Below are 60,948 nucleotides of genomic sequence, written 5' to 3'. Positions count from 1 at the left end.
AAAGTGGCTAGGAAATCCTTATAGGCATACAGTATTAAAATGCAGTATGAAATTGTATTTAAAAGTGATAGGTTGTTCATGTTATACTTGCCTTCCTCATACTGCTCCTGCTGCTGCTCAAAATGCTCGGAAGACGGCTGCTCCGGGTACTGGTACTGGGGCTCCTCAGATGGATCAACGTCTACTCACGAACACATGGCCAAAACAAGGCGCAATAATAAGCATACAAGCAAACACTAATAAAAACTAAGAAACAGTACATCAATACATAAAAACAGCAAGAAAAACTAAGCCTAAACTGTTCTACGCGTTACAACGATCGCGTGGACATAAAGAACGCCTAAAACGGAGCTAAAACGCATAATCTACGCTAAAAACAAGGTCTAGGGGCTTATTTGTAATAAAAACAGGGTTCCAGGGACTTTTCTGCTAAAACTAAGGGCCTAAACGTAAATAACAGAAAGATCCGAGGTCTAACACGCAAAAACGTCAAGGAAAGGACGGCGGGTTTAATTTTAAAAAACTCCAGGGGCTAAAACGCTAAAAACAGGACCTCTGCGTAAATATTTTTGAATAAGATCGGACTGCGGGTTGATTTCGATAGAGATGGGGGTCTCTTTAGAAAAAGATCCAAGCCGAACCGTTATCTTTGGATCTCGGCCGTAGGTTTAGGATCCGGCGGCTCAGATCTAAAGGATCCTAGATCTAATCTAGACCGTCGGTCCTAGATCTAGTGGCTGAGGTGCTTTGCGGGCGGCGGCGGCGGCGGAACACCGCCGGCGTGTGGTTCCGCGGCGGCGGGCTCGCCGGAGACGCCCAAACCAGCGCTCCGGGGGTCAATCCGACCCGGGCTTGGGTCGGGGAGCATGCCCGCGGAACGTGTAGTCCACCTGGGCACTTAGGTAGGCACGGGGAAGGTCTGAGCGGTGAGAGAGATGGCGGCGGCGGCTCTGCGCGGTAGCGCTCGCCGACGGATGTGTTCCCGCTACTGGAGTGCACTACGGGGCACGAGATAAGGTGCAAAAGCATCTGGGAGGCGGGCCAAACCTTACCAAGCGCACGGGGGGGGGGGGGGGTCGGAGTCGCAACGGAGTGACGTCGGCGGCGAGGTTGTGCGGAGGCGCAGGGCGGAGCTCCGCGGTCCGGGGTGCGGGATGCTTCTCCGAGCCTCGGATCCTCTCCAATCGGTGCGCCGGGGTGCTGTGAAGGTGGAACAGGGTCAGGAGGGGATCGGGGGTTGCCGGCGGCGATGATTTTATGGCGGGGGAGCTTCTCACCGGTGACGTGGGTTCGGCGGAGATCCGGCGCTGCAGGGGCCTAGGCCGAGGAAGGAGAGCTCGGGGAGTCTCCTGGGACTCGGGGCGGAGCTTGTGCACGGCTCCGGTGGGGCTTGGGCGCTGCGGAGCGTCGTGCCCGCGGCGGCGCAGAGCTCTGCTCTGCTCGGCGGGGCTGCGCGGCGTGGCGGCTAGGGATTGGGGCGGCGGTATGGCGAGGGTAGGGTTGCAGGGGGGCCGTGGGGGCCAATTAAAGGGGCCGGGCGGGGATTGCGGCGGGGCGCAGCGGGATAAGGATCCCGGCGACCTCGCCGGTGATCTCGGGCGGCCGCTGCGGAGCCGGGAAGGGAGGGGAGAGGAGGGCGCTGACGCCCGGGCCCGGCGTGGCAGAGAGAGGCTGTGGGCGCTGGCAGGTGGGGAAGGGCGACGCGGCCTGGGCGCTGGTCGCCGGGTCGTGCGGGGCGAGCGCGTGGGCCGTGCGCGGGGAGCGAAGGGGGGAGAACTGGGCTGAGCGGTAGCGGGCCGAGCTAAGCGGGATGGGCCGGTTTGCTGGGGAGGGAAAAGGGCCGGTGGGAGCGGGAGAGCGGGCTGGGCTGGCGCCGGGACTTGGGATGAGGTGGAGAGCTAGCTGGGCCGGGGTGGGCCGGCCGGATTGGGTTGGGTTGTTTTGGGTTTTTCTTTCTATTTCTCAAATTTCTATTTCTAAACCAAACTAAACACAAATGAATTCAAATTTGAATTTGAATTCACACAAGCACTCAACAAATAAAACAATGCTCCAGCATGATGCAACAACAAAAATTAAACCTATGATAAATTTTAATTACTTATAGAACAAAAATTTAGATTAAATGCAAGTCTAACACAATAAACCTTAGAAATTTAAATAAAGCCAATTAAATTTATTAAAAAATGCTGAAATTTAAATTAGGGTGTTACACGGATGGACTTCGCGGATGGACTTCTTACTCTGCGTGGTTAATCTCCATTACCCTATCATTGTCCGGGTCATAACTCGGCTGGCCAGAATGATTGACGGGTTATTAACAGTTCGCCACGGCACTGAGAAAAACTCGTCACCGTCACTCAACTCAACCAACCTACCCTAGCTAAGCTCATCTTCCCCCGCAAGGTCGCCGTCGCTTAATTTAAGCTCACGGCATCGGGGTTATCTTAATTAACGTGCGAGGCGCACGTCATCTCCGCAAGTTGCCCGCGCTAAAATATTGCGCCTTATCCGGTTTTGCCGTGGGGAACAACGCTGCGTTGTCCTATAGCACAGTATGAAATGATTCTAAATTCATCCGAAGAGTACGTTTTGTTTTGCATGAAAACAAAACTCTACTTGCTTCTTCCTGAATCCTGATGGCAACAAGCTGCTAAACGCACACATCAGAGTAGAGAGGAGCAGCGTTGTCCTATAGCACAGTATGAAATGATACTAAATTCTTCCGAAGAGAGTACGTTTAGTTTTGCATGAAAACAAAACTCTACCATCAGAGTAGAGAGGAGCAGCGTTCTTGACCCTTACCCATCCGCTAAATTACTACTCTGAGTATACGCTACTCTGTTATCTCCATGAGTATGCAAGCCTTAGATTCTTAAGGGATAAGTCTATTTTACAACCTCGAACTAGTTCAGAAGTCCGTTTTTCAACCTCCTACTACGAAACCGGGTAACCTAGGCCCTCGAACTGTCAAAACCGTCCGAATCACCCCCTCGAGCACTGTAGCAAGCTGTTTTGAAGGTGGTTTTGCACACGTGGCACGCGGGGCCCACAAGTCAGTCCACGTCAGCACCTCCCTCATTTCTTCCCTCTCAATGACAAGTGGGTCCCACTGCCACCTCCTCCTCCCTCCCTTCCTCAGCCATGGAGGCGTAGGCCGAGCTCACCCCGCCGCCCCACCCGGCCACCTCGCCCCGGCACCTCGCGCCCCAGCGGCGCGGGCCCGTCGCCTTCTCTCCCTCTCCACCAGCGGCGGCACCCGCGCGCGCCGCCTCCGCCTCCTCCGCGGCCTCCTCCCTCGTCTCCCTCACGCCTGCTCCTTCCGTCGCACTGCCGCCCGCTCCCTCCGCTCGCACGGCCACCCGCTCCCTCCGCCGCCGCCCGCTCCATCGCACCGCTGCGCCGCCACCCGCTCGCACCGCCGCCCGCTACCTCCGCCGCCGCCCGCTCCCTCCGCCACCGCCACTGCCCGCTCCCTCCGCCGCGCCTCCCGCGCGTTGCGCCGCCACGCGGAAGGAGCCACCTCCCGCCGCCGCCGCCGCCGCCCGCTCCTTCGGCGGCGTAATCGCGCCCGTGGTCCGCGTCCTCGACGCGGGCGCTGGGAGCGCGGCGGCCAAGGAGCGGGCGGCGCGGGTGCTCTGCAAGCTGGGTTCCTCGACTGTGCCCTCTCCCTCCCGCCCGTGGCCTCCTCCCTCGTCTCCCTCACGCCCGCTCCTTCCGTCGCACTGCCGCCCGCTCCCTCAGCTCGCACAGCCACCCGCTCCCTCCGCCGCCGCCCGCTCCATCGCACCGCTGCGTCGCCCCCCGCTCGCACCGCCGCCCGGTACCTCCGCCGCCGCCCGCTCCCTCCGCCACCGCCACTGCCCGCTCCCTCCGCCGCGCCTCCCGCGCGTTGCGCTGCCACGCGGAAGGAGCCACCTCCCGCCGCCGCCGCCGCCCGCTCCTTCGGCGGCGTAATCGCGCCCATGGTCCGCGTCCTCGACGCGGGTGCTGGGACCGCGGCGGCCAAGGAGCGGGCGGCGCGGGTGCTCTGCAAGCTGGGTTCCTCGACTGCGCCCTCTCCCTCCCGCCCGCGGTGGCGGTGGGAGCGAGCGGCAGCGGTGGCGGAGGAGGGAGCGGGCGGCGGCGGAGGGAGCGGGCGGCGGAGGGAGCGGGTGGCGGTGCGAGCGGGCGGAGGGGCAGGCAGAAAGGAGGAGGGAGTGGGTCCCACCTGGCAGTGTGGAACGGTGTGATGACGTGTACTGCCATGTGGCCCCATGATGCCACGTCACAAAACAGCCCTAGGAAACCGCTTGCTACAGTACTTAGGGTTGTATTTCGGACGGTTTTGATAGTTCGAGGACCTTGGTTACCCGGTTTCATAGTTCGGGGTTCAATTTCGGACGACCCGACGAGTTCAAGGTCTAAAAATAGACTTTTCCCTATTCTTAAATGCAAAGGATCTCTCGCTATATTCTTTAAACATGTTACGAGGTTTTTTGTTGACCCACTAAATTCTTAAAATTGTAAATCCGAGTGTCTGAGTTTGTCAAATGTGCGACTCTACTTTGGTCAAAGGATCTCTTGCTGTCTCAATTTCTCCAATTTAAGCATAAAATGATCTATTTTTTCGTTATTCTTAAAGGGAACATATCTGGTGGAAACCGTAATTTCGTGAAATTCCGTACAAACCACGACAAGAAAGTCATCTAAATTCACCAAAAAATCGTAAATATAGATGATATGATGATACACAACTTTGTAAAATATCTTGTCCAAACTCGACTTCAAGCTAGAAAGTTGTCCAGATGATTTGTTATTTTTATATCTCACAAACGAAGTCGAGTTTGGACAAGATATTTTACAAGATTGTGTATCATCATATCATCTACATGTGTGATTTTTTTGTGAATTTAGATGACCTTTTTACCATGATTTGTACGAGTTTTCACGAAGGTTTTGGTTTCCACCCTATGTTCCCATTCTTAAAATGTGATATTCTACTTCTTATATCTACATCAATGATATTCCTAAATATTGGTCTACGAACTAACAGACATTCGGTCTAGATTCTATTCTCCAATGGAATTATTAGTCAATAAAATGAGCATGGAGGCCGGCTGATCCAGCCATTCCGTAATAGCTACTAGTCCTGCGTCCAGTGGGCAACGGAGGCCAAATTGCCCTCGGAGCAACCCTATCGCCGCCGGCGATGGATGCCAAATTACCCTTGGATTACACCTCTAATTTAGAAGGCTCCACCCCAAACAGCTAGTGTCCCCTCGGAGAGGCCATCTCAGTTTCCAAAGACAGGCCTCGGAGTCCCAATTAACCAGTCGTCGGGGGGCGCAGCAGCAGCTTCTGTTTGGAAGGACGCGTCGTGCGGCGACAGAATTAACAGGTAATCAAACGGTCGCCGCGGCCGGTACGGAGGAGCGAGGACGACGAAGCCGCAGTACGGACAGGCAGCAACCACCGTCAGGTGATCCGGCCGACTGGCTACCCTGCGAGGCTGCGAGCGCTCCTGCGGCGCCACCATATCACGCGCTACCCTGCGAGGCTGCGAGGATCGAGCGAGCGAGCGAGACGAGGAAGAAAAGGCACCCAGCAGCAACAGAATCAATGTGTGGTGTAATTTGATCCGGCAGGGCCCGCCCGGTTATTCAAACGGCATTTATGGGCTCGGCTCCCTGCCCCTGCGTGAAGCAGCGAAGCCCGTCCCGTCCATTCACGCCCGATCGGTGCATGGTCAAGTACGTACTTCCATTTCAGGACCCAGCGCAACCATGAGCAGAGGAGCCGTACAGTGCCTCGATGAGATCGAGCACCACCAGGAGAGGGGGGGCGGCGATCGAGTGAGAACTCGGCCCAGCACGATGGCATGAACACGAGCAGCTCGAGATTACCAGCAATTTGCGTGTAATTAGCCGAACTTGAAGTCTTAAATGCATTTTAATCAGGTGGGCACTGGGCAGGCCGCAGAGGAGGAGAGCTCCGTCCTTCTTTCCCGTGATGCGTAGAGTATCCTGGGTGGGACGTCGCTGCCGCTCTTTCCGTGCCCGGCTCTCTTTTCAGGCGCGGGCGCCAAAGAATGGACGGGGCGCATGATTACCCCGACGCCATGCGGTCGCGCCATCTGTGGCCCGCGCTGCGGCCGCAGGCCCTAGGGGTTTCGTGGTTGGACGCCTGCACCACGGTACACAAATCGCACGGCCGAGTATTTCCGCTTCCCCTTTGTTTGACACAAACAACGTTCTATCCCAAATTTGCGCAGTTCCTAGTGTGAGTATAGTACGAGACAGCGTTGACGGGAGGAGTGGGCGAAACGTCACGCGGCTTCAAACGCAAAGTCTTCGTTCTGCTGGTTACTGTCATGCGAGCTAGTCAAACTATTGGTGTAAATGGTATTGTTGCAGGTTAGTAGAAAGCATGAAAACTACTCTACATCCAGAATACCCCAACACTTATGTATGATTGGGGGAGATGGTAAAGTCGAATGAAAGTGGATGTTTAGCAAGAAAATGTATACACGAAAATATTAACAGGAAATCATATACTTGACAATCATTTTTTCATTAGGATAGTTTTACACATAACTTATCACTTATTAAGCAGTCCAAGGGTTTGTGATCCGAGGGAGGAGATGGTCAAGTCAAAGAAAATCATATCATTATGCGTAACAATAAATGTATCATTTAATACTTTTTAATAATAAATACTTTATTCATTATTTTCTTCTCTTCTTAGGCAATGCCCATAATAGCTTCTACACGCAACTAGGGATGCAAGGTACGGAGTAGATAATTTTTTGGGTCATTGGGTTGACCCAAAAAATTGATAAAATGAACTAGAATGACATTATGCGTAGCAGGAGAACTGAAATGACATGTCATCATAATTAATTAGCTGATAAAAAACAACACGGGTATCCACGTGCATCCTTACATGCAACCGGAACAGAGAGAGCTAGGCGTCGAGAGCTCGCGATGCAAGAGGGGCACCATCTAAATGCAGTTGATGGTGGATATATTGATTACAAAAATTTTAGGCGTACAAAGTCTAATACTACACGTATACCTACTTGTTCTTCGCTGTTGTAGTGGCTACTCAACGAATGCCAAAATATTTAAACAATTTTTATATGTTCCTTTAAGTTTCATACTCCTCGATATCAACAACGAGAGGCAATTTCATATGTGTTTGTGAGCGTACGGCTTATATAGTGTGTTAAAAAATCTAAAAGAGTTATTATAAGTGCTGTTGGATTTAGAACACATAAGTTAACTATATATTCACAAGATTCCTTAAGGTATTGAAAAAAAATAAATTCTCCAATTTAACCACGTAAATTGAGTCCATTCTAATAACAAATATGCTATTATAGAATGAGTGACAAAAGGTTTTCTATTTCTTATACTGCAAGAACACATTTTGTAAAATTTTCTACAAAATTCTTATCTTCCAGCCAATGCTGCATCGTCCAAATCATGGCTGCTGAAATGTCACCCAGGCCCAGGAAATTTCAGGATCCCTGAATGAGTGCTATTATATCGGACATCTGGTGATTGAAGAATTCGTGGAAAGTAGGGGGAAACACTGAAGCAGCTTGCACACAAAAGCCTCTATAAGATAATAGTAATAGGTATTCCGTTGGCCCCACAATTTAAATAATAACCCTATCCAGAAAATAAAAGCTAGAACGGGCCGAGCCGGTAGTCGGTACACTACCGAGTCCACTCCACTGTCCGCTCCTGCTGCCGTTCCCCACGTCCGCGCACCATCCACCATTCTCGCTATTCCAAATACCAATTCTACCCCTGCAATCCTCAAAACAAGGAATGGAAACCACCACCCATCTGCGGAGTGATCCCGTCATTTCGGATTCCCCTGCACGAACGGCAAACGCCGTGATCCCACCGTGCGGGGCGCGTGCCGGCGTCCCTGCAACCCTGGTCGCAACCGGCTCTGCCACGTACCACTGCGAGCTCGGGCCCACCGCACGGCGACGTCACAGTGGGGCCCTTCTGAGCCCTCACCTCCATTAAAATCACCCAGGGTCCTCTCGTTTGAACCCTCCCCTCTCGCTCGGTGGTTTCCCCCCTAGCGTTGCGTATAAACTGTGAAAAAGGAGAGGGGAAGGGGAAAAAAGGGAGTGCGCTCCGCCGCTGTTCGCCGGAAATGGCCGTCGCCCCCGGCGAACCGCCGGTGAACGGGCAGTAGTACGCTAAGGTTGGGGCGGTGGTTGTTTTAGGCCGGTGGCGTGTTGGTGCGGGCGGTTCCGGGTTGGTTGCTTGGGCGAGATGTGGTTGTAGTGGCTGCGCTTCATGCGATCGATGCCGTTCCAGCTGAAGAACGGTCACCACCACCACGGTGCCGTCATGGAAGGGAAGCCGCCGCCGCCGCCGCCGCAGCCTGCAACGCCGAGGGTGTCGATGTTCCGGAGGCTGCTCGTGAAGGTGTCAGCCTCGGAGAAGTTTGTCGCCGATGGCAAGGAGAGGGACAAGGACGAGAAGCCGCAGCCGCCCCCCGCCGGCGAGGGCGACGCCGCGGGGTCCGTCGGGCTGGACCGCATGGTGCTCAGCTTCATGGAGGACGCCGCGACAGTCGAGCGGCCGCCGCGGGGGCGCTGCAACTGCTTCAACGGCAGCAACCACGAGGAGAGCGATGACGAGGAGTTCGACTTCCTCCCCTCCGAGCACGCCTCCGCGCCGGTCGCCGCCGGTGCAGGCGACACCTTGGAGGCTCTCAAGGTGCGAAATTTCTAGCATGGCGAAGGCGAACCCCCTCGAATTAGGGGGAAAAGCTGCAACTTCCCCTCTTCCAAACCCACATGGACCGAAATGATGAGGGGGGCTTTGTCTTCTTTGCACGCGATTCTTGGCAGGGCCTGGTGCAGAGCGCGAGCGTTGCGGAACGGAATCTTCTCGCAGACGCGTCTAGGATCGCGGACAAGTGCGGCAAGAGCGGCAAGGGCAAGGCGGAGTACCGCCGCGCGGTGGCCGACGGCCTCAGGGCCCTCGGCTACGACGCCGCCGTGTGCAAGTCGCGGTGGGAGAAGACCCCCTCCTACCCCGCAGGTATTTGCCGCCGTCCGGTTGTGTAGAGTGATCCCTTGAATAGGAGGTTGCCGTCCAGCCGGTGCTGACAGCGGCGGCGGAATCTATCTGCGCAGGGGACCACGAGTACATCGACGCCATGGTGGGGAAGGAGGAGGTGAGGCTGATAGTCGAGGTGGACTTCCGGTCGCAGTTCGAGCTGGCGCGGTCGACCAAGGCGTACCGTGCGGCGCTCCAGGCGCTGCCGCCGCTGTTCGTGGGGACCCTGGACCGGCTCGGCCAGATTGTGGCCGTCGTGGCAGAGTCGGCGCGGCAGAGCCTCAAGAAGAAGGGGCTACACTTCCCCCCGTGGCGCAAGCCGGAGTACATGCGCGCCAAGTGGCTCTCCCCGCACGTCCGCTGCGGCGGCGACAAGGCCGTCGTTCCGGGGCCGGCTGCGGCCGCAGCGACGCCGGTCCAAGCGGCGAGCTTTTCCGGCGAGTTCGAGCTGGTGTTCGACAGGAAGCCAAATAACGTCGCCGCCGCCGGCGAGAAGATAACGGTGGTCGTGTCGCCGTGGCGCCCAACGGAGGAGGCGAGCAAGAAGCAGCAGCTGCCCAAGGCGAAGGTCGTCACAGGGCTCGCCGCCGTCCTCTGAGCGTGGCGTGGTGAACAGAGAATAACTAGTACCGCTAGCTAGCTTGGTAGCCGCTCAACTACTACTACTCCGCTCCCCCCTCCCAATTTTTTTCATCCTCTTTTTCGTTTCTTTTTCGCCGCGCCTGTCGATCTATTTGGGGATCTAGTTTTTGGTGTTTTCCGGGGTTTTTTTTTCGGAAAAGAGAAAAAACACTTGCGTTCTATTTTGCGCTCGTCTTTACTAGAATCTTCCCTCTTTATTTTTCTTTTTCTTTTTTCTTTTTTGACCCTTGTAATTTTTGGTCTTGGCATCTTGAGGGGGGCTTGTGATCCCTCCCGAGTCCTGCCTAGTAGTATGTAGCAGTAGTAGTTTCAGTTGCAAGGAAAGTGGTCAAGGTCAGATGAGGTTGCTTGCTTGTGGCATGCCTCATGATCACCAGCTTGCCTACTTGTAGGAGCAATCACGCCTCTCCTATTATTAGCACTCCTTGTTATTGGTACGGAAGAGATGAACCATGAGTACCTCTTGTTACTGCCATGGAAGAGAATCAGATATGCACAATGAGTGTATTGCCGCTTTGCCAGTTTGTTGTCAATTCCCTGAATGTTTGTTCGTTCAGTTCTTTGGATCTCATTTACCAGCAGCAGCACATCCCGACGAACAGATGAATGTTGCCAGATTCTGATGAATAGATTTTGTGCAAAAAAAGATTCTGATGAATAGATAGATGGATACGATCCTGAGTTCTTGATCGTCTACCTGATCAGTGATCAAGCAAAGAAGCAAGGTAGAAGATGCTCCGCCGTCTCGTCCCCTTGCGCGAGAACAGAGGAAAATAATGAGCTTAAAATAATAGAACAGCACTCGATCGGCGGCATCGCCTGGCGGATCTCAATCCCGCCTGGCAGGCTGGCACGGTGTGACTCCGCTCGTGCAGTCTCGGGAAGCGTGCCGCTGCCGGCCCACCCCACACTCTGCTGCATCGGTGCCAGCACTGAACTGCGAGTGCCCTGCGCCCCTGCCCATGGGAACGCCGTGACTGCTGCTGATCGCGCACTCCATCGCCTTTATTAATTTGTTGACTTCTTCCACATCACCTCTTCCACCGCTGTAAAAAAAATCGTACTATTTTATTAAAAATAGTATTAGTCTGGTACTACATCTGTTCCAAAATATAATCATTTGTTGACTTCTGCTGATCATGTTTGACCATTCGTCTTATTCAAAAAATTGAGAAAAAATAAAAATAATTGAGATATACTTCAAATATATATGATTCTTTTGTTTTAAAATTCTGGATGTATAGGGGTCGTTAAACCCACTTGGGCCTCGTTTAGTTACGTCCATAAAGTTTTTGAAATAGAATCTTTACAAGTATCAACACATAGACTAATCATAAAATTAATTACAGAATTCGTCTGTAAACTACGAGACGAATCTAATAAACCTAATTAATTCATCATTAGAGTATGTGCAATGTAGCAATTACTGTAGTAATTTAGTGTCTAATCATAGCCTAATTAGGCTCATTAGATTCGTCTCTCAATTTACAAGCAAAATATACAATTCATTTTTTATTTCGCCTAGATTTAATACTTAATGCATGTAAGATTCTTTTTCGATGTGATAGATTTGGAATTTTCAATTTTGCAACTAAACTGGGGCTTGCTGGAGCTCCCTAGTACGGCCGTTGAAACACGAGGAGAAAGAACAATACTTTTTCCCCCTAGCCAGCGGTTTGATGAAACGAAAGCAAGAAGAAGAAAAAAAGGCTCGAGTTTGGCCGTTGCCACCACCACAAGCAGCTCGCGTCCAGGATCCTCGTGACACGCACCCACTGTTCCGGGGCGGTTAAAGCAAAAGGCCCGCTCGGTACGGTGAAACCGAAGCCGTGGACCCGTTCATGCCATGTGTGCGGCCTTGGGCACGGGCCATGCTAGTCCGCGCGCGCGCCGCAGGAGGCTTCCTGGCGCGCGATCTCCGACAGCAGCGATCTTTTCTTTTTTGGAAAGTTTTTTTTTCTGCATTTTTCTATTTTTGGAAATTTATAATTTGTAAATATAAATTTTTAGTATAATTTTTGCGCGCCTTCAGTGGAGAATAATCATCATAACTTTTTATGATATACATAACTTTTACGTATAATTTTTTTCTAGCAACTTAAGGAATAATTTTTTAGTACAACTTGTACTTAACTTTTAGCATAACTTGTAGAATGTTATCTTTATCAGGGAGACTTCTCGTACAAATTCTTTTACACAAGTTCATCATACAACTTTTTACGCATGAAATTCATCATACAACTTTTGAGTACAAATAGTCAACAATTTTTATAAAAAAAAAAGTTGTCAAGAGAACTTCAACACATAATAGAACATAAAAAAAAGAACAACTGAAAAGAAAAAATTCTCATCATAACTTTTTATGGTGTACATAACTTTTATATACAACTCTTTCGTAATAACTTGAAATACAATTTTTAGCACAACTTTCATGATACATATATAACTTAATGTATACTTTTATAAATATAACTTACAGAGGACAACATTTTAGCATAAATTGTATAAAGATGTTATCTGGAAGATTTCTCGTATAACTTTTTACGCTCAAATTTATCATACAATTTCGGAACACAAGTCTCGGTATAATCTTTTAGTATGATTTTCATGCAAAAGTTGTCAATGGAATGTGAAGGAAAAAATAGAAATGAAAAAAGAAAATAAATACCTGTGTCGCTCCCTCCCACCGAGTCTAAAGAGGAGGACAAAGATAAATGGTGAAGAGAAAAAAAAGAGATAATGTACCTTGCTTGATCACGTGGACTCATGAAAGGAAAGAAATTAAAGTCACGAAATGCTATACACGCAACAGACGGCGAGTCACGCAGGGCCGCGGTCGGAAAATCGAGCGCGAGGACGCTCCCTGGCGCTCGCGTGCTGGATTGGAATCGCGCTTGGGCACGGGTAGGAATGAAAACGGACGGAAATAGGCAGAAAACCTCATTTTTACTTCTGTTTCTATATTTTTTGGCGGAAACGGAATCGGATTCGGAAAATACGGGTCCGAAAACGGGATCGAATTACGCGGAATTACGGAAACGAACCAATACGGATGTTGAGACGGAAAGAATAACGCGATCAAATATTCTCGAGTATACATTAATAAAGTCACAAAATAATATACACGTACGAAGTTATTAGTCCAATATTCACTAGTATGCCATGTGTTAACATGCATACTTAGTAATTGGTATGTTTTTAAATATATCAATTTTTAGACATATCTTATGTAGATTAAAAATGGAATGAAAACGGAATAAATATGGGTCAATTTCATGTAAAAACGGAATTTCTCGGAAACGGATGGAGAAATTTCATTTCTACTTCCGTAAATACAAAAACGGGATCCCACAAATATGAAAACGAATGGACAAAAATAGAAAACGAAACGAGTCGAAACGGGAATATTTCCGTCCGTTTTTAACCCTAGCCACAGGGCGACGGCGAGCCGCGTCGTGCTCCGGCATCATCCCAAATCCCACGACCCCGCGCGCCATCTCGGAGGAAAGCCAACGTGATCTCACGCCTTTTTTCTCCCCCCTCCGTCTGCGAGCCCGAACCCGATCTCCCTGCCTGGCTCGTCTCGCGTGATCGCGTCACGGCAGGCGGGGGAGCTGAGGCGAGCAGCCTAGGGAAGCGGCAGGACGTGACGTGCCCTCGGCGGCGGCGGCGGCGGCCGGAGACGGAGAGCGGGTGGGAGCGCGGCGGGGTGGCGCCGCGGCGTCTGACCACCTGGCGGGCGGCGGCTGCGTGCCGCCGATTGGAGGTTGCTGCGCCGGACGCCTGGCGCCTGGCGGTCGGTCACCGCGATCTGATAAAAAAAACGCCTTGGCCTTCGCCCGGTAACTTCGACGGTTTATCGTCTCGCCGTTCGCGGACGGAAAGGGTAACCGTCGACCCACACGGCGCGGCAGGGTAACGTACAATTCCCTCTGCGACGGGACGGGGTCCCCCGTTAACCGTTGGACGGGGTCCACCTGTCTGTAACCGTGCCGATATATTTCGTACTCCTACGCCCTGGGTCGTGGGCCCCCCTGCGAAGGGCCCGTGATCCGGGCCCACGGCCGCGGTACTGCGGTAGATAGATACTCACCCTGGCAGTGGGCAGTGGCAGCGGGTGTGTGTGGTGGTGCGGATCGGGAGCGTGACAAGGGCAGGAGGATTGCTGGCTGCAGGTTAAACAGATGCCACTGCAAGCCACGAACAGTTTGCACGTCTTGCTTTCAGGAAAGCTACGCGCCACCGGCTGCAGCTACTGCGCCTCCTCCTCCTCGTTGCAGGCTTGCAGCTGGTACTGATAAATCTTCTCTCTCTCTCTGAATCATTGCCCTCTCTTCAGTCTTCACACACAGTGTGAGACTGGGAGAACCGGAGAAGGGTAGAGTGCGACAGGGTCAGCAGCGGAACCCATACCAAACTTCAGAGGCAAGGAACAGGATGAAAGAGGAGGCAGGAAAAAGAGGGAGGAGAAATCCACCACCACAATGCGTGAAAAGGAGAGGAGAACGACCTGCCGGGCGCAAGGCCAGGTCCCGGAAAAAGGAAAGGTTCCCCGGTAAAAAAGAGAAAAATGAAGAGAAAATAAAAGGGGTTAGGTCTTTCCCATCATCTCTCATGAGACTTGAGAGGGAGGGAAGAAATTGCCTGATAGGGGAGGGCAAAACTACTTGCTTCTTTCCTTGCCAAAAAGAGCTGAAATGCTTGCGCCATGTGAGTGACCGAGCTTTACTTGGGATGCTTGTGCGATGAACAAGGTGTAGATTGCCCAAAGCTGCAGTATGTTCGGTTTCTTTTAACGGTCCGTTTGTGTTTATAAACTCGGGTTATGATCCGTGTTTAACCAGACATTGTTGATCATTTGTAATTGTACTGTAGACAATTGATAATATGATTTTCAACCAATATTAAAATTGTTCTGCAAACTTTCCTGATATTTATTTTGAACAGAGACAGTTATGCCTTGAAAGAGAGGTGCAATAGTCAGAATTATATCTACACATGGTTGCCTTATTGTATTTCCCCCTTCGTAGCCAATAAGGTGCAATGGTTGTCCATTCAGAGGTTTAGCTGTCTGATCAGCTTTTTTAGAACTGAAACGGTAACGCACATGCCAACAGTGCAGGATCAATCACCACTTCTATTTCCTACAGTATTAACACCAAGCTAGGTACTTTGAAAGAGAAGGTCAGAGAAGATCAGAAAATAGCGAACAAAAATCACCTCCATACTTTTTTCATGAAGCCGACTCATTATAATTTGCCCCCCTTTTCACTACAGCTGTGATTGACAAGCAAGGAGGCGAAAAATATCCATATAGAACTATCAGCTCACAACGAGTTTGCATCGGCATATTTTGTGGACTTGACCTGATTATTATCTCTAATTTTCTCCACACGTAAAGACTTGGAACGTCAAGTCCAGAATAAAAGATATATAAAGGAGAAAATGACTTGGGCTAAGAAAAGAAAAAAAACTCGAGCAAAAGCAACAGGACCAGGGCATTGCCTCATCTTTCTCTCCTCCAGCCTTCACGGGGGAAGTTTGAGCTTGCGAGACGAGAACATAAAGGAAAAGAAGGCATGGTGATGAAAACTTTTTGGAGAAACGGAATCGAACGGGGAAAAGAACCCAAGCACGCGAGTGAAGAAAAAAAAAGCTAGGAAATGCCAACCAAGAAAATAAAAATCCAAAGGCATGCATTTGCACGCTTTCCTTTTCACAAGAGGCACCCGCTTTGATTTCTTCTTCCCCCCGCCCCACGCGCCTGTTTCGGGAGAAAAGAAAACAGTGCCACCCGAGCTAAATCAATTGGGAAAAATGGGACAAATAAAGGATGCAAAGCTCTTGCTCTAAGAATTTCTGGCGCTAGCAGCCAAAAGAACTATTGGAGAGGATATTTGGTTAAGTGATTTTGTCATTACTTTGAGCTACACGAGCGTGTGGTAATGCTATTCTACACCTTAATTAGGCGTAGAATATTATTCAACACCATCTTATATTACTTGTAAAAATAGTAGTTAAAATATTAAACTAAATTTACCAAATTACTAAACAATGATCAGTAATAGCCCGCCGATTATCAAACTACTGGAAAATTGTTAACTGAGCTACGGAACTATATATGCTCAAATCACTTTATTTTATTGTAGAAAAATACAAAAGTACAAATGCTACGTCGATCTCGAAGCTAGAGCTTGTGCCCGCATCTAGCCCTCTTGCTCCAAGCCCCCGGCTCCGGCGCATAGCATCTGGGAGTTGCTGTCACCTTCGTCGTGTGTTGTGTTGGCCTCGTCGCAATAATCATTCTTTCGCTGTGCTGTGTTGGTGGCTAGTGCTGGAGTGGTATGAGAAAAAAATACTATTGACTGGCTGGTGGCTAATGCTGGAGCGATGTGAGAGAAAAATACTGTTGACTGACTGGAGGAGCCAAACAGCCAACAGAGTGAATACGGGGAGGGGGGAGAGGAGCATCCCGGCCCGACGCGTACATGGTTGGATGCTAGGATATCTGGCCGTGCCGTGGGGCCTCTCCTCTGCGCCTCTCGAGTCGTTCTCGGCTGAAAGCACGGTTTGGCGCGGCACTCGGACGACGACGGGAGGGAGCTGTCACGTAAAATTAAAAAGAAGGGAGAACGAAATGTGTCGTGCTCGTATGTACCGGTACACGGTAGCGGGGTGTGTGGGGGCCCATTTTCGCTACCGTTTTGCGCGGCGTAACCTTGTGAGCATGTGACGGATCGTCCTGTGCGTCCAGGTCTTGTTTTGTTTGCTTTGAAATGGCTCCGCTCGATGCTGCTGCTTCGAAGCTCACGAGGACGCCATTTGTATCTGGGCCACAATGAGTCTGGTGGAGGTGGACTGGGCCTCCACAGAAACAGGCTTGAAGGTGGGTGGTCCGCGGCCTAGTCGCTGCTGCTGCTGCTTCCTAGGATTCCTCGTGGCAGCGGCGGAACCAACGGGCATGTTGCCCCCACTGCCACTGGCCCTGCAAACATCATGATCAGTATTGGTTCGATGACGCAATCAGCAACCTCTCGGATAGTTCAATTCTGACTGGCAGATCGAGGGGACCGCATGGAGAGATGGGTCCATCCCATCCATGGTCAAGCAGGGGGCGAGAGGGGGGCGTGCCGTATCCCTATGCCTTGCTGTTGGCCTTTCTTCAGAAATATGAGGTGCTACACACAAGTTGTCTATCAACACACTAGCAATGTACCATCCACGGTACAGGAATACGAGAGACGAGAGCAGAATGCTGATGCGCCCGTGACGCCGATACCCTAGTTTTCCTCTTTCCACGGTATGAAACCCTAACGAAGAACGACAGATGTTCTTCACTGAATTCGCAATTTTAAATCACCAGAAAAGAAATCATACGATGCGTTCAGAGTAACAACTGATATATTTTGCCGGATGCTGAATGGCATGGCAACAGAAAAACAGTACTTCTGTGGTTTCGCAGTGATGAACAAGAGCAGCAGATAGACCGGAACCAACACAACCTCTTTCTGCATGCCAAAACAAGATAGCAGCTACTCACATGGCAAAGGAAGCAGTACTAGTAGTCCCTTGTCCCCAAAATAATACAACTCTCACTGTTTGATGAGTCAAATAATTTTATATTTGATCAAATCTATACAAAAATTTACTAACATTTATATATCCAGATAGATTTAGTATGAAATAAATTACTTGATTAATCTAATGATATTTATTTTATAACATAAATATTAATACTATTATGTATAAGTTTGGTCAAATTTAAAGTGATTTGATTTCACAAAAAGTGAGTTATATTTATGAGAGAATTATTTTCTTGGCCCTAAAAAGAGTTGTGCTTACGTTTTTGGCCCTTTTTCTTTTGAATTTGGCTATTTAGCCCAAAAAACGAATTTCGTTTAGTTTCTTGGCCCTTCCGTAACTTACATTTAGATTTACAGTCTAACTATATTCAAACGCATCCGTTTAGGTTTTTATCCAAGATAATGATAACATAAAGAAACTTTTCATGAATTTTTGGTATTTTTCCCACTTGTAAAATAATTTCTAGGCATTTATAAATCTATTTTCAGTTTTAAATCACAGAAAATCGCAGGAACATGATAAAATAGTGAAAAATTCACTGGAGTCATATCTAACAGCCCGTTCGGTTGGCTGGCTCCAGCCAGCGCTGGCTGGAGCTTGAGCGTCTGGCAGGTGGGACCGTGGGAGGTCCGTTAGCTGCGCTGGCGACCAGCCCAGCCTCCAGCCCAGCCGGAACCGTCCATCCGAACAGGGTGAGCATGTTGGATCCAACAAAAATCACTAAGATACCATTTGAGCTACTAAAAAGTAGATATTTCTATGAAACTTATTTTGGGGCCAAATAGCTAAGTTGAAGAGAAAAAGGGCCAAGAAACTAATCACAACTTTTTTTAGGGCCAAGGAAATAATTCTCTCTATATTTATTGGAAATGGAGGGAGTAGTAAGATTGGCAGAAGCTTGCACGATTAACTTGTACGAGTGAAAAGCAGCAACGAAGTAGTTGGATTTTGGAGCAGCTTCCGACAACCGTTGCGTCCCTCAAATTGGAGTAGCGAACGAGGAAGAATTGGCCCGGCTCGAGTGCACGTGTTGGCGGGCCGAGCTTGACTTTACGGCAAGATCCGGTCGCGACGCGTCGTGTAGGAGAGCAGGCTACGGCCCACACATGAAACGGGCCACCAGAGCCTCTCGGATCCTGTTCTCTCTATGTCTCTCTCCCCTGACGCGTCAAATCTCCCGCATTTCCCACTCTTTTTTACCTCTACTAGTGCACCCACACGTAGGTGTTTAAAGAACAATTATATTTAAAATATTACATATTTAAAAAATAATTATATTTAAAAATATTATTATGCATTAGCTATTATATTATAGAGTATAAAATAAAAATTAGTAATAACAATACACAGTAATAATAAACTGAGGCACAAATATTATTTTAGAATAATGAAACTTAATCACAATATATATAATCTTATTCATACTCAAAAAATTCAAACAAAAATATATATAAGAAATAAACCATATATGCTGTAATATATATATATTCTTATATATATCTTATTGACATATATATATATATAAGAATATATATATATGCCAATAAATGATTAAAAAATAAACCATATATATTGTAATGCAAAAAATGATGCTTCAAGAAATGTGCAAATTTTTTATTGGCTGGAACACTGGCTATAATACCAGAATAATTGATAGTCCTAGTTGATTGTTTGTTGGCATTTCTTCTTAGCCTTCTGATCATCTGTCATATTAAGGTACCTTTTGTTCCACGTTTCTCTGTCTTTCGCCCTCCGCTGCTCGACTAGAGACAATTTCGGAAGAACTATCACATGGTTCAAAAAATATAAGAACGTTAGTGAATTGATAATATGCATATGATCCAGCTATAATACGAATAATTAACAATATCATATGCTCTGTATAGAGTGCTCGCACGTTCCATTGGAATTGTTTGGAAAGTATCATTGAAATGCAACCATGAATCATCAATCATCTGTAGTTCTCTTGTTTAACTCAGAAGTTAGATGCTCAACAACACCATTGGACGTATTTGTTTCATTAATCAGATGGGCAACACCTACCATAAGGTAAATGCATTTGAGTTAGTAGACTCACACAGATGGGTATATTTTTTTTTTAAATATACCTGTTGTGGTTCTCCCGTCTAACTCAGAATTCGGTTGCTCAACAACACCATTGGACTTCATATGGTCAATACATTTGAGTTAGCAGACTCACATACTGATGTGTCGGGTTTATACCGAGATTCTGTGTATCATTTTGAGTAGTTTTTGTTTTGGTCTTTTTCCGATGATAACTTTCTCGCCTCTTAGCATTCAACTCGGTTTTTTTTATCAGCTTGCATGCTTGCATATTTCTCCCTAGCCTTTTGCCGCTTAACTTTTCTTTGCTCGATGCAATCAACTGGAATTCCAAATGTTATGGTTTATGAATTATGTGCAAAATAAAATGAAACAGTTATAACAAGATCATACAAACATACTATTTTGCACAGGTTGGTTATCATGTTGATCATGTGAATGTCGCTTACGACGATTCAAGGTATTTGTGATATCACCAAATGGTAGACGACCATCCATTTGCTTCAACCCATCAAAATATATCACAACAAAAAATAAATAACGAGTCATCATGTGCTGGTTAATCAAACGATGAATCACCTAATCACCTCTGTAAGCAAACATGCAGGAGGGGGAGACGTTCAGAGAACAATTATGAATCAAACCTCGAACCTCTATGCTCCCTTCTCGGCGAACAGGGCTGTCGGATGGAGATGACCAGAGCCGCATATGGCGCCAATCAGTGGAGTCTCACACCTCAATGGCACCCTTCTTGACGGACAGGGGCACTGGTGGCGACGATCAACCAAATGTGAAGGAGGGCGCCGATGCCTGCAGCTGAATCTGAACCCCACGCGCCAAACAGGCGGGCAGTCAGGAACGTGGCAGAGCGCGGCAACGTGGAGAGGATGGAGCACTCCGAGCAGGCGAGGCCACATCTGCAACGAAGCAGTTGAACGATCAGTCGTGCAATCAAGAATACGGCAGCGTGCAACAACGTGGGGCAAAGGGAGAGCACCGAGGAGGCAAGGCCGCGGCCGGCCGGGCAGGTAGCACGCAGTGACGTGCGACAAGAGCGGCGGAGGAACGGGAGGGCATCTAGCGCGTGGTGCTGTGCGATGAAAGTGGTGGCCAGAACGAGATGAACGAGACAACCAGCAGAGGAACGTGACCATGATCAATTCAGTGATCCTCTTTTTTTTTACTACCAAAAAATCAACAATCCTCTATTTACTTAAAAAAAAGCATCCCAAAAATCAATGATCTCTCTTTTTTACTTCCAAAAAATCAGCGATCCTCTCTCTTTTTACTTAGAAAAACGGCATCCTCCAAAAATCAGCGATCCTCTATCTTTTTATTTCCAAAAATACAACATCCCCTTTTTTTTACTTCTAAAAAAACAGCATCCCCTAAAATTATCGTCTCTCTTTTTACTTGCAAAAAAAACAGCATCCTCTTTATTTTTACTTTCAAAAAACCAATGGTATGTACGATAATCAGCGATCCTCTCTCTTTTACTTTCAAAAAAACAGCATCCTCCAAAATCAGCGATCTTCTCTCTTTTTACTTTCAAAAAATAGCATCTTCTCTCTTTTTATTTCTAAAAAAACAACAGTGGGTATGGTAAAACTTTTGGTGAAAAAAAACAAGACTTTTGGGTGGAAATATTTTCTATCTATTAAAAAATAGGACTCCGTCCCCTTTCGTCAAACTTTTGGCATGGCAAGTGGGACTTCCGTGAAGGGTACAGTGAATCTAACTTTGATGAGAAAAGATTTCAAATGTTTCAATTTTTTTATAGTATAGATAGACAAATACAAATTCGGCTCATCTGTAATTGTACCGAACGTGTTTCACGATTTCGAAATGGAATAAAGCCCCGTTGGCCGGTAGTTTTTTTTAATGAACTTGGCCCGTAGTTGAGCATCAGACGACGGCGCGGGCGACCAACGCACGAAGCAGTAGCGCACCAGATCTTCTGTTCCTACGAGTCGACCAGTCAGTCACCGCCATGTGGGCCCGCTAACGTGCCCGTTCCTCATCCTCAGGGAGCTCGCTGTCGCTGTTCGCCGTCTGCCCGTCTCGGCGTCTCCCCCCGCCAAGTCGTGGCTCGCACCACGACACAAGGCCCCAGCACCCATGGGCCCCAGCTTTTGCGCACCAAACCCACAGCCCAGTCCCACTGCCATGCGGGCCCGGTAAAATTTAATCGACGCGATTAACCACATTAATCGACGTCATAAATTGCTAAACAATTGCCCGCTTAAATACGGAAGCGGAGCCCTCGCCGCTCGCATCACACCCCCTCCTCCGTCTTCCCGTTCCCCGAAAAGTTTCCTCTCCCCCTTCCAAGTTCCGACCTCGTCGTCCCGGCTCCAGTTCTTCCCATTCATTCCCTCGCGCCGAAGCAACAACGAATCCGCGCGCACGCCAAAACCCTAGCCCCAGATCCCGCGCTCGCCCGCCTCCTCCTCCTCCTCTTACCCTTGCTGGATCCTGCTTGTCGCCGCCCGGCGCCCAGGCGACGGCGCCCGCGCTGGCCATTGCCGCTCGCCGCATTGCGGAGCTCACGGTGTCGCCTTCGCTCGCGGGGCGGAGATCTGGGTCGAGGAGGAGGTGATTGGCCGCGGGGCACAGGGGCAGGGGATGGGGCGGGGGCGGCGGGCCCCGGGGATCCGCGCGCTGGCGCTGGTGCTGCTCGCGGTTGCGGCAGCCGCGGGAGTCGCCGCGGGGGATCCCGATCCCGACGAGCTCGAGCGCGCGTAAGTATTCTCGGTTCTGATTCCGCGTGTCTGCTCTGTCGGTGCTGCCGCCGTTCCCGGTTGCTTGCGCTGGGATTTCGCATTGGATTGCGCGAAGTGTCGCGTTGCGTCTGTGGGCGAGCATTGCTCGTGCGTTGACTGGTGGAAGCATGTGCCGTCCGGGCCGTGCATGCCACGCGATGGTGAGGTGTTGTAGCGTAGGGAACGGGAGCGCTCTGCTCGCCATACATCGCATGCAATTTGGGACATTTCTGGTTAACGTTTTCACCTCCCAAACTGAATCCCGCCGTCTTGTATGTTGTGCCATGAATTTCTCATGTCGACTTGACGGGAGTTAATAGAAGAACAGGTTTGGTGAGATGTCGAGGAATAATACGTGGTTGGTAGTTCATGCCTTGTAAATGGAGCAGGCCAAGAGGAATGGTGTTTTTTTTTTGCCATTTTGTTACCGAAATTTATTCTTATGGGTGCAATTGATTCAGTTTGCAAGGATGTCGAAATTTGGACTACTTTGACTGGACAATGACACAGTGGATGTGGTACCCTTGTTTTGGAAATGTCTCTGTTTGGATATTTTTTGCGTGCTCTTACATAAGCTTGTAATTTGAATAACTTCAAACATTGCTAGGTGCCCAACCTTTCAATTTATCAAGCTTCAAGTATATGCTTGTTTTGTAGCTTTTTAGTTGAAGTTGCTGAGCGAATCGTTTCCTACTTTTACATTCGCAAACTTTACGTAGAATTTGTCTGAGCCTATGGATCGTACTGAACAACAAAAGATGGTTAATGTTTTGGCTTTCTTTCGAGATTTCTAAATGTTAATAGCTCAGTACCTTTCTCTATTGAGTGGATATGGGCACTAAACATATAAGACCTCACTGCAAAGTTTTGTATGTGGTTTTGAGTCATTGAGTCAGAGGCCACTTGCTTCTGCACTCTTTTGGTTATGGAACCTTGCTGCTGACCCCCCACCTCTCAGCTGTGTGTTACTATTAACTATTCTCTTCTACTTTTGATTGGAAATATGTAACATTAACTTACATTATTCATGCTTTTCAAGGAAGTATTTAATGGAGTAGATCATTAAGTCAGCCTACTATCAACTATTGACTGTGTGTAATTACAGGTTTCCAATAGTGGAGCCAGACCATGGACACACTAAACTTCGTCTCTCAGAACAAGGTCTAGATGCAATTCGCAGGATTGAAAATCCTATTGCCATTGTTGGTGTAAGTTTGAATAAGTTGTAAACTGTTTGTCATTTTACGTTATCGAATAAGACCAATGACAATCTTAATGATTGCGTATTGCAATGTTGACACCTAAATGATCAATGCTTGTGAACCCAGGTCATTGGTCCCTACCGATCTGGAAAATCTTTTCTCCTCAACCAGCTTCTCTCCTTATCATGTGATAAAGGTAGTTAGACACTGCTTATGGTATTATAAACATGGATTCACTGAAATACATACTAGGACTATTTGAGGATGTGACAAACTTAATTATGCAGGTTTTGGAGTTGGTCATATGCGTGATACTAAAACTAAAGGTGATGTAATTACCAATTTCTCTAGACTTGTGCCTTGTTGCTATCTTGTCTATTTTCTTATGGAAAAGATTATGAAGCAATCATTGCATGTTTTCCTATTGTTGCAGGTATTTGGATTTGGGGTACTCCTGTTGAGATGGATGTTGATGGTTCCAAAGTTTCTGTCCTTTATCTAGACACAGAAGGATTTGAAAGTGTTGGGAAATCAAATGTATATGATGACAGGTGTGTGCCTAGAAATGACCTCTTTCTGCTTTTCTTTTCCTAGGACGGAGAATTCACCATTGTAGCCTTTTTCCCCAATTGTAGGATATTTGCTTTGGCAACTGTCTTAAGTTCGGTGCTTATCTACAATCTTCCTGAGACGGTGCAGTTTCTCTCACTCTGCTAGTGTGTGTTTTTGTGTGTGTTTGTTCGTTGGTTTTTAATTTTATTGTGATGGGATTGCAGGTGCGTGAAGCTGATATATCTAGGCTTTCATTTGCTGTTGAAATTGCTGAAGAATTCTATGGAAGGTTTGCCATCTCTCTTTTGCGGCTTGTATTTTCTTTTCAATCTTCAAGACTTCAACACTAACGTTTCTCCTCTTTTTTTCTTCTCTTTTCTCCCCGTGCCTTATGGTGTTTTGCAGAGTGAAGGTAATGCTCCATTTTCATGAATATGAGCCTGCAAAACAGGAATACAGACAGCTTTTTTATGGAATGTGTTTATTGTTTCCTCAGGGACAAGATGTGGCTTTTGAGCCTGCAAAGCTTCTCTGGCTTATCCAGAGAGATTTCCTCCGTAAGTTTCTTGTAAAATGGTTCTCTATTAAGATGATTTGCGAACAGTTTCAATTTGTTTGGGAGTGCAAAAGCTTGACCTTTAAACCAGAATCTTTGATTGAATTGTGGAAATTGTTCTGCAATCTGCTGCATGTAATCAATCACATACGAGCAGCTTGCAACCACTTCTGTTTGGGTCTCAGTTTGTGTTATAATAGTCATTGTGCTGCAGAAAGTAAGAGAAATGGTACCATGAATTACTTGTGATACCTGGAATTATCTCTACTTCAGTTTTTGTGTGATCACATGTCGCAAACATGTTTTTATTCTGCACCATAATTGTGCTGTTTTATGAACTGGTAAAAACTCAATTTGTAAGTTAAATGGACTTAACTCCTAAAAGTGCTTATTTGCCCTAGCTATCCATTGGAAAAAAAAATTGCGTGAATGTGCAATTTCATATGCTTTATTTTATTTGCAACTGTGCTAGTGTATCCATATTTTGATTTACTATCAGCATTTCAACAGCTTGTAGGATAATGTTGCGTTAATTTTGGTCATATAGTCTCAGTGTCGGAGCCAGGACCTATGCTGGGGGTGATGAAGCATCAGTCCAAATTAACTGACTCACTTAACTCCACCTAATACATAGGTTGAAGAAAGTAAAATTTAAGCTAATTTCTACAGGTCAGTTGCATGCCTGGCTATTCCTAACTGGTCTAGCACCAGGTTGAAGACTTTCCTGTATATGCCCCTGTATAGTCTGATGTGATTTTTAAGACATTTGTTGTTCAACCTCTCCACAATGGTGGCTTGCTAAAGGAATGGGCTTTTCAGCCTATAGCGACGGCTGTGACACCTTGTTGATATATTTCTTACTGTTCTATGATTCCTACTATGTAAGAGGAGCTTAAACTTTTGTAGATTAAATATATTATAACACAATATTTTGCTCTCTAAATAATTAGTTTGTCATTCGTTAGAGTAGTGCCCTAATCTTTTCATATGTGTCTCGTATTCTGCCAACCACTCTTTTATTATTAGTAAACCATATTTACTTGTGCAAAATATGTGAATTTTCTCTAATGGTGGATTCTTTGACATTTTCGACAGAAGGAAAATCTGTACAGCAAATGGTTAATGAAGCCCTCCAACGGGTGCCTAATGATAATGGTTAGTTCCTGCAGTCATATTGGCTGGTTTTATTTTAGTGATATTAAAGCATCTAACGATCTCTCGTGTCTAGTTGAATTGATGTGTTTTTTTGTGTGTATATTTATGCAGGGGACAAATATATCGATGAGGTATAGTTTGTTCATGAAATCTATGCTTCTGTTCTATGATTCCCATAACTATTTAGATCCAAACTCTGCTACAATATTTGCTTTCTATGTGCTTTTAGGTCAATCAAATCAGAGATTCTTTGGCAGTTATGGGTGACAACAGCACCGCTTTTAGCTTGCCTCAGGTGCATTTCTTATGATTTCCTAAAATTATTTAAATTAAATTGTCGACTGCTCTGCAATAGAACTTTAGTGTGTTTAACGTTGGTACCATTTTCTTTTCTATGGTGCCGATAAATGTTGATGCTTTTGGTTTGTACTGTGCATGCCGATAAATCATATGGATATTGATTTTATTTATACAGCCTCATCTGCAAAGAACAAAATTATGTGACATGGAGGACAAAGAGCTTGAACCGTTATATGTGAAACGTCGGGAACAATTAAAGCAGCTGGTTGCATCCATCATAAAACCAAAAATTGTGCAGGGGAAAACTCTGAACGGAAAGGACTTTGTGTCTTTCCTGCAGCAGGTAAAATACTTTCGGATATAGTAATTGCTGACATGTATTTGATCCATTTGAACTTTTGGTAACTTTTCCTCTCGTGTTTCAGATTCTTGAGGCTTTGAATAAAGGTGAAATTCCATCAACAGGATCCCTTGTTGAAATTTTTAATAAAGCCATTCTTGAGCGCTGTCTGAAGGTGTATAGGGACAAAATGGATGGCTTAGGCCTACCGGTACCTGTAGAAAAACTGCAGCAAGTTCATGAGATGGCAAATGAAGAAGCCAGAATTATCTTTGATAAGCAGCACTTTGGTAAACATCATGCGGCTCAGTCGGTCCTCAAGCTTGAAGATGAGATTAAAAAGGTTCGTTAATACTCTACAATATTTTGGATATGTTCTAGGTTGTGTTTCACATTGAGAAAGGAATTCCACCTTGAAATGTTTTTTATTGCATGACAATAGAGTAATAGTTGAATGATGCATTCTTGTTTCTATTTGTTCTTCTTGGCCTTGTAAAGAAATTATAATTCAACTAGTATAGTTTGAAAGTTCTTTTATAACTTGCTATGACTAAGGTTTTCTTTTCCTATTTCCTTGTTGGCACCTCTCATTCTTTCCATGGGAGATTAGGGAACACCGCTGAAACTTTCTGTGGCATCTCTTTATGCCTTGAATTAACTTCCACCTTCTATCACTTTTAGAAGATAATATGTTTTACATACTTACAGGTATGTACTTTGTAGGTGTACAGAAACTTCCTTCTAGCTAATGAGTATCAATCATCAAAGCTTTGTGAAGCTCGCTTTTCTGAGTGTGAAGATAAGATGGATCACCTTCAAGTATTGAAACTTCCTTCAATGGCAAAATTCAATGCAGGCTTTACTCATTGCAACCAAAGTTTTGTAAGGGAATGCGTTGGACCTGCAAAAGAAAGCTATGAGCGTAGAATGTCAAAGGTTTGCCTCCTAATTTTGAATATAGTTTGCATGTTAGTCATCAAGGAGGAAGTGTGAAATCATGACTTTTGAGTGTTGTAAGTTGTAAAATTAGCCATATGTTTTGTGTGCATATATTTACAGCCTAGCTTTCCAAGACAAACTAGACCTTTTTCTACTACTAATTTTTATTTTTTTAGTGTTATCTGACATTTCATTTTATCTGTGTGCCTTAAGAAATTTGATATTTCGGTTACTTTCATATTGGCAGCCTTGGTTTGGTACCTGATATCACTACTAAGATCATTTCTGATTTTTTAATATCAAAATAAACATATAAGATGATAAAAAGATGAACAGACAGTAAGATAATATGTTGTACCCATTTGAAGTTATTCTGCATGTTAATATCTTCTGCAGTTCTGCCTTTTCTGGTTAGTCTATAGTTTGCTTCTACTCTTTAAAACATTTTTATGGTTTGCATGGACTGAACTCCAATTTGGTATTGCAATCAGATGCTTGTCAAGGCTCGTGCTCTTTTCATCAAAGAATACAATAACAAGCTTTTCAATTGGTTGGTGACCTTCTCCTTGGTCATGGTGGTCATCGGGCGCTTTGTCATCAAGTTCTTCTTACTTGAAATTGTTGCCTGGGTGATGTTTATCTTCCTAGAGACCTACACGAGAATGTTCTGGTCAGCAGAGTCGCTGTACTACAATCCAGCGTGGCACATCATTGTTTCTTCCTGGGAGACCATCGTGTACAGCCCTATTCTTGATCTGGACAGGTAGTCTCTTTACTCCATTCAGTTAAGTATATATTGTCATAATACGCTACTGTTGTCACTAACATGCAATTCCATGCACAGATGGGCCATCCCCATTGTCATAATGCTCTCATTTGGGCTTCTTTACTGGAGATGCTTTGGTGGTAGAAGGAAACGGGGCAGGGGTTCGCTCCTACCAGTGTACAAGAACTCATACAAGAACTCAACTCGCCCAAGATCAGACTAGTGATATCAAATGATTGTTTTTTCTTTTTGAAGAATGGTACAAAATATAAACTTATATAGAAGAGAAGCAAACTGCCCATTGTGGATCATCTATCCGTGCTGTTGGATGGGCATGTTTTGACAGTGCTCTGCCAATGCATCTCCGATTCTTTTTGGTCGATGAAGAGAGGCAGTGAAACTAAGGCTTTGGGGCACTTGCGCTGTTGCGCAAGCCTCTGTTGTAATTTGGACCCCAGGATACAATATCCGTGTTCTGTAGCTAGGCTGTTCTTACGACCTCAATTCATTGATTATTCTTTACATCCACTGCAATTGTTACAAGAATTTTGTTCTTAACAAATCATACACCAAATTGTAAGAGTGTGCTGTGATAGTCAGTAATGAGTTGAAAGTGTTGATCTGTGGTATTTGGAAATTTGCAGTATTATATAGTTGGTAACGTCATCTGCATGCAAGCCTTTTCGGTTATGAGCCTTGATTTTGCAATGTGGGCCCCAGCATTGTGCTACAATTTGAACCTTGGTGGTTGGCTAATGGGTTACTTCCTTTGTCATGAAATATAATGCATTCCAACATTCTTGGAGAGCTAAAATTTTTCAAGTTTGATAATTTTTAGAGTCATAAAAATTTATGACACCAAATAGATATATTATAAAAATATATTTAATGGAGAATCAAATAGTACATATTTGATATCGTAAATATTATTACTTTATTATATAAATTTGATCAAATTTGAAATTTTTTGACTCTCCAAAAATACTGAAATGCCTTATATTTCAAGATGGAGGGAATAAGTGGCCACCGATTATTCTCGTTGGCCCGTTAGGCTTGAATCACTATACTTGCAAAAAGAACAGGTTGGGTCAACATTGAATTTGAAGTCAACTCTGACGGAGCATGTCAACACTATTGTGGCATTTTGCTAACCTATTGCGTTTCAAGAACAGTAGCACGAGTACAATGAGTCAATGACCAGTTGACCATATATGTCCACAACGAACAAATCCACATCAATGTCCACTACAATGTATATTGAAATTGTCAAATTATCCCACTGGAGGATACGTCTAGGAGGTTGACCCAGATGAAGCTGGCCCTCCGCACATCCTCTTCTGGAGGTGCTCCAGGCTCGCCACCCGCTGCAGTGAGGCTGTTCTATCCATCTTGCCAGCAGCCAGGGCTGCGTTGACGAAATCATCATCCTCTTGAGCCGAGGAAGCTATCTCTGGCATGTAACCGTTGTTACCTCCAATCTCACTTGGACTGGCAAAGTAACTGTTCGGGTCATCTTGGATGGGGACGGCAGCATCGGAGGTGGAGTCAGATGGGGAGCCGTTGAATGGCATGCTGAGGGATGACATATCAGATACAGCAGGGAACAAAGCGTTCATGCCTGTCACCCGCTTCACCGAGTCCTCTGCCATCTTCACCTGCAAACATTGATGCATTCCCACATTCAATCAGAATGAACAAATACCATCCAATTATGTTTCAATGGCCTGTACGATACAACAAATGGATCCTCTCAAATCAAGTATTTGAAACAACCCAAAGTGCCCAATTCAACATATACAGGCCTCAAATAGCATAAACAAAATAACACACCTTTGCTCTTAAGGTTTCAACATCTGCCTTTAGCACCCTATTGTCAACAGCAGCCTCATTAAACTTCTGATTAACATCTGCAAGGCGCCTTAACAGCGAAGAGTTTTCAACTCTTAGCTGTGCTACCTGTAACAGGGCATTCAAAACTCAACTCATGAGACAAGAATTCTTGGACATTTTCAACAAGTAAAAACAATGGCATAACCCATCAGACCTGTGCCTCCAGTTCATTCAAGTGAGCTGCCTTTCTGCTTCTTGAACGCCTAGCTGATTCTCGGTTGGATTGCTTCCTGGAAAAAATCAGGAAAACTGGCATCATCTCCAAGAATCGCATGCAAGACATCCTCAGCAGAATAAACGAATTAAACTAGTAAATCACAAGGTGCAATCCAGCATAAACAGAATCTTCTGAGACCATTGATACAGACATGGACGTTGTCAACTCTATTGCGTAGTTCACCATACCTTTATAGGCTGTGAGCAAATGTATGTGGCTGTGGCACTAGGGCAACAAAGTTTTGACAGGGAGGCTAAATTATTGCCAGCATAAAAAATAAGTAGACTGCTCTACTTGAGAATTGGTCACTAAGTGATACTAGAGAATATAAGAAAAGAACGATGATACAAATTTAATTATAATTGCTGTGGCATTCGTTAATGTATACCATAAAGTAAACTAATGATGCACATACACTTTAAATTGAGCAAAAAAAAAAAAAACACCTTCTCTGCAGCCTCTGCTGAACAGGGTTTGCATTTCCAGTAGTCTCAGCTTCTCCTTCCATGTCATCATCGTCTGATTGCTCTCGTGAGGAAGAGCTAGTGGTTTGCTTAACAAGGATATCAGCATTTTGTACCACCTGTGGACCTGATCCCCCAACTGGAGCGACAGCTAGCTTGTTTTCAACTGGAATTCCATTACCTGATGTGTCCATCATCCAACCCAATCATAGTACAGCCATTCAGCCAGATGTCATATAAGTAAAAAGACTAGCATTTACAGTTTGTGCAGGATTCACTAAAATAAAATAGCATGATGCCTGTGAAATCACAATTTCAGCTACTTGGACCAATTCTGAAGCAAACTGCCTACCCTTGCATGGTACTGGATATGCTATAAGGATACAGCTATACAGGCCTTACCAATCGTAACAGGGTGTCATAATTGAGTTTTAAGTTCACCATGGTCAACTAAGGCACCCACGAACATGCTGATGCATGCTAGGAAGGAAGATAACAATATAAAATACAAAAATCTTAAGAAAAACAACCTTAATCCTTTGTTAAGAAAGTAAAGAAAATATGGTGCTTACAAGGAACTGAAGGTCTATGCTAATGTGCAGCATGGAATCCTAAATCATTATAGCCAAGTTTCATAATTAGTTTGAAGATGTGGCAAGGGGATGAGTACCTCCAACGGGTTTAAAGGCAACTGCATGCGAAACATCCACATTTGGCAAGGACGAACCAGCTGCAGAACGTTCTGGAGGCGTCGCACCAGAGCCCTGTGGAAAAAATGGTATGGGAATACTGCAAATAAATGCATGCTACGAGAAATGCATGGCGGGTTCTAATCAACTTTTTACTGCTTCGCTTAATGTTAGGGAATGGCTTTACAGATAATGGGGAAAGATAACTCAGTGCACGAATTCTGATCAACATATCCAGTAGCTATAACATCTGACAAGCCAGGCTCATATAATTCAAAAAATATATATGTATGAAATAAGCTAATTCACTTATCAAGGAAACGACAAGAACGTATAGGAGACAAACCAAGCTGATACTACTCACGTACTCAACCAGTGCACAATCACCTCCGTCCTACAACACGACAGCTTAATCGCTTTTAAGTTTTAACACCCACCCATACATGAAATGACAGGAACCATAAACTTGCAACAAAATATCGGATCTAGGTATGGAAATATGCACCAGCTGTTTCGTGTCCTCTACAGATCACTAAGAAAACTAAGCGGAACATTGCAGCATTTGTCATACTCACATCATAGACTGATCACATAAGAACGCAGAACAAGCTACTATGCGCTCTAGCCATTCGATCAAACAGCATTGCAGTTGAGCTGCAGCTAAAGGCAAGTGCTCATAAGTCATATACCCTCCACATGGCGACGGCAGCTAGGTCCTTCTCCAGCTTCTGCTTCAGCATCGCGTTGTACTCCACCGGGTCAACAACCGCGCTCGAGGCCGCCGCCGCGACCCCCAGCGGCTTGCTCTCCGCCGCCTCAGCTCCACCTCCACCGCCGCCCCTCCCCACGCCCGCCACGGGCCCCGGGCTGTCGAGCACGGCCTCCTCCAGGAACTTCTGGAAGTACCACTCCGACGAGCACCGGTTCATCGCGCCCGCCGCGTCCCCCGCTCCCCCCGCTCCTCCTCCGCCACCGACTCCTGGCGCGGCAACAGCGCTGGTTGCCGCCGCCTGAGGCTGCGGCGGGGCCCAGTAGGGGTTGGGGATCTCCTCCACGGAGAAAACGCGCTCCATGGGATCGAGCCGGATCACGACGCAGCGGAGAGGCAATTCGGCCGGATTCTCGAGGGGCTCGGAGGATCCGAGGGTTTGATCTGGAAATTTTTGGAGAATTTCTATGGGTTGGATTTGGTGGAAGAGGAGAGAAATGGAAGGGAGGAGGGGAAGAAGAGGGAGGAGGATGTGTAAATGAGTCAGCACGGACGGCTTCACACCTCCCCGCGCACGCCAGTTTTACTCGCAGAACGTGGATTCTGTTTCAGCTTTCCTGGGACATGTTTGGTCTTTCTTACACATACTGTATTTCGGGTTTATCTTCACGTGAAAAAGTAGTATTTGGGAATTTACCTCAAAGTTGAATAAAAATCAAATAACTAGTACAGAATAGAATAACCCTTATCTTGTCAATGCAGCTCGACGGGTTATGCAAAAAACTTACCGTTATCCTCTTAAGTCTTAACACATGTTTTTGACACGATGTGCGTGCAACTTTACATGATCATCAACATCAACAGGGTTAAAAGAAGGTGACATGGCCTCGACTACGCGAATCAGGGCCGATCATGAGGTGACGTGGACACGCTCGATTACAACGTGATCGAAGCTTATCCCCTTTTGTGCAGCACTAGTGACATGACCAAAGTGCAGACTCTCAGATGGGCCCTTTCCCGTTTCCGGATGGAGGGATATCCTTATTATTGCCTGATTGAGATCTCAGTCTCATCCAAAAAGCAGCCGAGGGCACTGAATTCTTTCCAAGGAAAAGACTCGCCAGGTCCTCTGTTTTTTTTTTTCTCATTGGTTGGAGTCTCGATATCAGATCAATGTGGAAAATTAAATGCTTATTATCGATGCATTTTTTACTATTTAATCTAATTGTACGTTTTTTGATAAGCGGAGCTTTTGTTCATTACAAAAATAAGTCAAGCTACAAATACCGAAAAGAAATTTGAATCTTCGGTTTGTTTTTTTATGAAAAATGTATTCGATATTTCCCAGTTCTTGCGTGTAAAAGTTTCTTGAGCCTGCCCAACCATGTGCCACTTTTGTAGCCGTGTGTTTTGATACTAACCCAAGGAAAATTTGTATTCAGTTTCTCTTTATATGATATATTTATAAGAAAAGTAATCCAAGAAAAAGGCCAGAGTCAAACTCACATGATGATCCTAGCTGTTCATCATCCTTTTTCCTCCCTTTCTAGGCGGAGTTTTGGGATCCACTTGAACGTGAGAAGATTGAGCAGCGTCGCTTGTCCGAATGCGTCTTGGCGCACGCAATTGACTTTTCATGGGCCCTAGACCCTTGTACTCAACAGGAGCACAATGCTCCTTGCATTTGTGCACTTGCATTGCTGCACAAATGCAGGGAGCACGAGTCATACGCACCTACTTGAACATGGGCAGTTCAATATCAACACTGCTTCTTCACAACCAGATGTGTCTCTCTTTCATGCCACCATGGCAAGCTACAATACATACATAATCGATTCACCAACATGTTACTAGTAACATGATAAGAGCCAGAAAGGCTTCAATAGTCTAGATTAAAAAGGTGGCAACGTCGGAGACTAACTTTGGAGCTCAGAATCCGGGACTAAATGACAATAAATAGAGATTCAAAGTTACCGAAACAAAGAGGCTGGAATTGACTCTCCGTTATCCAAAAACCCAACATCTGGGACCATTGGGATCATTCTCTGCTCCTAATATTCTTCCAGAAGAGAGCAAGAGACATACATACTCTGAAGGCAATGTCATTTTCAGCGCAGCCCATCATGCTGCCTCATCCATGAACATCTGCGGGGTTCAAATCACAAGCCAGCCATAGAAATCAGCAAGACCTTATCCTCTCTTATTCCTATCCTCTCAAGAGTCAAGGCAGCCTCATTCCAATATTCCATCTTTAAGACAAAAAGGATCAGCATATGAAACTTTAAAATCCTTTCCCTCCAAACCATGATAAAATATCACAATCTTATACTTCAGACAATTAATGAACTACCACCGCCTTTATTCGGTTTATAATTCTATAGGCAGGAATAGAGTTCGAGCATGACGGAAGCATCAAACAACACAGGCTGAACTAAGGGTGCTAATCCTTGACCAGATTACCACTGAAATCGGTATTCTGTTGTGTTCTAATCAGCTTGCTCATGATGGGCGTGATCACCTCAATGGCATGGCGGCCTTTATATTCCTGGTGTACTCCTCTAGCCTTTTCAGCCCTTCTTCAGGAGTACCAGCTTCACATAACTGTCTAACAATTGCACTCCCAATAATTACACCATCTGCTCCCCAGCCTGCAATCTGTTTAGTAATGAAGATATCAGAAAGCTGTAACACAGGTAGTAATACACTCATGTTTAGCAAGAAAGTTCAGAGAAATCTAATTCACCTGTTTCACATGCTCCGGGGTTGATACACCAAAGCCAACAGCTACAGGTTTGTCTGTAACCTGTAACGTCAAGAATATGAGCATTCTTGAACACAAATTTCCACAGAGATATTATTGCACTAAACCAAATTCACAGTACTTTATGGCATACAGATTATAGTTTCCTAACCTTCTTGATCTCCCTAAGAAGATGTTCCACACGTAAGTTTACATTTGAGCGTGCACCTGTAACTCCAACAGCACTCACCTGCATAACATACAAGTTAGTAATGCCACTAATCACTAAATAAAATTGAAGAGCAGAGGTCGAATATGATGGAATGGTGGGCCTGGTGCAGCAGTAGAGCCTACTATCTGTAACAGGAAGGCCCCGGGTTTGAGCCCCAGCCTATGCACATTTGTGCGGGAAAGGCTTGGTGCTTAAAACAACCCTTCCCCGGACCCCGCGTAGTGCGGGAAGCCTACGACACTGGGTACGCCAGAGGTCGAATATGATGGTGAAATAGAATGACCAGGCGTATGTTCTAGGTGACATAATTCCCACCCGACCTAAAAACAAATTATATTTTCCATTATATTTTTCTGTACACATATGTCTGGTGAAATAAATTTCTTCGCTAATGTATGGATGTGATATAATATAATAGTTCACAGTTATTCCCTATGTTGTATACTAGTATGTCCTACTTCAGAATGTAAACTTTCACCTTTTTCCGACACGAGGCTCACCCCATTTCCATTTTAGTAAAAAGGAAATGTAAACTTTCACCAAGGGCAGATATAAAACACATCCGAAATATATAACGATGTCCAGGACTTCTAACTAGGAAAATAGCTGGGATCTTCTAGACACTCACAAGATAAAGAAATCCTTCTGAAGCTTTTGCAATTTCCATCATCCTCTCTGTTGGAGTGGTTGGCGTTGTAAGCAGCACCTGTGGGCAATCATGAAAAATATAAATGATAAATGGCTGGTGGTCAAGCTATCGCTTTTGTTGATTAGTTCACTGTTCACCATCATGACTAATATGCAAAGGTATAATGCTGTCACACCAGCCCGAGTTATCCATAATATACTTTAAAATGGCCTTAACCTAGCTTATCCTGGATTTCTGAAGGTGGAATGGACAAACCCGCCTGACATGTGTGAGCCAAGTAGACTAGATCTTGCTTCTAGGGGCAGGCTGATACAAAGCCCTAGAAGATCTTCTCCAACTGTGTATTTTTGGAGGCCTGGGCTGGACCGAGCCAAACTGAAGATAGGTAGGTCTCATCTTGAGCGAGAATTTAGCTAGGAACTAGATAGCAACACAACTATGGAAAAATACAATAAATTTTGTGGAGCAGTATATGAACAATGAGAGTGAGGATGAACCAGCTCTATGCTGTGCATAATGGCCTCGCTCCTCAGCAACACTGTCTCCTCCAAAGGAAGATCAGGTACTACAAGTCCTACAGCATATTGCGTAAATCAACAAATCTGACTGACACAACAAAAAAATGTCTGAATCAAGTGTAAATCATGTTTACGAGATACAGAAGAAGCAAGAAGAAACATCTTATAGTAACAAAGTATAAAACAACCATAGTCCGCATGATTCGCTATGTAAGGAAACTTACCATTTACGCCAGCTTGTCTGATAGTAGCCATGAAGTTTCGCACCCCACGCTTCAGAATTGGGTTGTAGTATGTGAAGAGAACTATAGGACAAGACAACTCAGGTGCAACCCCTTTCAGCATCCCTATGACAGATTCGAGGGTAGTGCCTTTCTTAAGTGCACGTGTTGCAGATGCCTGGAAATGATGTGAAGTTAACAAAGCTGTAAAAAGCTATATGAAACAAAATATGTTGCGGCTGGTGGAGAAAAAGACCATCACCACCTACCTGAATAACCGGCCCATCAGCCAGCGGATCCGAGTATGGTACGCCAACCTCAATCACATCTGAACCGCAGGAATCGAGGATCTTCAATGCTTTCGATGTGGTTGCTAAGTCAGGATCACCCGCGGTGATGAATGGAATGAATGCAGTCTGAAAATCTCCAAGGTTGACAGACTTCTTAAGCTAAATTTCTACTCCAGAAAAAGCTAAATGTCACACTGAGACACAGCATAAGGCAAGATCACTGCAAGTAAGGTTGGCCTCCACTTAGCGTCTTATCAGTAATCTGGATACAACTTCCTAATGCAGATAATTTTCTGAAAAACAGACTGCACAAAAAGACACACTGATTTTGCAGATGCAAGTATTTCAGTTATCCAAATCCAGACAATCTTGGGCAAGGCAAAACCAGAATTTTCACTGAAGATTAAGACAGATAGTAGAGAGTGCGCTTACAATGTACAATCACTGCATCTGAACAGATACAGAAGATTATCAACTTTTCCCTACCAGTTTTGAAGATCGACCTACAGTTTGTACTCCCTATGATTGTTAGCAATTCAAAGAAATGTGGCCTATAGTTTTCTAGTACAAATTAGCATAACTCCCAACAGTTTTATCAAATTGCCAACGAAATTAGCTACAAAATCATCACCCACAGTTGTAGCAGTTAGTTAACCAAATTTACTACAAACAGGTTACCACTTGCAAGGAAACTATGGGGAAATGTTGTAGGTTTTGTAGTGAATGCACTTATGCACGTTAAAAAAAAAAGGGGGTGGGGCGGGGGGACCCTGCTACTTGATCGGAAATAGCAAGAGCTGCAGAGTTGGGTGAATTGCCCCGCAGGGGTTGCGACGAAGTGAAGGGCGAGGTCAAACGCAAGCACCTTGCCCTGCTCCCTGAGCCTAGAGAAGGTCTCTGCGACGGTGCGCTTCCCGGTGACCACGCCATGGTCGGCCATGGGCACCGTGACGGCCGCCCTAGCCGAGAACCCTGCCGCGCTGCGTGCGCTAACCCCGCTGGGGCAACGGAGCAGCCGGCGACGCGGCGGCGACGGCGGCAGGGGCGGCGTTTGTGAATCCTCGATTGCGAATTTGCGATGGTTAAGGATGGAAAGGATATGTATGGAAACGGATTTGGATATTTCGAATATTTATTTTCGTATTTTCTTACTAATTTCATTCTTAACGATTTTGGAAAGGTCATCATTACATAGCGTGTGACGTGTACCGGTTACCGCTCAGCGGTGGTCTGCTACCAACTTCGGCCCGTTACGCAGGGTATTTTTTTCTTTTGTCTTTTTTTTCTCTACGTTTTAAGAAGGAAAAAGTCCTTTTTTTTTGCCTCCTCAACTTTAAGCGAAATCCGATTTTCCTTCCTGAACCGCAAAATTGGGTGAACTGGCTCCCTAGTCTTCCCATACCGGGCACGGGTCCTCCTTTAGCGGGTTTGAGCCCGGTTTCGTCCGACGTGGCACAGGTCGACGACACGTACGCTGGCTCACGTGGCGTCGGCTGGCATGGGCCCACTTGTCAGTCCCCTCTCACTCATAAACGCTCCCCCGCCGCCGCCCGCGTCCTCTCTCCCCCATTTCCCTCCCCTTTCGTCCCAAACCCTAGGTCCCGCGGACCCAATCCCCGTCGTCGGGAACCCTAGCTAGGATGTCGAGCTCGATGAGCTCGAGCGCAGGTCGTGGACCGTACAACGGAGATGGCTGGCGCTGCCAATCGCCTATCCCGTACCGTAGAGGGCCATTCGACTACGAGCCCTACGTGAACTGCCACTGCGGGACGAAGGCAGCCCTCTGGATCTCTTGGAGCGATGACAATCGGGACGGAGGTACTTGAAGTGCTACAATGCTCGGGTAAGTACATTGCAGTCTGGATTCAATTATGGTAGTCCGTAGTACAATGTACTTGAAATCGTTTGGTACTATCGTCACGCCGTGAACATTGCATTATGGAGGATGTGGTTTCATGGGATGGTACGAGGGGCCTGTGGATCCGTTCATCGCTACCCTGCTGGTGGACCTGCGTGACGCTGTATGGGCGCTGAAGCGTGAAAGGGTGGACCTGAAGTCTGCAATTGTCGATGCTGTGGTGAAGATGGAGCAGATGAAGAAGAAAATCGCTGCTCTGAAGGAAGCCAATGAAGCTCTGAATGCTGGCAACTTGGCGATGTCTCAGAAGGCAAAGATGAACAAGTTGTGGGTTGTTGGTTTGGTTGTTGGATTTGGTGGTGCTGCTGCTTCCTGGTTCTTAGGTTAGACTTGTAGTGCTGCTAGTAGTTTCTGTTAGGAGAAGTGCATCTGTTAGGAATGCTAATGATCTAGATATGTGATTTAGGAGTGGACATGGTAATGAGACTAGATGGTCCATCTGTGTGGTAGGTTGTATTTTGTGTGGTACCACCTCTTTTGTGATGCATCTGTAATGACTGTGCACTTTGAAACTCTGGTGTGTAATGGCAGTATTGTCTAGCTTAATGAATTTCAGCTATCCTGGGATGTATGTGTATGCCTCCAGTTTGTGATGCAAGTAAATTGTCATGATTGCAAAGGTAACAACATCCACGATATTATTGGCACACATAATATTCAAGGCCATAGAGTTTGACATTTTGCATAGGGCATAAGCCATCACAGTTTAGCATACATGACACAAATAGCCACACAGTTTGGCATACACAACTGCAATAGCCACAGTTTGGCATACATGAGACCAACAGCCACACAGTTTGGCATACATCACTGAAAATATATGACAGTTTAATGACACAAATAGCCACACAGTTTGGCATACATCATGTCGGGTACCACAATTAGGGACACCCTAATTGGGGTACTCAGACCGCTTCAAAACGCAAACACAGGTTAAGGCAACTGAGCCCACGAAGGCCCACGGCCTCCTTCCAAATCTGGAAAAAGGGAAAGGACTCAAAGAAGCCCAGCATGTGGACCATTCGCACCCCTCTCAGGCCAGCCGGACAATCTCCGCCTCGCTCGAGGGTAGCGGATCTACCCTCGAGCGGGTCACCCATCTCCGCCTCGCTCGAGGGCTCCCCCTCGGGACCCTCGATTGCGCAACGCATCTCCGCCTCGCTCGAGGGTAGCGGATCTACCCTCGAGCGGGAAGCTCATCTCCGCCTCGCTCGAGGCTAGCCCTCGGCACAAGGGACGAACGGCCCCGCCGCCCAACCGCTCGCCGTACGAGGGCATTGAATGCCCATCGCTTCTTCCACAGTGCTCAGGACAGGCGGCGTCAGTCCGCCATCCCCACAGTAGCAGTGACCGGAATCCCATCCATCACCTCCGGTCACTGCTACGCCATCCCAGACACTGTGGCGGCACTGTGGAACCTGCGATGCGGGACAAGATAGGCTCAGCACTGTTCCCGTCACTATTCTGCCAACTCCGGCCGTCCGGACTCTACCTCATCATACGCATGGCCCCGGGCCAACCTCCTGCTCGGGAGGGGGTCCGGTGTCGCCACGGGCCTCTCGAAGAGGGATGCCCATCACCCGCAGCCGGAGTCTCGGACCCCCTTCGAGGGGTCCGGGACCTCCACGTGTCTCCCAGACTTCCTGGTGCGCGCGCCTGCACTCCGTCCAGGGGGTTCAGGACCGCCGCGTGCCCCACCCCCGCTGGTGCACGCAAGACTTTGACCTGCGGGGCCCACCGAACGCCACCGCGCCACATACGGAAGACCGTACCTCCAACAGCGACGACCACGCCGCCCGCAAGGACTGGCAGGATGCCGGCATGATCTCCACAAGACCAAGGACGATATCCACGACAGTTGCCACGCCCAACGCCATGCCCCACAGTGTACTTTCTACAGTATCCGACCACTGTACCCCGCGATTCGGGGGAAAACGACGACTTCCACGCCCCCACTCATATGCGCCGCCCCTCCTTGTGACTATAAAAGGAGGAGGCGGGCCTCCTTTAGACGGGACGCTTCCAGACGTGATCCATCATCACTTACGCCCCGGCATCCCTATTCGCCATGTTTAACCCCTCTTCTAGCAGAGACTTGGGAACCTTCCTCCCTCTCTCGCCTCGCTTGTACCCCTACTACAAGCACTCCAGGTGCAAGATAATACAGTGCCCTCGCACATCCCCTTTACTGGACGTACGGCCCCGCGGCCGGAACCAGGATAAACCGTGCGTTACTGTGTTGTCTCTTGCATCATCATCTGGGACGAGGAAACACGCACCATTTACTAGTTGGGATCCGCCCCCTGGGTCGGGACACCGACAGTTGGCGCGCCAGGTAGGGGCACGCTGCGTGACATTTTTCTCTCTTGTTCCCATTTGATCTCCAGGGATGGCGGTCAGATCCAACCCATACCCTATGGGTGTTTCGGATCCGCTCCCAGCGGGATTTGTGATCTGGTTCGGGAGTCTCGAGTTCAGAGCGACCGGCAACGGTTACCTCATGCGGCTCCTCTCGCCCAGACGCAACCCCATCACCTCGACTTCACCAGCCCGGCACAACAGGCGCTCGGGTCAGCGTTCGCGACAAGCACGCGCGGAGCGGCGTCGCGCGGCACGCCATAGCTCCCCCACGTGGGTCGAGGCTGGCATGTCGCAACTCAGCATCATGGCCAATGTGGCCACCGTTTCGTCATAAAGTTCCTCGGCGTCATCTGCGCCGGCGCTGTCACCTGCTGCGGCACCAGTGTCTCCCAGGGGGGGCTCGACCTCGCCTTCGCCCTTCCCCTTCGGGATGCGCAACACTGCCGCTCGCACCTACGCCTCTTCAATCAGCACTAACTTCACCGAGTATGAGGATCTGCTGGGTCATCATCTTCTGTCGATCCGCAACCTCATCGCATCGTCTCCCGACGAATCCTACCCCGAGACGGCGAGCTCGATCGCCGACGACATCAACTTCTTCATGAACAACTTCACAGCCGAGGAGGCCGAGGACTACTCCGGGGTCTGCGACCCCGACGCTCTTCGCTCGTTCCAGCTGGCGATGGCTTAATGCCTCACCTGCTCCGAAGACTCCAGCGAGGGGGATTTCGATCCTTCCCGGGAGTGCTTCATGGTCCAACTCGCGGACGAGCAAAACGACAACGCCCCGAGCAACGACGGGGACGGCGGGGTGGACGCGTAGGCAAACCAACCGGTGGTGCTGCCTGCAGCCCCTTCCTCGTCAAGCTCGGCGGCGCGGCAAGCACAGCTAGCACAGTTCAAGGAGCTTCAAGCCAAGCTCAACGAGCAGCGTCAGCAAACCCAGGAGCTGCGCACCGCACTCGAGCGGTAGCGTACCGCGCGTGGTGCGCACGCCCAGGCGGCGGGACGTGTTGCCCGGGAGCGCATCCTAGCCGATGACAACGTCGACAAATCTCCGGAACTGAAGACGGCCGGCGAAAAACTCATCGCTGCGGCCTATCTACTCCAAGCTATGCCCGAGCCATCGACGCCTTCGGGCCGTAACCTGCGCCGCGAGGCACAGGAGCTCATCGAGCAAGCTGCCGTGCAGCAAGCCGAGAGTTCTGCGTCTCGTATGCGCTCGAAAGCCCGAAGCAGCCTGGTGGGACTGCGTACCAGGACCGCGAGGTTTCTGTGCACACACCACCAGCAGGGAAGGGCAAGGCAGCCGTAGCGCCCGGTGCGAAGGCACCCTCGGTTCACGAGCGTGTCGGCAGGGTTCCCGTAAGGGAGCGAATCTGTGACACGCGCGGGCATGCCGGTGATGGCGACGCCTGCTACATCATCGACGGCAGAAGGTACACCCCTTGACGGGGCGGACGCTTCGACCCCGAGCACGACAGGGGTGAGTCACCGGAGCCTCCGGGCACCCGGGTGTTCAGCCGGGAGATCCGAACTGCTTCTTTTCCCCCGCGCTTTCGACAACCCAACACCCTCGTCAAGTACTCGGGCGAGACCGACCCTGCAGTCTGGCTCAACGACTACCGCCTAGCGTGCCAGCTAGGCGGCGCGACGGAGCACGCGGTCATCATCCGCAACCTTCCTCTTCACCTTGCCGACGCCACACGAACGTGGCTCGAGCATCTGCCTGCGGATCAGATCCACAACTGGGCCGACTTGGTCCAGATCTTCGTGGGCAATTTCCAGGGCACATACGTGCGCCCTGGTAACTCTTGGGACCTCAAAGGGTGTCGTCAGAAGCCCAACGAGTCCCTACGCGACTACATGCGGTGCTTCTCCAAGCAATGCACCGAGCTCCCTAGCGTCACCCACGTCGAGGTCATCAACGCCTTCCTCGAGGGTACGACGTGCAGGAACCTGGTGCATGAGCTCGCGAGAAGCCGTCCAACCAACACGAACGAGCTGTTCGACGCCGCCACCAACTACGCCGCCGGCGAGGAGGCTGTTGTTGCCATCTTCGACGACAAGTCGAGCAAGCGCAAGGACGATGCGCCCGCGGAGGGCAGCAACGTCAAACCCAGCGCCCCCGCCAAGAAACAGAAGCGGGGGAGGAAGGGAAAGAAGCCGGTCCCACCGAACCAGCGCGGGTCGGGGCAGACAGAGGACTCCGAGAAGGCCTTCGCTGCCGCCTCGGACCGCAAAGGACCTCGAGGCCCCCCTCGAGGCGGTGGTGGCCAGTTCGACGACATGCTTAAGAAGCCGTGCCCTTACCACAAGGGTCCGGCCAATCATACCCTCGAGCAGTGCGACATGCTCAAGCGCGAGGTGGAGATGACGAGTTCCCCCCAGTGGAGAACGCCTTCTTCATCTTTGGAGGAGCAATGACGAACATGACTTCTCGGCAGCGCAAGCGCGAGCGCCGGGAAGTTTTCTCCGTCACCAAAGCCACGCCATCCTACCTCGACTGGTCGGAGGACACCATTTCCTTTGGCCGCGAGGACCACCCCGACTACATCCCGCATCCGGGACTTTATCCGCTCGTTGTCGATCCCATCATCGGCAACACCCGCTTCTCCAAGGTGCTCATGGACGGAGGCAGCAGCCTCAACATCATGTACGCCCACACCTTGGAGCTCAAGGGGATCAGACTGGACAAGCTTCGCCCCAGCAAGTCGCCATTCCATGGCGTTGCGCCGGGGAAGCACGTCCAACCCCTCGGCCAGATCGATCTGCCTGTATGCTTCGGTACGGCAGCCAACTTCCGCAAGAAGGTACTCACTTTTGAGGTGGTGGGGTTTCGAGGATCCTATCATGCCATCCTTGGCCGTCCTTGCTACACCAAGTTCATGGCCGTCCCCAACTACACCTACCTCAAGCTCAAGATGTCGTGTCCAAAGGGCGTCATCACCATCGGCTCTTCGTTCGAGCACGCCTACGAGTGCGACGTCGAGTGCGTTGAGCGCGCGGAGGCTCAAGCGGAGGACGAGGCCCTCGCAGCCACCCTCGACAAAATGGCAAGCGAGGCCTTGGACTCCACGCACCGACACGCTGGGAGCTTTGAACCCGCCGAAGGTATCAAGAAGGTGCCCCTTGACCCGAGCCACCCCGACGACAAGGCGTTGCAGATCAGCGCCACCCTTGATGGCAAATAGGAAGTGGTGCTCGTCGATTTTCTCCGCGCCAACGCTGACATCTTCGCGTGGAGCCCCTCGGATATGCCTGGCATACCGAGGGAGGTCGCCGAGCACTCTCTTGATGTCCGACCCAACTCCAAGCCGGTGAAGCAGCGCCTGCGACGCTTCGACGAGCTCAAGCGCCGGGCGATCGGCGAGGAGTTGCAGAAACTTCTGGTGGCCGGATTCATTAAGGAGGTATTCCATCCCGAGTGGCTAGCTAATCCAGTATTAGTAAAGAAAAAGAGTGGAAACTGGAGGATGTGTGTAGATTACACTAGTTTAAATAAGACATGTCCGAAGGTTCCCTTTCCTTTGCCACGAATTGATCAGATTGTAGATTCTACTGCGGGATGCGAACTTCTATCCTTTCTTGATGCTTACTCCGGTTACCACCAAATCAAGATGAAAGAGTCCGACCAGCTCGCGACTTCTTTTATCACACCTTTCGGCATGTACTGCTACGTTACGATGCCCTTTGGCCTCAGAAACGCCGGAGCCACATACCAGCGGTGTATGCTCCACGTTTTCGGAGACCATCTCGGGTGCAGCGTAGAGGCATATGTCGACGATATCATTGTAAAATCCAGGAAGGCGGATGACCTGGTTACCGATCTCCGGATCACATTTGATTACCTACGGGCCAAGGGGGTAACACTCAACCCCGAGAAAGTGCGTGTTCGGGGTGCCTCGAGGCAAGCTCTTGGGTTTCATTGTCTCCCAGCGGGGCATCGAGCCCAACCCTAAAAAAGTCTCGGCCATCACTCAGATGGGACCGGTCCGAGACCTAAAGGGGGTACAAAGGGTCATGGGATGCCTAGCATCCCTTAGCCGGTTCATCTCGCGTCTCAGCGAGAAAGGCTTACCCCTGTATCGACTCTTGAGGAAAACCGAACGCTTCACATGGACCCCCGAAGCCCAAGAAGCCCTCGAAAGGCTGAAAGTGTCGCTCACTTGCGCCCCCATTCTCACGCCACCCACGGACGGCGAGCCCCTCTATCTGTACGTAGCTGCCACGACCCAAGTGGTCAGCGCGGTGATCGTGGTCGAAAGTCAAGAGGAGGGCCATGCTCTGCCCGTCCAACGGCCGGTGTACAACATCAGCGAGGTGTTGTCTGAAACTAAGACACGCTATCCGCAGATTCAGAAGCTGCTCTACGCAGTGGTTTTGGCTCGGCGCAAGCTGCACCACTACTTCGAGGCCCATCCCGTCACCGTGGTCTCGTCTTTCCCTTTGGGAGAGATAGTCCGCAACCGGGAAGCCGAGGGTAGGATTGCCAAATGGTCCGTGGAGCTGATGGGAGAAACTCTCACCTACGCCCCCCGCAAGGCTATCAAGTCACAAATCTTGGCCGACTTCGTGGCTGAATGGACGGACATTCAGCTACCTTCGCCACAAATCCAGAGCGAATGCTGGACTATGTACTTCGACGGGTTGGTGATGAAAACCGGCGCCGGTGCCGGCCTCCTCTTCATCTCACCCCTCGGAAAACACATGCGGTACGTGATACGCTTGCATTTCCCTGCGTCGAACAACATGGCAGAGTACGAGGCCCTCCTCAGTGGCCTCCGCATCGCCATCGAGCTCGGCGTCAAACGCCTCGACGCGCGCGGTGACTCTCAACTCGTCGTCGACCAAGTAATGAAGGAGTCTAGCTGTCAAGACCCGAAGATGGAGGCGTACTGCAATGCAGTGCGCCGCCTCGAAGACAAATTCGACGGCCTAGAGCTCAATCATGTCACACGCAAGTACAACGAGGACGCCGACGAACTGGCCAAGATCGCTTCGGGGCGGACCACCGTCCCTCCGAATATCTTCGTCCGTGACATCACCAAGCCCTCTGTTGAATTCACGGATCCGACGGAGACGAGCCCCTCGTCCGCCGGGCCCTCCAACGAGAACCCCCCGGCGGACGAGGCCGAGGCCATGGACATTGACTTCGGGACCACCTCCGCGGACGAGGCCGAAGCAATGGAAGTCGACGAGGCCCCCACTTCGCATGATTGGCGCGTCCAGTATCTCGACTGGATGATTCGAGGGATCCTACCCTCGAACCGTGCTCAGGCGCGGCGCCTCGCCAGGAGGGCCAAGTCCTTCGTTCTAATCGACGACGTGCTATACAAGCGCAGTCCCTCGGGCGTCATGCAGCGATGCATCCCCGCCCCCGAGGGTAAGGAGCTGATCCGCGACATCCACGCCGGCATCTGCGGCCATCACGCTGCGCCGCGCACCCTCGTGGGTAACGCGTTTCGGCAAGGTTTCTATTGGCCCACCGCGGTCGCCGACGCCACTGACATCGTGCACACCTGCGAGGGTTGCCAGTTCTACGCTCGAAAGATACACCTCCCGGCCCATGCTCTGCAGACCATCCCCATCACGTGGTCGTTTGCCGTGTGGGGACTGGACCTCGTCGGTCCGCTGCAGAAGGTGCCCAGGGGCTTCACCCACTTGCTAGTAGCGGTTGACAAATTCTCCAAGTGGATCGAGGCTTGACCCATCGGCAAGATCAAATCCGAGCAAGCAGTTCTATTCTTCACCGACATCGTCTTCAGGTTCGGGGTCCCGAACTCGATCATCACCGACAACGGCACCCAGTTCACAGGCAAGAAGTTCTTTGCGTTCTGCGACAGTTTCCACATACGTGTGGACTGGTCGGCTGTGGCGCACCCACAGACGAACGGGCAAGTGGAGCGTGCCAATGGCATGATCCTCCAAGGACTGAAGCCAAGGATCTTCAACAAGCTGAACAAATTTGGCCGGAGGTGGCTCACGGAGCTACCCTCGGTCATTTGGAGCCTGAGGACGACACCAAGCAGAGCCACGGGCTTTACCCCGTTCTTCCTCGTCTATGGCGCCGAGGCCATACTCCCCACTGACTTGGAGTACGGATCGCCAAGGCTCAAGGCATACCAAGAGCAACAAAACCAGCGAGCTCGCGAAGACTCGCTGGACCAAGTGGACGAGGCTCGAGACGTGGCGCTCCTCCACTCCGTGCGCTACCAGCAGTCCTTACGAAGGTATCAAGCGCAGAGGGTCCGGCGCCGAGACCTCAACGAATGGGACTTGGTGCTGAGGCTTCGACAGGACAACAGGGGCCGCCACAAGCTCTCACCTCCATGGGAAGGACTGTACATAATCGCCGAGGTGCTCAAACCCGGCACGTACAAGCTGGCGAACGAAAACGGCAAAGTCCTCACCAACGCTTGGAACATACAACAGCTACGTCGCTTCTATCCTTAGCTTTCCAAGCTATTTGTACATCATTTGTACTCGCAGTTTAATTTTCCCGAAATAATAAAGAAGTACACATTACTTGTTTATTTTTGGGAACCTTCCGGACCCTCGAAGGCTCGGATGCGCGCTAACACTGAGGTACGCTCGGCTTTACCCTCGGCAAAGCCGAGCCTCCCTCGGGGGCTACTACGGGGGGAACCCCCGAACTTCCCCAAAAAGTCGCCAATGTTTTTTCGAAATACTTTCGTCTCGACCCTAAGCTTCTCATATCCTTGGAAAAAACGGACGCGAGGCGTAAGCAACTACGGTACGGGGCCGGCCGAGTCGTGGGGCCGCCTACGCCTCCGGGATACGGCACCCCCCTCACCACCCTACGCCTACGTTGCTTATGAACGCGAAATTCCTCGCAGACGTTTATCTAAGTCGCATACGAGAACACGGAAATAAAGTAAAGAAACATAGGCTCGAACGCACAAGGCCTCGATGGGCCACACAGTCGAATTAACGAAAATAAATCTCTTATATTCATAGGATGCGATTACAAAGCGCGACTATGATATATTCACTAATCTATTACATGGGCTTCGAGGCCCAGATTTCCTACAGGCTACCATCCCCCCTTGCGGGTCTTCAGGGGCGTCGAATTCAGCAATGGGAGGGATGTCGGCTTCAAGCTTCTCGGCGAGGATCGTGGCGAACTCCTCCGCGGCTGAGTCGGCTTCGTCCATGATGGCCGACGCGGCGTCCGCATCAGCGTCATCAGGAATGACGTACCCCGACGACACCCTCTGGAGATCCATGAGGTAGTGTGTCGAGGCCACGGCAAGGCCCCGCAGGACACCAAGACGGAAGGTGCTCTTGGCGTGTTCGGCAATCCGACCGCCCAGCGCGCGCAGGCGGCTGATCACCGAACTGCCCGAGATAGCACTCTCCCCCTCGAGCTCTTGACACACGCTCACGGCGGTTTGCTCCAGCTCAGCAAACTCCATTTGAGCCGCCGTGAGTGTGGTGTGGACTGCTTCCTTTGTCGCGGACTCGTCCGCCACCTTCTGCCTCAGCTCTGGGCAAAGGAAATCAACGTAAGCTATGAAAGGGAACAAATCGACGAAAACTCGAAGGTACTCACCTGTGATGTTCCTCTGTGCCTCCTCCCTCTAGGCTCGGGCGGCCTCTTCGAGCGAGGACAAGGAGGCCTCCTTCTCCCTAAGGGCGGCCCCCACGTTCTGGAGGGCCACCTCCTTCCCCTCGAGGGCCTCGCCCATTTCCCAGAGGGTCCCGGTGAGCGCAGCTATGGCCACCTCCTTGTGGAGGAGCTCGGTCTTTTGCTGCTCGACCGATGTCCCGAGGCGCTGTAGCTCGGCGCTCTGCGTCTCGGCTTCCCGAGCCTTCTCCTCGAGCGCCGTCCGGAGGCGTTGCAGCTCGGCAGCTTGCGCCTCGGCTTCCCGAGCCTTCTGCTCCGCTGCCGCCTTCTGGACGTCCCGCTCATCGGTAACCCGCGCCAGTTCCTCCTCCAGCGCCTGATGACGCACTCCCAGATCCGCCATTTTCGTGTTGGCGTCGATGTTCTTGAGCACCAGCTCGGCGTTGAGCTGTCCGAGCTGGCTCATCTGGGAGTACATCTGGGTCATCTCGGCGCTCTTTTCGCGCGAGATGTCCCTCAGCCGTTGCAGGTGGGAAGACATGGGTAAAAAACATGTTAAGGACGAATCGAATTCGAGCAATTTTCAGGGGAAAGTATTTACCTGGCTGACCTGGTAATCCACCCCCTGATGGAGCTGGAACGCGCGGTCGAGAGCTTGTAGGATCTCGCGGCCGACGCCAAGCTGCGTGTTCCAGGCCTCCTCCTCCTCTTGCTCCTTGCGGAGGAACTCCGAGGGGATCCCGGACGGGACGATCGCCCCGAGATGACGCCCCTCGGACGTCCCCACCTCGAGCACGTCCGCGCTGGCCGACGCGAACTCGGCGATATGCGCAGCGGCGCTTGCCGCAGCAGCGGGGTCGATGTCCATCGAGTCCCCGTACTCCTCGCTGCTGTTCGGCAGCTCCACCACCGCCGCCACGCACCCTTGCGCCGCTGGCGCGGGCACCACCGCGACGATACCCTCGTCCCGGGCCTCGGTGGGCTCCGAGACGGGGGCTCCTTCCGCCCCCGGCACCTCCAGCGCCGTCTCCTCTGCGACACCCTCGACCTCAGCCCTCAGGGGCTCGAGGACGAGGGCCTCCTCTTCCACATGGTCGGCAGGGCGCTCCTGCGCCCCTCTACCAGTTTCTCCTCCTATATCCGACCGGGCGGCGCTAGTCGCGTTGCCCTGGCCGGCCTCAACTTCAATGACTGCCCGGGCGGCGCCGTCCGCGCCGCCCCGGCCGGTCTCCTCGGCGTCGTCAGCCTGAGAGGCTGCTTCAGCACCGCTCTGGCCGGCGTCTCCACCCTCCTCCTATACTCGGGCTTGCTGGGCCGCCTGGGCCCCTCAGGCCACGGCCGCCCGCAGCTTCGCCGCCTCCGCCACGAGGTCCACGGCAGGCAGGGGCTGCGGTTGTGGCAGAACCGCCTAAATTATCCCGGCTCAAGTGCGTAAACCATCACCATAAAGGCAACATTAGCTTAAACGCACTTCAAACGGAACAATTTTTGGTCTGTCGGGTAACGTCCCGATACAACCACCGATTCTCGGATCGAACAAGCATACCTCGCACGAAGGCGAGTCCAGAGATATTACAACCACAAATTTTACAACACAGGCAAGTTCAGTAGTGATTACAAAATAGTTCAAACCATTATTACAAAACCAACTTAAGTAAAACAGTTCTACAAAACATAATTATAAGTTCAGAGTCTAAACAGCGGAAGATGAAACACGATTTCTACAACACGTCGCCAAAAGTATACCAAGCTAGCCCAAGCCGGGTATCACTCGTCATAGTCATTGCCGGCCGAAGACGTATCCCATTCTACGGACCAGCCAGGAGGCAAAGCGCAAGGATAGGTCAAGCTAGCGATCTGATCCTCAAAACTCATACCTGAAAAAGGATTTCAACAGCAAGGCTGAGTATTCTAATACTCAGCAAGACTTAACCGACAACGGGTATAAGTAGCCCAGCTTAGCTAGACTATGCAAGGCATTTGTAAGGCTCTGGTTTTCCTTTGCTGAAAAGCAATAAAGAGTAGGTCCTTACTTTCAAGTTTTAGCTTCAAGATTCTAGTTGATTAACCATTCTATGTAAGCATCTACTAACCAAACATGGTGGAACTTCTAAGCAAGCATCAAGATTAATAAGAATATTGTTGCTCTTATTACTCTGTGTGGCAAAGAGATCAAGCAGTCTCATTTCATCGTGAGAGGCGGACGATTCTGAATCGAAATTCAACCTTGCAAGGGTAACCTAGCACACACGTCTGGAATACCGTCGGGTCATTCCCAAACAACCGTTAACCTTTCTTTCCGGCTTGTGGATAGTGCCACTCTCCCCGACTACAGGGCTCCAAGGCCGAACCTTGTCCCTAGAAGTCGTAGTGTTGCGCAACATATAATAAAACCTATCCCTACTGAGAGAGTGGGAGGTATATCCACTCCCCGGTCCAATCGGCTACTAGGCTTGCCGCGTACCATATTTACGGCATGTGACTAGTACTTTCAAAAACTTAACCAGCACTACCACACACCGCGACCTTAGCAAGTTCATCAACACAGACGGGGTCTCACATAGGACATAATATCGAACACAACCCCGTCCGTCGTCCTTATATTGATAACAGAAAGTAAACAAGCAATTCCTATAAAGCTCGCGAGTGACAGGCAATCACTCGACTTTTACCGTTCCTATAAGCTTAGCAGATAGTCGAACTCAGGTCTAGTGTTCAGTACATAGGTTCCTAGGATCATGCATCTAGGGTTTTCAATTCAAATCCTAAGAACTGTAAATGCACAAGTAAGTAACAACAGTAAATGATAATAATTTGAAATATAGGTTATGTCCGGGGCTTGCCTTCTCGGTAATTGCTAACTATTTCAACGCTAGGCTCTTCCGAACTTTGGTTCGGGGCTTCAGTTAGTTCCGCAGTGTTCACTTGAGTTTCGAGATCACCTCCGTCAGATTCCGGGATCAGTTCGTACGTCCCGTCCGATAAGGCAGTCGTGTCTATATGCAATGCAAGAACAACATTAAAAACAAACATGGGTAATCGTTTATAGAGTAGTTAAATAACAAATTTAACTACACAAGGCATTATGATCAACAGCACAAAAGAAGTTAACTAACTTCACAAAATGAGTGGTGGTGATTTTCCTATACAAGTAAGTCATGGTTTGTAAATAAATTAACAAATCAGAGTACAAATAGTACTAAAATCTACCAAAATTACCCTAAACAGAACGTGAACAAAGTAATCTACCCTGTAAAAATCATGCCAAGACATTTAACCATTTAAACACAAAAAATCATTTACTACGATAACATCTAGAACAAGCAAGAATTACACAGGTCAAACTAAAGAAGATCAGAAGCTAAAAATTTAACATGAGATCTACACAGGGATGATCTAGCTACTGTGAATTTTTCATGATTTTATCTACATAGAATTTATTCTGAGAAAATAAACAAAACAGACATCAGTTTAACAAAAATCAATTTTAACTACTGATCTAGCCATTAACTGAAGCTTAAACTTCCTGGACAAACTAAACTACTCAAAAAGAACATGTCAAAATAAAATCATGATTTATTACAAACAGAAACTATTTACCATAAATAAAGTGTACTAAACAAAGATTAAAACAATTAAATAGCTACACAAGAGAACTGACCATGAAATTTTTATAGAAAAGCTAGTGTTACATAAGTAAACTACCACCAAAATTTCATAGCAATATCAGCTTTCAAGCACCAGATAAGAAAAAGATTAAACATCTAGTATTTCTTTATCTAGTGACACAAAACCATTTATACAGCAAAAACTTGCAACTAAAGCCTAACATATTATGGTTCTACTGCATAGAGCTCTTCAAAAGGATTCCAAAACATCAAGATTTGCTATTTTACGAATTTTCTATGAATTGATCTAGAATTTCAAAGTTCACTGAAAATATTACAAAGCAGCCCCTACTGGCACTATTCATCTGAGTCTAGGCCTATGCAAATAACCCCCTGGGTTTTCTTTCCTTTCAACCCGAGGTCCCTGGGCCGGGTCAGAGAGGGGAGGCGGCGGTTGACCGGCCGTTTCCCGGCGAGGGGCTCACCGGCGGCGAGAGGGGAGGGGTGCGTGAGCTTCACGGGTGCAAGGCGCACCTCTGGGTGGCCTAGGGTTGCGCGGAGGGGCTCGGAAGCGGCGGCTCGGCGGAGCAGGGCGGGTCGGCGGCGGAGGCAAGCGACGGCGAGGGTGCTCCGGTGAGGTTCAGGCGAGGGGAAGTGGCCTGGGAGCTGCGCGAGGTCGAGGCGGTGCTAAAGGTGGGGGCTGTAGGGGTAGAGCGGGTCTGGGGTGGCGGCTCCGCGGCGGGGTGAAGCTCGCCGGCGTTCGGGGTGAGCGGCGGCGGCGTTCTGGGGCGTGGGGTTAGGGAACTGGCTAAAAGAGGAGGGGAATAGAGCGCGGGGCTTCTTGTAGTGCTCAGGCGCGCGAAAGATCGAGAGCTGGGCCTCGGGTTTGGGCTCTCCACGGCGGCTTCGCGGTGGCGGCCGCCGGGGAGGTTCTGGGCTCGGCGGGGGCGCGTGGCGAGGGGTGGGGGCTCCAGCGCGAGGCAACAGGAGGGGGAGGAGCTCGCCGGCGATGCGTGGGAGCCAGCGCACGGCGAATTGATGGCCGGGAAAGCCGGGAAGGCGTCGGCGGGCGGCGCTGTCGGTGGCCGGCGGCGAGAAGCAGAGCAGAGAGGGGGAGATGGTCATAAGGGCGATTTTGCAATTTCCAAAAGTTCCAGGGACCTTTCTGTAAACAAGCAATAACTTTTAAACCAAAGCTCAAATGGAAAAGTGCCCAACATGAAAGTTGTTCAACTTTTCAAGATCTACAACTTTTATGTTGTGCAAAAATTTATTTGACCAAAGATTCAAGAGTTAAAATTAAAATCGTTGAAGGATTTTTGAATTCCAGGAATTTTGTCTTTTTCAAAGCAATTTCACTTCAAATGTAGACCTTTAAGCAAAATTGACTACCATGCATTAAATGCACTGAAATTTTGCACAAACACCCTCCACTAAAACTATAATTACACAACCTATTCAACACAACTGCAGAAAGGACCTTGCATAAAATCATAATTACACATATACCCTTTCATAATTACAAAAAGATCCTTTTTAAGCATTTCAAGCACATGATGCAAAGCAAACCTACACCATTACTGTGCGGACACTTATTTAATTACTGTGCAAACACCCGGGGTGTTACAGCGGTGCCGTGTGCGGCGTGCTGCGTGCCCCGGTCTTGAGGGCCTTAGCCGGGGCAAGCTGCACCGCATCCTTGGCGACGGCCCCGGGGCTGAAAATCGAGGAACACAAGTTGAGGACAACAGGATCGAGAAATCGACCAAACACGCAACAGAAACGAAACCAAAGTTTACTTACCCGGATCGAGCACTCATGCTCCGCTTCCTCGGGGCGCTTCTTCGGGCCCGAGGCACCGTGCCGCCCCTCGAGGACTGCCCCGAGGGCGCCCCCCTCATGTCGGCCTGGTGACTCGAGGCTGCTAGCATGGACGACCCCGCGCCCGCCGCAGCCTCGTCGCCACGGATCAGCACCTGGGGCGCGGGCGTCTCCTCACCGGCTACCGGAGGCGACGACACCCGCTCTGCCCCCTCGAGGGATGGGTGCGCCGGTGACTCTGCCACGGCCCTTGTCTCTTCTGCAACTGCCGGCGCCCCCTCGTCGGCATCCCACTCATAGGTGGGCGGGGGGCTCGCGCCCGCAGCTTCCCCGTCGCCCCTCGGAGCGTGGTCCTCGGCGTCCGAGGCCACCTCATCGTCCTCCTCTGAGGACTCGGGCGTGGCGGGCCGGGGTTTCCCCTCCGCGCGAGCAAGCTTGCACGCTTTGTCGTGCTTCGCCTTCCTCTTCCTCTTCCTCTCGGCCTTTGCCTCCGCCCGGTCCTTCCGCCTTTTCATCTTCTCCGCGTGGAGGCGGTTGATCTGGCGTTGTTCCGGGACTGGGGGCTTCGAGGTGCCGCACCTCAACCCCTGCAAAGCACGCCCGAGATGGAGTCAGGAAAAGGGGGCTACACAACACACACCAGATTCGAAGTCAAAACTTACCAGAGAAATGTACCCCGTCTCGGGGCGCATCTTGATCCTCCAAAGATTCTCGGGATTTTGAGGGAACTCCACCACCGCTTACTTTGCCCTCCGGGCGGCGGTGGTGTGGGAGAGCAGCTTGAACGATGTCCTCGAGCCCTCCACCTGGCTCCCGGGGGCGAGCTGGAAGATCGGCAGGGCCCTTTCCACGAGGGGGATCACCCTCTGCTGGTGGAAGTTTGCGATGACGGCCGCTGTCGTCAACCCCTTCTTTGTCAGGTGCGCCAGCGCGTTGGTGAGGACTTCGAGCTTATCCTGTTGCGCTGGGGGCGACACCCCCCCAGTCCCACTTTGGTGGTTGCTCCCGGAGAACTCTGTTGGTGAACGCCGGGAGCGCGCCACGGTAGTTCCGAAGGAAGAACCACCCTCGGCTCCACCCGGCGTTGTTCGTCGTCATCCTGCTCGCGATGTAGAGGTTCTTCCGGGAGTGAGGCACGTGGAACGTCAGGCCACCAGCCCGCGAGAATCGCCTCGGTTGGCCACGCGCGCTCTCGACGAAGAGTTCGCCATGGAACAGGTGGATCCAGAGATCCCAGTGTACCCCTATCCCAAGGTACCCCTCGCAGATGGCAACGAAGACCGAAGCCTGCGAGATGGAGTTGGGGCTGAAATTGTGCAGCTCCGCTCCATAGTAATCGCACAACGCCCGCATAAACCTGCTGACGGGGACGCTGAAGCCTCGCTCGTGAAGACGCACGAAGCTCACGACATAGCCCTACGGGGGCTTCGGCTCGGTCTCCTCTGGCCGTGGGGCAATCCACGCCGGCGCCCCCGTGTCGGAGATCCGCGGCAGCAGCCGGTCGGCGACCAACTGCTCCAGAACCGCCACAGTGGCGGAGGACTTCGCCCACGAACATCTCTGCGAGTCGAGGGGGGATACGGGAGTGGAGGCTCCGAAATGGCTAAGGTGCTCTTTCTCTCTCTCTCCTTCCTCTTCCTCCTTCCGCTCTTGGCTGCGGGCTCAGGATGCAGGGGAGGCGGAGAAGGCGAAGTAGGATGAAGGCAGATGGCCAGGTGAGCCCAAACAACCCTCTCCTCTTCGTTTTTATTCACCACGATGGACGCATCCGCGGCCGCAGCCCGAATCTACCGCATTGAATGCGATAGATTTCGCTGTCGCTGACGGCTGGGCCCCACGACTGCGGAGTCTCCCACGCACGCACGCAGCAATAACTGCGGCACGGTAACTGGCGGGCGCGGCGCGACTGTTGCACTATCCCATCCGTCGGCCGCCGCCCACGCCGCTTCGTCTGCCCGAGGCTGCGCCTGAAAAGGCGCGCACCGCACCGCACGAATCGGGCCACGTCGCCCACCACCAGCGAAAGACCCGCGCACGTGACTCGCGACTCTGCGTCGTTTTCGAATCAAGACGGAATATTCCTTCGGGGGACCCTTTACCCTCGAAGGAATCGCATTTCGAGGCCTTACTGATCAGGGGTTCGAAGCCTGGCCCTTCGAGGGTTCGACAGGCGCCCCAGATCACTAGAGTCAGGGACTGCAAGGATGTGCCATACAAGCCACCCTCGAACACGGAGTTCGAGACATCCTACGCAGTGTTCAAGGCCAGTCGAGGGTGCCTAGAAGGGGGATCCCATCGAGGGAGAGCATCGAGCCCTCGGATCCTATCGAATGGGTCCGAGCCCCGCCTAGCGAACCCTCGCGAGCGCTCTATGAGACGTGTCCATGGACCATGAGCTGACCCCTATTGAACGGGGCACGGACGTCCGCTTGAACTACCCGCTAATAGCTCACCGAAGCAGCCATTGCTCGCGGCCCGGGCATGGGTAGCATGGTGCGTTTCACCCCTCCTCCCTGCGGAAGGGCGACGAGGGTCGTAGTCAAAGTCGAGGCTTCCCCTGAACGCCTTCACACGGGCCTGGGCTCGGGGGCTCCTCGCACACCACGGTTCCGATCGCACCCTCAAATAAGTCGACGACCGACAACTACGAAGCTCCACATGTGTAACCAAATCCTCCGCTATTTACGTGCGCTCTCCTGACGGTTAAGCTGAACGCCGGGTCGTTGTACCAGCACGGAGAATGCCGAGGGCGGCTGAAAGAGTGCCGTTGCCGGCTGAAAAAGACGCTGGACGACCATCCCGGTGAGGCAACCCAGTGGGACAATGTTTATAGCCCTTGGACGAGCACAAACTCTCCTCCAAGGCCTCGGGGGCTACACCCGCGGGTGAGCTGACGCGCCCCCGCGAAAGAGACTTCACACATATTCGAGGCCTGTAACCCTCTGTATGCCCCTATACCCTCGATCATACTTCCTGTACAAAGGAAAGAGGGACTTTATTGCTCAATAAAGATTACAAAGGGTTCCCGTACAAACACGTTGCCACCTACGTGGCAATTTTCCCTGTCTTGGGGAGGAGCGAGCGACGAAGAAAGGCATCGAGCCCCTGGCTGACACGACGGCCAGGCTGCTAGGGATGCGAGGAACAGCCCCCCAGGCCGCACGGGTCCAGCGGGATGCATTCCTCGCAAGCTTTCTTCTAGCATCTCCTCCACCAAAGACAACGCGGGGGGTCGAGCTGGCGGACAACACCCTCCGCACCGTCTCCCCGAGAGCAACCTTGTTGCCGGGGGGGACGATGCGAAGAACAGCCACCAGACCTGGCGCCGGCGCCACGGTCAGGCGTCTCCATCCCCCTTCAGGCTAGGGGACATCGCAGGAGCAGGACCCCACGGTCCCAATTCTCTTCTGCTGATCCCACTTAAGCTGAGGGATGGTGCGCACGCCCACTCCGGTCTTCCCGCACCGCACGCAAGCATTCTTCTAGCGCCAAAGCCTAAAAAAGCCAGGCCACCCCATCTGGGGGCCGGTCGCGAAAGGCAAAGGAAAACATTACAAGATTTAGGCGATGCTGGAAGAAAGAGCTGGGAGGTTGGAGAGGAAAGGGAACCCCATGACCCCTATTTATAGCTGCGCCGGGCACCAAGCTTCAAGCCTGTCGAAAGGCGGGGGCTTGAATCGCCCATGACGGCGCGGCACTCCACGAGCAAAGGACGCCCTCGGTCACCGCGCCGAGACGCGACTGAACAAAATAAAGAGAAGCAGAGCCCCTGGACGCTAGGCGGCATAGCATCGGCTCAGGCCGACCGCCCTCGAACGGCGCGTCGCAAGGCAACCAGGGAAGGCAGGGCCAAGGCCCTAAGTGCGGGACAGTGCAACAAAAGCGCCAGCTGCCAAGCAGCGAGCGACATCGTCGCCCTGGCCCATCTCAGTGCGCGGACACGTCTTGTCCTTGAAACAAACAAACGAAGAGGCACGCGCCTCGAAGTACCCTCCTCGCAGGCGCACTACTCCGACCGACGAGTTGTTACATCCGCCGGGCCCGCGCTCAGGCGCGCCCAGCAGGTGTACGACTTTAACCAATCACGCCAAGGGAGAAATCACCGAATTACTCTTTGGCCGAATCCCTTGACTCGACCAAAGCCTCGGGGGCTACTGTCGGGTACCACAATTAGGGACACCCTAATTGGGGTACTCAGACCGCTTCAAAACGCAAACACATGTTAAGGCAACTGAGCCCACGAAGGCCCACGGCCTCCTTCCAAATCTGGAAAAAAGGAAAGGACTCAAAGAAGCCCAGCATGTGGACCATTCGCACCCCTCTCAGGCCAGCCGGACAATCTCCGCCTCGCTCGAGGGTAGCGGATCTACCCTCGAGCGGGTCACCCATCTTCGTCTCGCTCGAGGGCTCCCCCTCGGGACCCTCGATCGCGCAACGCATCTCCGCCTCACTCAAGGGTAGTGGATCTTCCCTCGAGCGGGAAGCTCATCTCCGCCTCGCTCGAGGCTACCCCTCGGCACAAGGGACGAACGGCCCCGCCGCCCAACCGCTCGCCGTACGAGGGCATTGAATGCCCATCGCTTCTTCCATAGTGCTCAGGACAGGCGGCGTCAGTCCGCCATCCCCACAGTAGCAGTGACCGGAATCCCATCCATCACCTCCGGTCACTGTTCCGCCATCCCAGACACTGTGGCGGCACTGTGGAACCTGCGACGCGGGACAAGATAGGCTCAGCACTGTTCCCGTCACTATTCTGCCAACTCCGGCCGTCCGGACTCTACCTCATCATACGCATGGCGCCGGGCCCACCTCCTGCTCGGGAGAGGGTTCGGTGTCGCCACGGGCCCCTCGAAGAGGGATGCCCATCACCCGCAGCCGGAGTCTCGGACCCCCTTCGAGGGGTCCGGGACCTCCACGTGTCTCCCAGACTTCCTGGTGCGCACGCCTGCACTCCGTCCAGGGGGTTCAGGACCGCCGCGTGCCCCACCCCCGCTGGTGCACGCAAGACTTTGACCTGCGGGGCCCACCGAACGCCACCGCGCCACATACGGAAGACTGTACCTCCAACAGCGACGACCACGCCGCCCGCAAGGACTGGCAGGACGCCGGCACAATCTCCACAAGACCAAGGACGATATCCACGACAGTTGCCACGCCCAACGCCATGCCCCACAGTGTACTTTCTACAGTATCCGACCACTGTACCCCGCGATTCGGGGGAAAACGATGACTTCCACGCCCCCACTCATGTGCGCCGCCCCTCCTTGTGACTATAAAAGGAGGAGGCGGGCCTCCTTTAGACGGGACACTTCCAGACGTGATCCATCATCACTTACGCCCCGGCATCCCTATTCGCCACGTTCAACCCCTCTTCTAGCAGAGACTTGGGAGCCTTCCTCCCTCTCTCGCCTCGCTTGTACCCCCTACTACAAGCACTCCGGGTGCAAGATAATACAGTGCCCTCGCACATCCCCTTTGCTGGACGTACGGCCCCGCGGCCGGAACCAGGATAAACCGTGCGTTACTGTGTTGTCTCTTGCATCATCATCTGGGACGAGGAAACACGCAGTATTTACTACTTGGGATCCGGCCCCCGGGTCAGGACACCGACACATCACAAATGGAAATAACTTGTTTGGCCTACATTCAGTAGGCATGGAAGCACTTTACAGTTTGGCAGAGTCCCAAGGAGGAAGAAGTAGCATTGGTCCTGGTGTGGTCGGTTTCTTCTTAACTTGTTTCTTGTTTGCTGGTTCCTGAGTTGAACATTATGCAGCTCCTGATCCTGGTGCTGATCCTGCGCTGACTTGAACAATGACACTAGATGGTGCTGATCCATGTGCATTCATTTTGATGGTTGCTGACCCTGATGGCCCAGTTTGAACCCTTGCCTTTGCCCTGCTGTGCACTAAACCTAGGCTTTTTTTTCCTACAAAAGAACAGAGCTTTATTTGGTTGATAACAGACTGAAAATGGTTGATAATAATGAAATAGTTGATCTATGTACCTTAGCATTAGCAGTAGTGGTGCCAACAGAGTCTTGACTTCCAATGGTCTGGGACAGCTTCCTTTTGCTGGATGTAGGCACTTGATTGGAAGCAGCATTAGCATGACCAGGAACAGAATGAGCACCAGGTGGAGCAGATGGTGCAGTGCCACTCATGCCTCTAGTAGCAGAACCAGATGCAGTACCACTAGATGGGGCAGTGGCACTCCTTTTGTCACAAGAGCTTCTATTGTGGCCAGTATATTTGCACTTTGCACATCTAATGACAGTTCCAACTCTAGACATCTTGGTTGCTTTTGTTTCTCATGTAGTTCTCTAGTCGTTTGTGTCTTGGGTCTGCATGGCATCTTAATGTATCCAGGAGCTCTCAATTTTGGTCTATCAGAGGTAGGCCAGCTATCTTGGCCTTCAACTGGCTCCAAGCAGTGCATATAGGTCTTTCTTAAGTTCTCCACCGAGTAGCAGTCAGCAATGTATGCATCCAAAGAATTTGAAATGAAATAGATACTTGATATGGCATGGCAACAGGGCATTCCAGATAGCTGCCAGTACCTGCAACTGCATGTTTTAGCCTAAAGGTCAACTGTGAATCTGTGATCCCAATGCTTCACCTCAAATTTGTCTGCCCCATTACTTATGGCATGGCAGTAGCCTGACATCTTGATGTAAGCATTTAGTTTCTTCTTGATGTTGGGACAAATTACCCAGTTCAACCTTTCTGCTTTGCTCTTCTGCTCTTGGATCCTGACCATGACCTTCCTCCTTATAGCCTCCAACATGGTGATGATAGGAAAGAATCTGGCCTCCACTATCCACTTGTTGAATGACTCACATAAGTTGTTGTCAACTGAATCACAGTTGCTGCCCAGTTTGAACCAAGCCCTGCTCCAGTGTTGTGGATGAGTGTTGATTTCCTGGCCCAGTCTCTTTTGCCAACCTGGCTCTAGCTAGATTGAAAAGCATTGGGCATGGAGCCTTAGCACAAGCCCAGAACATCTTCTGCCATTCTTTTTTGAAGAACTCTTTCTTCCAGTTTGCATAAATGTGCCTTGCACAATTCCTATGCTGTGCTTCTAGTGCCCACTTC

General features: G+C 49.9%; 5 protein-coding genes across 7 annotated transcripts; 3 read left to right on the top strand and 2 right to left on the bottom strand.

Moving 5' to 3' along the window:
* Window positions 1–8,046: 8,046 nt before the first annotated feature.
* LOC120691316 lies at window positions 8,047–10,237 on the top strand. The gene is made up of 3 exons (XM_039974358.1): window positions 8,047–8,729; window positions 8,864–9,056; window positions 9,152–10,237. The coding sequence occupies exons 1-3, from the start codon at window positions 8,304–8,306 to the stop codon at window positions 9,670–9,672; spliced, it is 1,140 nt and encodes a 379-aa protein (XP_039830292.1). The 5' UTR covers window positions 8,047–8,303; the 3' UTR covers window positions 9,673–10,237.
* Window positions 10,238–21,639: 11,402 nt separating this feature from the next.
* On the top strand, window positions 21,640–28,602 carry LOC120690226 (guanylate-binding protein 4-like). 3 transcript variants are annotated; one of them, XM_039972810.1, is made up of 17 exons: window positions 21,642–22,105; window positions 23,232–23,334; window positions 23,455–23,524; window positions 23,616–23,654; window positions 23,762–23,879; window positions 23,964–24,021; window positions 24,105–24,169; window positions 24,286–24,292; window positions 24,377–24,437; window positions 25,532–25,591; window positions 25,703–25,722; window positions 25,821–25,886; window positions 26,067–26,234; window positions 26,317–26,574; window positions 26,955–27,167; window positions 27,662–27,933; window positions 28,015–28,602. In XM_039972810.1, the coding sequence occupies exons 1-17, from the start codon at window positions 21,990–21,992 to the stop codon at window positions 28,157–28,159; spliced, it is 1,839 nt and encodes a 612-aa protein (XP_039828744.1). In that variant the 5' UTR covers window positions 21,642–21,989; the 3' UTR covers window positions 28,160–28,602. The 3 variants fall into 3 exon arrangements, 2 of the variants coding, with proteins under 2 accessions (XP_039828745.1, XP_039828744.1); XR_005681666.1 differs by lacking the exon at window positions 28,015–28,602 and having other exon boundaries at window positions 21,640–22,105; window positions 27,088–27,167; XM_039972811.1 differs by lacking the exons at window positions 27,662–27,933; window positions 28,015–28,602 and having other exon boundaries at window positions 21,640–22,105; window positions 26,940–27,088.
* A 396-nt stretch (window positions 28,603–28,998) lies between these two features.
* On the bottom strand, window positions 28,999–32,506 carry LOC120691168 (bZIP transcription factor RISBZ2-like). The gene is made up of 6 exons (XM_039974169.1): window positions 31,886–32,506; window positions 31,178–31,271; window positions 30,490–30,688; window positions 29,981–30,056; window positions 29,767–29,892; window positions 28,999–29,591 (listed from the first exon to the last, which is right to left on the bottom strand). Exons 1-6 carry the CDS (start codon window positions 32,267–32,269, stop codon window positions 29,229–29,231), a joined length of 1,242 nt encoding a protein of 413 aa, XP_039830103.1. The 5' UTR covers window positions 32,270–32,506; the 3' UTR covers window positions 28,999–29,228.
* A 1,665-nt stretch (window positions 32,507–34,171) lies between these two features.
* Window positions 34,172–37,656, bottom strand: LOC120688590 (tryptophan synthase alpha chain-like). The gene is made up of 8 exons (XM_039970954.1): window positions 37,421–37,656; window positions 36,535–36,681; window positions 36,269–36,443; window positions 36,024–36,100; window positions 35,506–35,583; window positions 34,818–34,895; window positions 34,649–34,708; window positions 34,172–34,560 (listed from the first exon to the last, which is right to left on the bottom strand). The coding sequence occupies exons 1-8, from the start codon at window positions 37,493–37,495 to the stop codon at window positions 34,420–34,422; spliced, it is 831 nt and encodes a 276-aa protein (XP_039826888.1). The 5' UTR covers window positions 37,496–37,656; the 3' UTR covers window positions 34,172–34,419.
* Window positions 37,657–45,721: 8,065 nt separating this feature from the next.
* LOC120688589 lies at window positions 45,722–46,858 on the top strand (the record flags this gene model as incomplete). Its single annotated transcript, XM_039970952.1, has 2 exons — window positions 45,722–46,459; window positions 46,646–46,858. Coding segments are annotated over exons 1-2 (951 nt in total), but the record flags the coding sequence as incomplete, so codon positions are not given.
* Between the last annotated feature and the right edge of the window lie 14,090 nt (window positions 46,859–60,948).

The sequence above is a fragment of the Panicum virgatum genome, chromosome 9N (genome assembly GCF_016808335.1).
Source record: "Panicum virgatum strain AP13 chromosome 9N, P.virgatum_v5, whole genome shotgun sequence".
Taxonomy (NCBI): domain Eukaryota; kingdom Viridiplantae; phylum Streptophyta; class Magnoliopsida; order Poales; family Poaceae; genus Panicum; species Panicum virgatum.
The sequence above is the reverse complement of the archived record's forward strand: the minus strand, read 5'-3'. Positions and strand labels throughout refer to the sequence as shown.

Coding starts and splice junctions, on each gene's coding strand:
- LOC120691316 (XM_039974358.1), top strand. CDS start 8,304: ATGCGATCGATGCCGTTCCAGCTGAAGAACGGTCACCACCACCACGGT. Junction 8,730..8,863: donor ACACCTTGGAGGCTCTCAAG/GTGCGAAATTTC, acceptor GATTCTTGGCAG/GGCCTGGTGCAGAGCGCGAG. Junction 9,057..9,151: donor GACCCCCTCCTACCCCGCAG/GTATTTGCCGCC, acceptor CTATCTGCGCAG/GGGACCACGAGTACATCGAC.
- LOC120690226 (XM_039972810.1), top strand. CDS start 21,990: ATGGGGCGGGGGCGGCGGGCCCCGGGGATCCGCGCGCTGGCGCTGGTG. Junction 23,655..23,761: donor GCGTGATACTAAAACTAAAG/GTGATGTAATTA, acceptor CTATTGTTGCAG/GTATTTGGATTTGGGGTACT. Junction 26,575..26,954: donor TTGAAGATGAGATTAAAAAG/GTTCGTTAATAC, acceptor TGTACTTTGTAG/GTGTACAGAAACTTCCTTCT.
- LOC120691168 (XM_039974169.1), bottom strand. CDS start 32,269: ATGGAGCGCGTTTTCTCCGTGGAGGAGATCCCCAACCCCTACTGGGCC. Junction 31,272..31,885: donor CTGCCGTCGCCATGTGGAGG/GTATATGACTTA, acceptor TTTTTTCCACAG/GGCTCTGGTGCGACGCCTCC. Junction 29,893..29,980: donor TGAATGAACTGGAGGCACAG/GTCTGATGGGTT, acceptor GCCCTGTTACAG/GTAGCACAGCTAAGAGTTGA.
- LOC120688590 (XM_039970954.1), bottom strand. CDS start 37,495: ATGGCCGACCATGGCGTGGTCACCGGGAAGCGCACCGTCGCAGAGACC. Junction 36,682..37,420: donor GGCTCAGGGAGCAGGGCAAG/GTGCTTGCGTTT, acceptor GGAGATTTTCAG/ACTGCATTCATTCCATTCAT. Junction 36,444..36,534: donor CTGATGGGCCGGTTATTCAG/GTAGGTGGTGAT, acceptor CATCATTTCCAG/GCATCTGCAACACGTGCACT.